Source organism: Cibotium barometz, chromosome 1, assembly GCF_041138505.1.
Source record: "Cibotium barometz isolate CiBa-2024 chromosome 1, ASM4113850v1, whole genome shotgun sequence".
Lineage (NCBI taxonomy): Eukaryota > Viridiplantae > Streptophyta > Polypodiopsida > Cyatheales > Cibotiaceae > Cibotium > Cibotium barometz.
In genome coordinates this window covers 65,873,633-65,945,721 of record NC_141046.1, presented here as the reverse complement: position 1 = coordinate 65,945,721, position 72,089 = coordinate 65,873,633, and the positions used below count along the sequence as shown (strand labels likewise).

The following is a 72,089-nucleotide window of genomic DNA, read 5'->3' as shown; positions in this document are numbered from 1 at the left end:
GGGACACATCGGCTACTATCGGCAATTCATTTTTATGTACGCTGATATTGCTCGACCTCTGTAATGGACTCTTCATTGCTTTGAATGGATTGAAGAATGCCAACAGGCCTGGACCACATTTCCCTACACCCTATAGTGTCTTTACAACCATTCAAGAAATGGGGCATAGATTTCATTGGACCTATCAGTCCATCAACCGAATGTACTCAAGCTTGATACATAATCGCTGCTCTACAGATTATTGCACCAAGTGGGTAGAAGCTCGTGCAACTCACAAGGCCGATGCTAGATCAACTGCTAAATTTCTCTATGAATCTGTTATCACACGCTTCAGCTGCCCCCTCAAGCTTGTCAGCGATAATGGGACACACTTCATTAATGAGCTAATTAAATTCCTCTTCCAAGAGTTCCTTGTCACTCACAGGACGTCCTCCCCATATTACCCACAAGCAAATGGCCAAGCAGAAAGCACAAGCAAAATCTCCTATGTGCCATTCTGACCAAAATCGTGGAGGCTAGCCACAATGATTAAGAACAAAAGTTGTCAGCTGCACTTTGGGCATATAGAACTTCTTCTAAAGGAAAAACTAATGCCACCCCTTTCAGTTTAACCTACGGTACGAAAGCAATTATGCCCACGGAGTTCTTAGTCTCTAGTTTACATGTTGCAGTACAATAAAAGCTCACTGGGAACGTCTTAGGCTGTCGCCTATTTGAGCTTGAAAAGCTTGACGAAACACACCTTTTCGCAGTATACAACATGATTGTTGAAAAGTTAAGGCGTAAACAATGGTTTAATGACCAGCTTAAGGATAAACATATGAATGAGGGCGACATGGTCCTCTTATTCAATACCAAGATACATAAAAAGAAGCTCAAGATCATAGGCCTAGGACCATCCCTAGTCACCGAGATAACACCACAAGAAGGCGCTATGCGCATCGAAACGCTTGAAGGTGTGGAAATGGCTGGTTACTTCAATGGTAGCAAACTTAAACGCTACTATGGCCCTCTCACGCAGGCCACCTTAAAAGCCACCCACGATAAAAAATAGCAAAAGAAAGACCATAAGGATATGAAAAGAGCTGCACAAGAAGAAGCCAAAGCAAGGCAAGCAAAGCTAAGGTAGAGACATATCATGGTCAATATTGCCCAAGTGGTCGACTTAGAAGAAGAAGATTGGGAGGTGAAGCTAGCTCAGTTATGGTTAGGAATGACCACCCCGACAAGCTTCATCCAAAAATTAGCTCTTGTTGATATAGGGGCTAGTTATACAATTTGATGTCTTATGAAACTTGGTGTTCCCTTGGGGAACCCTCACTCAAAGAGACCCTTGCCATCAATACAACTATGGCATCACAGCATGTTCATTGCGTAGGCACAATCACACTTTTGTTCTACATTGGAAATAATACCTTGGAAGGGAAGTTCTACGTGATGCCTGCATGAACTATGTGTGAAGAGATACTCCTTGGAAGGGGTTGGATGGGACATAACTGATGCACCATTGACTAGGATGCACGGACGACGACCCTACAGCTGGCCTCTGGCCAAGTTACTATCCTCATGATGGACGAAGAGCCCGTACCCTCTGCTTCCCCATGCCAAGCAACTCCCATTTCACCACCCACCATCATTCCATCACCTCACCCCTATCAATCCATCCCATTAAAAAAGAGGCCGCTTCTCATTCCAACCACATCAATGCCTCTCACACACTCCCCACCACCATAGTTTGCAGCAACCCACTCTCACATTTCCCACCTCACAAGTTATTGCCCCACCAACCCACACTAGCATTGCTAACATCACTATCAAAACTCCGCAGGGTTTGATATCTCGCCATTGGGTACCTAAAAAGCTTCTTGCAACACAAGGATATTATGAGGGTGAATCTAAATTGTGGTTCCCCAAAAGATCCAACCATCCCCTTCATCCCCCCCACAAGCACCCATAGCTCCCCATCCCCCTCATCGGCGCACAACAAATTAGTCAACCTCAAGCCTACAAAGGTACAGGACAAATGCAGGCCCAAGCACTCTCCATGGAGTTCCAATGCTCGATCAAACCCTCAAATGTTCCAAAAACCAACTCCTCGAAACCTCTCCTACGAGCCCAACACTTCTACAAGGGCAATCATCATATTTGGTTCCCCAAATCTCCCCAAACTCAACCTCCACCCTGTGTCACTCAGTAGTCCCCTACCCTCCAAACCCAAGGCAACATCTATTGTAAAGACTACCCATGAAAAGCTTCACAGTGACATTGCAACCCCCATGTTGCCCGCCCCGCCGATAGACCTCCTTACTAATATACCTTCAACGTCAGCAACCCCCCCACCTATCATTGTGAGGCTGCAACAATTGAGTACAACAATGCCATCATCAGCTCAGGTTCTTTCAGTCTCAAGTACTTCCTTACCAACTGCTTCAGAATCCCTCAAGGAAGTGATACCCACTACCTTGCCATCGCCTAATTGGAATCAACTCTTTATTTTGGCGAATTGGGCACGCACTCAGTACAAAACCTGAATGGGGTGATGGTAGCATAGTCTTTGGGTACAAAACCTATTTCAAGGTTCCCTCCCTCTAGAGCAAAAATAATAATAAAATATGTGTAAGTTAAATGCCACGGGCATTCCACATTTGCCACGACCGTTCCTTTGCTGGTTCTAAAGTGCCACGGCCATTCCAAAACTTCTAACCTTCCCAGGACTTGCCAGGCCCGTTCAAAGTTTGCCATGGCCGTTACAAATTTGATTCAAGCCCCCGACCATTCCTTTCCCATTTCATAAGCAAACGCCCATTCCCTTCTTCAATTTGGAAGCTTGCGCCCGTTCCTTCTTAAGTTGTTGATGCTACGCAGTTGTTCACTGGAGCTGCCATGGCTATTCCTTTCTGTTTGCATGAGCAAACGCCCATTCCCTTTTTCAATTTGGAAGCCCGTGCCCATTCCTTCTTGATTTGTTGATGTCGTGCCCGTTTGTTGGAGTTGCCATGGCCGTGCCCATTCACTTCCCCAATTCAACTGGCACATCCGTTCCATGCAAGTGTCACGGTCGTTCCCTAGATTTGCCACGGTCGTACCCTTCTTCTAAACCTATAAATAAGGGCTCCACCCCCTCATTTCCTCGCTTTAAGCTCTTGCCGTGAACTATTGCTAATTTTTCTCTTGAGCTTTCACACTCACCCACCAGACAGCACCATGGTTGACTCATCTAACTCCTTAGTGGAGGTTCTCCATCACACCTCTATCTAGAGAAAGTGACTCACAGGTAGCCGCTTTGAGGAGTACGCAGAGCACCCGACCCAGCTTTCTCATCTGGTTGAAGCTCTCATGAAACACGTTAACAGGCACACAGTACATTCCCTTATGGAAAATAACCATAAGGTGGAGCACAAGCTCCTTTATTACACTAGGCTATGTTACAGAGTATAGCCTCATACCCCGCTGTGGTGTAGAACCTGGAGCAACCTGGAGCAAATTGGCTTGGGCAGCTTGCCAACCTTGGAGCCATGAGGGCCCGTCGACCTCTACAATGCCCTATACTTCACAGAAACCTACGATGCCAATCAACATACTGGTGAGGTCTTGGATAACGAGGGCCATAGGCACCAGGTGCAGCTCAATGTGCAATTGATCAAAGATGCCTTGTCACTCCCCCACATGGATTAGTGGTATGTCAGGCTTACCAATGCACCAAAAGCTGACCAGAGGTTTATTCAGGGGCAGGCCCAATAAGGATGGCGTAGAATGGGCCAACATTCAAGAAGATCTTATCATGCCCCGGCCAGAGCATTGCAATTTCTCCTCATTAGCAGGTGGACAAACCGCTTCAGCCAATCCAGCTTGACAACCTTGGATCGAGTGCACCAAGGTCATATGGTGAACTGGGTGGATTACCTTCTCAAAGATCTACACGCAGTCTGATCAAACCCCCAAGGGAAGCTAGTGCTACATTGATGACTCGAGTGCTTTATTACGTAAAAGGATGGGAGAAGTTGCCCCGGCCAATCCAGCTAAGCGGCCCAAGTGTAGCAGTCACCTCTTTGCTCCCTCCATCAACTTCTCCAAACCCCCCACCAGTAAAGAGGCAACACCACCAAGAGCCAGCCATCGTCGATGAACACGCCCCTCAGCCACCTAGCCCACGCCCAACACAAGAAGAGTCAACAGCTATGCAGAAGCAACCAGGAAGGCCACTGAAGAGGAGGAAGAGCACTAGAAACATGACTTTTTTAACAGGAATTTATATGAGACGCCCCTCCTAAATTCTTCACCGACATGTCCTCAAACACAGAGACAGGCCCTTCTTCCCTCGTGCAACACAGAACATGGTAACACTCTCCATTGGGCGTGCTCCGAATTGGATTCTCCCACATGGCAAGAGAGCTCATAACCCGTCAGCAGGAGGTGGCCCAAGTTTCCCAAAGAGAGATGCTGTTGGTGGCCAAGGCCCACGAACGCCAAGTGTCTAAGGATCTATACTAGACCAACTTACAGTACATGCAGTTGCAAGCAAAGTTTGACAAGTGGACTTAATAGTTGGGGCACGCCCTTGCCCAAATTACAGAGCTCCAATAACAGCTGACTCAGGTCCACAAGTGGACTTAATAGTTGGGGCACGCCCTTGCCCAAATTATAGAGCTCCAATAACAGCTGACTCAGGCCCACGAGGCGGCACAATGGGCACATCATGAGCTCACCATCATCAAAAGCCTGCATCAAGATGCTTAGAATCGGGCCCAAACAATAGAAGATCTCCTTGCCTGCACACAAAGAGATTTCCTTAGGCATCGAGAGATCTCAGAACAACCGTCCGCACCCTCAAAGAGCACCTTGGAGAAGCTGAGGCCTAGGCAGCCCAACCCCCCTCCACCAACTCTTCTCCCTCTTCCAGCACTCTCGACCGTAATGTGGATGCCCTGATGGACACGGCCACTAAGCTCCCCATCTTAGCACTCCCCCCACAGACACCATATTAGCTCATAAGCCTGCATTTCTGGAGTGTCCATGTTTGAACCTTTTACAATATAATCTTTATCTTGATGATCCCCTTCCCGGCACAACTTCACCTATCTCCTCACTAAGTTCCCCATCCAAAGCATTACCCTCATCCCCCATTTCTTTTTCCAAGGCCTCCTTTCTTTCCACCACCCTCATGATTTTTATGAACTCCCCCAACATCCTCTCCAAGCAACCCTTACAAGCTGGTGTAAGCTCCTATGTTTTGGATTCCCTTCCGACCCAGTAGGTTCATTAATCTATCCATCCCCGACGGCTTATGCCCCTACCCCTACCCCTCTCAAATCTCTACAGGGGTGCTCCATTACTTACAGGATGATGGCTAGTGGTTTGTCAACAATGCTTATCTTTCTCTCCGGGCGGACGATCTCCCCCCTTATACCGCAAAAGGCCTGCTGATTCTGTACCAAAGATGTTTTGAGCAGCTCGAGGTGCTGGCAGCAACTAGCATCTTCCAGTTTGATGATGCACATGTTGCCTTCCCACTGGACTTCACTATTGAGACGACGAGGCTGTTTTGCTGCATTAACTTTCTTTCATGCCCATGGCCCTGTAGATGCCACTGAAGCTGGCCCAGCCCCGGATGACAATGACGGAGGTGATGATGGGCAGGGCAATTTGCCACCTCTGCCCCCATGAACCTCTTCTCCCACACCTCCCCCACCACAAACTAGGTTATCCTCCGCACCTCCCAACAACCAACCCCCACCATCACCACCCCCCTCTGGCACCTCTACCCTTCCCCTTTTTCATGCACAATCTTCTTCTCCCCCCATCCATTTTCCCACCCCATTATCACACACAGCCCCCTCACCACCTTTCTTATCCCTTCGGTTAGGAATACACACAGCATTCAGATACATACCCTTCACATCTACTAAATCCCCACCAATCTCCTCGATGCCAGCCTCACCTGGGACCCTCAACATCAACAACCCCTCCACCCCCATTCGTTGACTCAGCAACCCCCCACACATAACCTTGAAGAAGGGGAGATTCCGTAGTGCCACCATCGAAGCGTGAGGAGGTCGACCCTCCACTCAACCCTCTAAATTGGTGCGATCCCCTCCACCACACGAAATTCAAGCAGGCCATAGACATCGTGCTCGGTCGATAACTCTAGGCTGAGCCTCTCCCCTACATCACCACCCGCCTTGACATCTACGTCCTACGCCCATACCTTGAGGCAAAGCATCGCCCATGGCGGTGAGACCACCCACCCCAAACCCGCGAGGCTACCACCGGCCACCCACCGCTCACCCCATAATGTTCGAACTCATGGTGGGTGAGCAGCCGGCGACCTTTCCTTGCCAAACCCTTTATTTGGGAGACATACTGTAACGTGCCACACGCAATCAAGATCAGCGCCAACTACCTCCCGATTCGCAGACAATGGGCATGGAACATCTTCCATGAGGAGCAGAAGAAGAACCCCAAGTTGAAGTTTAACTTCCCTTGGTTCGCTCCCTCGTCTGTGTAGCATCCTTGCACTAAAGAAAGCATGGTCCGGCGCTTCCATGAATTCATCCGCCACTATGACCAAGTCCCCGATCCAGCAGTGATCATCGCCACCATTCGCTTCTTCAATCTCATCATCATCACGCTACTAGAGTCGTTTCCTGACTGGGACCATTACTTTGAAGGTGCACAATATCTTGCTTTCGACATCAACAAAGGGCCCACCCTCAAGCAAATCTTCGGCTATTACAAGTGCATTATGTCGATGCCCACTTGGCGCCTTCAAACCTTTGAAGATATGACCACTTTTTGGACGAGATACAAGGTCTTCCATCGAGCCCCTCCTACTCCTACCTCACACTGGGTTATGATCCGCACCTACTCGATCTATTACCACTAGATCCGGCTAGTTTCGAGGATGAACCTACATTAGGAAGGGGGTATGTTAACCACTCCGATTAACATGACCTTTTGTGCAACTACACCCCTTGTACTCTATCTTTTTGTAATCGCGTAATGCACTGATTGTATATGAGACATGGGATGATTGAGTGTACGGCTTGTGTAATGCCGGTCATGATGAATAGATGTACATAGAGCTAGAGAACTAGGAAGACTAGTTTTGGGGCCCCACTTGTAAATGGGCGGCTGTACATTGTAAATATAAGCTCATGTATATAAGACATTTTATGGAATATGAAAAGGGACAATCCCCTTTGTCTCACATGAGTTTGCCTTCTCTCTCTTTCTCTCATTGTGAGCTTGGGTTGCATGCTTGCATGTGTTCTTGGCTTGCTTGCATGTTTGATTGGTGATGTATGTGAGTAGATTCATGATGGTAATGCTCTCCTTTCTCTCCTTCTCTACCTTCTCTTTGCTATCTACCATGTCCTTTTGCATACTAATGGCATGAGGTAAAGGTTGAGCTCTCCATAGCTCCTTCCCTCTTGCTCTTTACCTAGAATTGGATCTCTTCTTGGGTGACACAAGGAGAGTGTGGAGTGAGCCCCTAGCGGCTTCACATCGAGGAGTTAACCTCATAGGTTTGGCCAATTGCTATTCTCTGGATTCGACTCTTCCATGCATCTTTCTTCTCTTCTTTTCCCCGTGTGTGCAAGGTAGCATGTTATCCTTAACAATGGTCAGAAAATATGTGCGCTTAGTAGAAAAGCCTCCTAACCATAATTTCAAATCCCCTACCTATCAAGATTAAGGAAAGGATTGGGTCAAATAAATTATTTTTCCCTAGTGTTGCCTCTTGTGAGAGAGACGATCTAAGAAATGAAGAAAGTTTAAGGATTCAAGTTAAAGGATAATTGATTGTATCTTAACAATTGACTGTGTGTTCCTAAAGGTGGCTATGAAAAGAGAATAATTTTAAATGAGGGTCATGATAACCCTATTGTACAATACCTTAGATATATGAAGACTTTCATGGCTATAAAGAAGAGTTTCTTTTGGATCAGACTAAAGATGAAGCATGTTGCAATATCAATGTTAATCCCATTTTGGATTAATAAGTATGCTCCTCCAATTAAGGACATTAATAAGTGTCATGAAATGGCACTATAAAAGTTATACATTATGAGATATTGGCCACCCAAGGCCTAGTTAAGTAAGTTTTGGACGCCCAAGTGTGAATAAGAGCCAAATATATATAAGGGATTTTCTCATAATGAAAAGACACAATCCCCCTTTGTGCTATAGAGAGCTCTTCTTGGTGTTGAGAGAGACTGAGAGAGAGAGCATTCTAGCATTGTGCCTCTTCTATGCTTGTATGATTCATGCTTGTGTGGGAGAGTGAGAGAGAGTGATTGCCTTATGTGACGGTGTGAACGACTCTACAGTGTGAGATCCCTCCCCCCATCGCGCAACGAATTCAGGGATGCTAGCAGCGGAAGTAGTACTTCTTGCGCGGGGCAGGGTTCCACACTTGGCGCGTCGCCCACGGATATCTGGACAAGAGACTAATCCATCCGTTCTTCCAAAACCAAACCCGAAAAAACTTCCCTTGCCCGGAAAGCTCGGGCGATTCCTCCAAGATAAATTTTTCTCTAACATAGTCAAAGGCCTTAACTAACTAAACTGATCTAACCAAACCCATAAGTCCCATAGTCACATCAGGGAAAGATTGCACTTGGATCATAGAGACCAACGCTTTTTTCCTCATTGAGAGGCACAGCTGTTGATTCTTTTCCATAGAGCAATTTTTGTCCGGGATTTACTTCATCTAGCGTACCATAACAAAATTGAGTCTCAATTTAGGGATCCATCAGTCCAACCTAACCCCATCCAGTCCCGTGGGTTAGCCAACCACCCAACCACTCTAGTGTTGGGATCCAATAAAGAATTTGGTTAGGTTTTGTCCCGGGTACCAGGGAAAAGAGTTCCCAGGTCCCGTAGCCGGAAATTCATGCAAACTTAAAACTAGTCACACCACTTACACACCCAATATGAAATTGCCTTTTTCACAGAATCGGCATCTTCTAAAAACAATCTTTTAATGAAACCATTGTGTCACTGATCATAATCCTCAAAATCTCCGGTTGAATCCTTATTTCCAATCATTCCTTCATCGGTGTACCTATGGCATCTTTGGCAACCAGAACGCTCACCACTTGTCCACGGAGGGGTCTTTTCGATAGTTCCTAGCTCATAGTAACCGGCAATACATTCACATATCAAAATGGAATCTCCGTTGAAGATCAGCAAGATCAACCAACGGATCCATATAAAAGAGCCATGGACTCATCTGTTGAGGACCAGCAAGGTCAATCAACCAGATCCATGCCCGAATTCAGAAAACAACTCTTACTCCTTGTTCCAATATCTTCCACGACGCACGTGTGGGTATCTTCGGCGACCCAAAGCCCGAGCACCGTATGGTCAGCACCCTCTAGGATCCTTTGTAGGTGACCTAACGCTTCACTCATAGGCCGCTTCCTTGGTCCCTCATCCACCGTACCATAAGCTCACCATTTTAATCGAACCGAGACTGGTCAAGACCTCGGTCGAGCGACCTTGCTACGCGAGACGTCCTCCATTGACTCTCCGTCAGCTGTTGCAACTTTATCAGCTAGGTCTCCACGACCTTAATCACAAGATGGTCAAAATGCTTCCTCAGCATTCTTGACATAAAACAATCATTTAAAAACAGGCCACAAATACAGTTTCTATATAACGAACTCTCGTCTTTCCACAATAAAAATCAACATTACTTAATCCACATTCATTTCATATAAATTCCCATTCTCATCCAATCACATCATTTTCCATCTCATCACTTCTTTCCTCAAATATCCTCATCATCAGATCTCATCCACTCGCATTTACCTATATCCACATCTCATCACATCACATTCATTCACATCTCATCCATCTCATCACTTCTTTCCTCAAATATCCTCATCATCAGATCTCATCCACTCGCATTTACCTATATCCACATCTCATCACATCACATTCATTCACATCTCATCCATTCATATTTATCCGATTCGCATCACATCACATCACATTTATTCACATCCCGATTCACATGACATCACATCCATTCTCATCCCATATCATTCATTCACATCTCGATTCACATGACATCACATCCATTCACATCCCATATCATTCATTCACATCCCGATTCACATGACAGCACATCTATTCACATCCCATATCATTCATTCACATCCCGATTCACATGACAACACATCCATTCACATCCCATATCATTCATTCACATCTCGATTCACATGACAGCACATCCATTCACATCCCGATTCACATGATATCATATCCATTCACATCCCAATTCACATGACAGCACATCCATTCACATCCCGATTCACATGACATCACATCCATTCACATCCCATATCATCCATTCACATCCTGATTCACATGACATTACATCACATCTCATTCATTCACATCTATCCTTTTTACATCACATCACCTCCATCTATTTACATCCATCAAATTACATTTAATTCATATCCATCACTTCACATCCATATATATCCTTTCACATACATCCACATATCATTTCGAAGGGTCTCAACTTAGTTTCAGATTTGGCGGGGGTTTTGAGAGTATTTTTCTAAATTGGTCACACCTTTTTTCCTTAAAGGAGTTTGGTCTTCGTCATAGTCTGATTCAAGGTTCGAGTCTGATAAGATTTTTCCCGAACTAGCTTCCTCGGAAAGGCTTGATAATCCAATTACTATTTTACCGAATTTCTTTCTTTGAAAATTCACTTAACTGATTTCTAAATTAATTACGAATTTTAATGAGGAATAAATTTATCATTTATCTGAATATTTCAATCTCGATAGATCTCCTAAATTTTCTTTTTACAATCTCGATGAATATAAAACGATAGAAATTTTCTTCTCTTAATAATAAATCCTTTATGCATCTTTTTATGCATAAAATCAAAATTAATGAGAATAACACTTTTGAAATAAAAATAAATTCCTTTATGCATCTTTCTATGCATAAAATCAAAATTAATGAGAATAACACTTTTGAATTAAAAATAAATTCCTTTATGCATCTTTCTATGCATAAAATCAAAATTAATGAGAATAACTCTTTTGACTTAAAAATAAATTCCTTTATGCCTCTTTCTATGCATAAAATCAAAATTAATGAGAATAACACTTTTGAATTAAAAATAAATTCCTTTATGCATTTTTCTATGCATAAAATCAAAATTAATGAGAATAACACTTTTGAATTAAAAAGAAATTCCCTTATGCATCTTTCTATGCATAAAATCAAAATTAATGAGAATAACTCTTTTGAATTAAAAATAAATTCCCTTATGCATCTTTCTATGCATAAAATCAAAATTAATGAGAATAACTCTTTTGAATTAAAAATAAATTTCTTTATGCATCTTTCTATGCATAAAAGCAAAATTAATGAGAATAACTCTTTTGAAATAAAAATAAATTCTTTCATGCATCTTTTTATGCATAAAATCAAAATTAATGAGAATAACACTTTTGAAATAAAAATGAATTCCTTTATGCATCTTTCTATGCATAAAATCAAAATTAATGAGAATAACTCTTTTGAAATAAAAATAAATTCCTTTATGCATCTTTCTATGCATAAATTCAATTTTAATCAGAATTACACTTTTGATATATAAAAAATCTTTTAGAATGCACAAACGGGAGGAATTACTCTTTTAGAATAACCTAATGAACTTTAGTTGTTCCACAAAATTCAAGAAAATTTTGCCATAACCTTTTTTGTATGGCTGACCATTTCTCAATTTTAACATTCAATTTATGACTTGAATTAATCCAATTTGATTTCTAATATCTCTAATCTACTCCATTTTCTAAAACTCAAGAGAGTAAACAATGAAAAGAGTTTAATCAATCATTTAATTAAATTTTCTAGGATTAAGAAGGGCTGAATTGTAAAGAAGAGAAGGGGGTGGCCTTTCCATTAAGGCATAGCATCAGATTTTAATTCAAACATTTATAAAGCATAAAATTTAAGAAAACCATAGATTTAAAATTTACAATAAGTAAGAATGAAGCTTACATGGAGTTTGTAAGCTTTCCTTTGGCTTGAGGGATTGAGGGTTCTACTCTTGTTTGCACAGCAAGAGTGGCCACCAGTTCTTTTAGAGAGGATTTAATAAAAAACAGTTGAATTATCAAGTGAATTCAATGTATTTGACTCTGGGAGGAGTAGAGTAGTAGTGCATAAACACTATTAACCTTTTACAAGGGGGGAGGCTTCTATTTATAGGAAAAGTGAGCCTCTAACCAAGCAAACTAATTCTAGAATTTTCCAGATCAGTTTGGTCACTTTTTGACCATTTTTAGGTCAGTTCAGCTTACTTTTTGGATCTAGTTGAAACAGGAGAGAGGAGCGATGAAAATATCTCATTATTTGTGAGTTTAAAACTCATCCACACATGTGAAATAGGCGCCTGCTTCATGAGGGGAATTCCCCATACTGAGGTGTCAAAAATGCATCATTTCCTCTAAATATCTCTTCTTTTTTAACTAATAAACCTTGTCCTTAGTCAACTCTTCATCTTATGTGAGTATTTGCTCTATTTTGGGGGTTTTTCTTTATTTCTTCAATTTATCTCCTCCTTACATTTGGATTAATCTTATTGGTCCATAGGAACCTTAATCCAAATTTTTCAGAAACTCTGGACCCTCAGGCTAAGGTCCTTTTTACCTATTTTCAATTTATTCCAATTGCACACTGGAAAGTTCTTTTTGAATTTCTATTTCAGGGGAAATCATTTTAATAAGAAGGGATATTTTTCCATCCAAAGATATCTAGAAACTGAATTATCTCTCTCTAGAATATTTTCTCTCTCTAGGCCAAAACAGACAGAAACAAGATCTGTTATTATTCTGAAAAGGGGATTGATTATAGGGGGAGAAACTGGACATCTTGAGGGGCTGGGGGAGGAATCTTACACCCTACCCCACTTAAAAAAATGCGAGATGTCCTCATCTCGCAGGTGGAGTATAATCTCTTTCATCATCTTCTTCTTCTTCAATCACTTCCAACGTCACTGCCTTGGAAGTAGACAGCCGATTTGGGAACAACTCTCTTTGACTTCCCCTATTCTAAGGCAGAGGTCTTGCATTACTTTGAAACTGCGGGTTAGTTAGAGGGTCTACCTCTGGGATTTCCTTGATTTTGGCGGATAGAAACCTGATTGCTCTGGAAGGAAGGAGCTGGAGTCTGGAATCTTGATCCCTAATTTCCCTACCCTGAAAACCTTGATCCAAAAGGAGTTGGACAATCCATACTGCGATGTCCAAATCCTTGACAGTTATAGCATTTCACTCCCTTGTTCAAGGGTGGAACTTTTGAAGTTGAATTCCATCGTATGATGTAGATAGCCCATCCTCCTTAACCCTTGTTGTTGTCAGCCGGACCACTTTCCATTCGTCAACAGTGTAGGTTTTGAAGTGGTTTGGTACTGAGAGCAAGTCTGGTTTATCATCATTCTCACTTTTTGTTTTAGCCATAACCTTTCTAACCTCACGTTGTAAATTGGCAATTGAATATGAAGATAATATGTTGGGATTGTCGCAACCGGAAGATGTCAGAGTATCTTCGGCAACAACGACTTCTTGTGCCTCGAGTCACCAAGAGATTGGAACTCAGAGCAAGCAAGTCAAAAACATAACTGTGGATGAGCTTAGTAACGCAATACTAGAGAAATTGAAGATAAAGGAGGGAAGAGAAACATCTGGGCATGGGCATAACCATCGCAGGATAAATTTTTCTCTAACGTAGTCAAAGGCCTTAACTAACTGAACTGATCTAACCAAACCCGTAAGTCCCATAGTAAGATCAAGGAAAGATTGCACTTGTATCATAGAGACCAATCCTTTTTTCCTCATTGAGAGGCATAACCGTTGACTCTTTTTCATAGAACAATTTTTGTCCGGGATTTACTTCATCTAGCGTACCATAACAGAATTGAGTCTCAATTTAGGGATCCATCAGTCAAGCAGCCTAACCCCATCCAGTCCCGTGGGTTAGCCAACCACCCAACCACTGTAGTGATGGGATCGAATTAAGAATTTGGTTAGGTTTTGTCCCGGGTACCAGGGAAAAGAGTTCCCAGGCCCCCTAGCCAGAAATTCATGCAAACTTAAAACTAGTCACACCACTTACACACCCACCAATATGAAATTGCCTTTTTCACAGAATCAGCATCTTCTAAAAACAATCTTTTAATGAAACCATTGTGTCACTGATCATAATCCTCAAAATCTCTGGTTGAATCCTTATTTCCAATCATTCCTTCATCGGTGTACCTATGGCATCATTGGCAACCAGAACGCTCACCACCTCTCCACTCAGGGGTCTTTTCGATAGTTCCTAGCTCATAGAGTAACCGGCAATATATTCACATATCAAAATGGAATCTCCGTTGAAGATCAGCAAGATCAACCAACGGATCCATATAAAAGAGCCATGGACTCATCCGTTGAGGACCAGCAAGGTTAATCAACAAGATCCATGCCCGAATTCAGAAAAAACCTCTTACTCCTTGTTCCAATATCTTCCACGATGCACATGTGGGTATCTTCGGTGACCCAGAGCCCGAGCACCGTATAGTCAGCACCCTCTAGGATCCTTCGCATGTGACCTAGTGCTTCACTCATAGGCCGCTTCCTTGGTCCCTCATCCATTGTACCGGAAGCTCACCATTTTTATCAAACCGAGGCTGGTCAAGACCTCGGCCGACCTTGCTACACGAGACGTCCTCCGTTGACTCTCCGTCAGCTATTGCAACTTTATCAGCTAGGTCTCCACGACCTTAATCACAAGATGGTCAAAATGCTTCCCCAGCATTCTTGACATAAAACATTCATTTAAAAATAGGCCATAAATACAGTTTCTATACGAACTCTCGTCTTTCCACATTAATCAACATTACTTAATCCACATTCATTTCATATAAATTCCCATTCTCATCCAATCACATCATTTTCCATCTCATCACTTCTTTCCTCAAATATCCTCATCAGATCTCATCCACTCGCATTTACCCATATCCACATCTCATCCACTCGCATTTACCCATATCCACATCTCATCCACCATATCCACATCTCATCACATCACATTCATTCACATCTCATCCATTCATATTTACTCGCTTCGCATCACGTCACACACATTCATTCGCATCACATCACATCACATTCATTCACATCTCGATTCACATGACATCACATCCATTCTCATCCCATATCATTCATTCACATCCCGATTCACATGACATGACATCCATTCACATCCCATATCATTCATTCACATCTCGATTCACATGACAGCACATCCATTCACATCCCATATCATTCATTCACATCCCGATTCACATGACAACACATCCATTCACATCCCATATCATTCATTCACATTTCGATTCACATGACAGCACATCCATTCACATCTCGATTCACATGACATCACATCCATTCACATCTCGATTCACATGACATCACATCCATTCACATCCCATATCATTCATTCACATCATCCTGACTCACATGACAGCACATCCATTCACATCTCGATTCACATGACATCACATCCATTCACATCCCGATTCACGTGACATTACATCACATCTCATTCATTCACATCTATCCATTTTACATCACACCACCTCCATCCATTCACATCCATCACATCACATTCAATTCATATCCATCACTTAACATCCATATATATCCTTTCACATACATCCACATATCATTTTGAAGGGTCTCAACTTAGTTTCAGATTTAGGGGGGGTTTTGAGAGTATTTTTCTAAATTGGTCACACCTTCTTTCCTTAAAGGAGTTTGGTCTTGGTCATAGTCTGATTCAAGGTTCGAGTCTGATAAAATTTTTCCCGAACTAGCTTCTTCGGAAAGGCTTGATAATCCAGTTACTACTTTACCGAATTTCTTTCTTTGTTGAAAATTCACTTAACTGATTTCTAAATTAATTATGAATTCCAATGAGGAATAAATTTATCATTTATGTGAATATTTCAATCTCGATAGATCTCCTAAATTTTCTTTTTACAATCCCGGTGAATATAAAACGATAGAAATTTCTTTCTTTTAATAATAAATCCTTTATGCATCTTTTTATGCATAAAATCAAAATTAATGAGAATAACAATTTTGAAATAAAAATAAATTCCTTTATGCATCTTTCTATGCATAAAATCAAAATTAATGAGAATAACTCTTTTGAAATAAAAATAAATTCCTTTATGCATCTTTCTATGCATAAAATCAAAATTAATGAGAATAACACTTTTGAAATAAAAATAAATTCCTTTATGCATCTTTCTATGCATAAAATCAAAATTAATGAGAATAACACTTTTGAATTAAAAATAAACTCTTTTATGCATCTTTCTATGCATAAAATCAAAATTAATGAGAATAACACTTTTGAATTAAAAATAAATTCCTTTATGCCTCTTTCTATGCATAAAATAAAATTAATGAGAATAACACTTTTGAATTAAAAATAAATTCCTTTATGCATCTTTCTATGCATAAAATCAAAATTAATGAGAATAACTCTTTTGAATTAAAAATAAATTCCTTTATGCCTCTTTCTATGCATAAAATCAAAATTAATGAGAATAACTCTTTTGAAATAAAAATAAATTCCTTTATGCATCTTTCTGTGCATAAAATCAAAATTAATGAGAATAATATTTTTGAAATAAAAATAAATTCCTTTATGCATCTTTTTGTGCATAAAATCAAAATTAATGAGAATAACTCTTTTGAAATAAAAATAAATTCCTTTATGCATCTTTCTATGCATAAATTTAATTTTAATCAGAATTACACTTTTGATATATAAAAAATCTTTTAGAATGCACAAACGGGAGGAATTACTCTTTTAGAATAACCTAATGAACTTTAGTTGTTCCACAAAATTCAAGAAAATTTTGCCATAACCTTTTTTGTATGGCTGACCATTTCTCAATTTTAACATTCAATTTATGACTTGAATTAATCCAATTTGATTTCTAATATCTCTAATCTACTCCATTTTCTAAAAATCAAGAGGGTAAACAATGAAAAGAGTTTAATCAATCATTTAATTAAATTTTCTAGGATTAAGAAGGGCTGAATTGTAAAGAAGAGAAGGGGGTGGCCTTTCCATTAAGGCATAGCATCAAATTTTAATTCAAACATTTACAAAAGCATAAAATTTAAGAAAACCATAGATTTAAAATTCACAATAAGTAAGAATGAAGCTTACATGGAGTTTGTAATCTTTCCTTTGGCTTGAGGGATTGAGGGTTCTACTCTTGTTTACAGCAAGAGTAGCCACCAGCTCTTTTGGAGAGGATTTAATAAAAAACAATTGAATTATCAAGTGAATTCAATGTATTTGACTCTGGGGAGGAGTAGAGTAACAGTGCATAAACACTATTAACCTTTTACAAGGGAGGAGGTTAGAGATTAACCTTTTACAAGGGAGGAGGCTTCTATTTATAGAAAAAAGTGAGCCTCTAACCAAGCAAACTGATTCTAGAATTTTCCAGATCAGTTTGGTCACTTTTTGACCATTTTTAGGTCAGTTTAGCTTACTTTTTGGATCTAGTTGAAACAGGAGAGAGGAGAGATGAAAATATCTCATTATTTGTGAGTTTAAAACTCATCCACACATGTGAAATAGGCGCCTGCTTCATGAGGGGAATTCCCCATACTGAGGTGTCAAAAATGCATCATTTCCTCTAAATATCTCTTCTTTTTTAACTAATAAACCTTGTCCTTAGTCAACTCTTCATCTTATGTGAGTATTTGCTCTATTTTGGAGGTTTTTCTTTATTTCTTCAATTTATCTCCTCCTTACATTTGGATTAATCTTATTGGTCCATAGGAACCTTAATCCAAATTTTTCAGAAACTCTGGACCCTCAGGCTAAGGTCCTTTTTACCTATTTTCAATTTATTCCAATTGCACACTGGAAAGTTCTTTTTGAATTTCTATTTCAGGGGAAATCATTTTAATAAGAAGGGATATTTTTCCATCCAAAGATATCTAGAAACTGAATTACCTCTCTCTAGAATATTTTCTCTCCAGATAGAAACAAGATCTGTTATTATTCTGAAAAGGGGATTGATTACAAGGGGAGAAACTGGACATCTTGAGGGACTGGGGGAGGAATCTTACATACAGTGATGATAGCATGGAGGTGGATCTTGGAGATTTGGAGCTTAACAAGTGGAGCATGGAGGCCTCAAGGAGGGACTCAAGTTCAAAGCATTGGTAAGTGGCCTATGACGGTTGTGATCTATTGCTCATCCTTTAGGTGAATGCATTGAGTTCCCTCTTGGAGGTATGGTAGGTAGCCCATAACATTTTTGGCACCGCTGCCTAGGAAACACCTTTGTTTCTTCCTTCCTCTTGGAGTTTCAACTCCCATTACATAAGATTCATGATTGCCTTTGCCTTCTGGTAGTGCATTGTGTAGGAAATGAATGGACAAGATTTGTGTGAAAGTAAAAAAATTGTGTGAAATTGGTTGAGGTTGTTGTGTATATGTGTGGTGGAGTGGTCTTAGAATAGAGCTTCACTATTTTTTCTATTTAATTTTGATATTTGCATCACTGGAAGCATCAACGTGAATGAGCAGGTTGGTGTTTTGTTTTTCTTCTTTTCCGAAAATTCAAAAAAAATAAAAAAAGGAGCCATTGATTGTTCCTTGAACTTGTATTCCACTCCTTCGATGTGGCACAATCATTTTGGGAACTGGTGGATAAGTATTTTGCACCCAGAATCACATTAGTTGACATGGGAAGTTTCCACGTGAAACTGCAGGAAAATATTCACGCCGTGAACCATTTTCTGTAATTTCATGTCGCGAACCACTCCTGACATCAGCGCTGATTAACGCCACAAATCACAAGATTACCATGCCAAAAATAGGTAACCTTATCTTGACACCTCTGACGCCACGAGGTCTGACAAGATTAAGAATCGTGAAAGTGCAAAAATTTGTTCACGATGTGAACTATTTCAGAACCCTTCACGACGTGAACCATTTTAGAAACTTTCACAACGTGAACCCATTAATTTTCATGACGTAAAACCTTATCTTTTCACGACATGAACTTTTTCCTACAAACTCATGGCTTAGTTCAATCCAACGCACGAGTTTGGTATAGTCAGGTTAAGGCTACGAAGGTCTGGAAAGAAGTGACACCTACAACAAGGATCAGGAATTTTGACCCCAAGAGCAAAAAAAATTTAAACACGTGAAAGTACAAAAATTCGTTCACGACGTGAACTATTTTCTGACACTTCACGCCGTGAACTGTTTTCTGCAATCTCACGGCCTTAGAAACAGATCGACAGAATCTGATCAAAACTTAACTGGGTCATCAAAGTAGCTTATCAAATCATACATACATGCACTTAAGATCTGGAAAGCGCATCGGAGACGATCTTACACCTAACAATAGTGCATCGAATCACCTAGGATCTTCCTAAAAAAAAGTGTGGGTTCATGTCAGTAAGTACTCACTTGAGTGTCTTAAGGAACCTGACCACTATTGAAACTAGTAGTGAAGAGTCCATGGAGGAAGGGCTGAGGTACTCTGGGTTTGGGGAAGAGGAGAAACCTCCCTCCCCAACCAGATCTAGTGGTATCATTGATATCGCCCGAGGATTGTTTGGTCTCCAAAAAAGAATCATAATCTACGGGCATGGGTCTGTAACCAGCGTTGGACTTGGTCCAAGAAGGCAAGAAGTACCCATCCAAACGTTAAATTCAAGGCTGTCAAACACCGGCACCCCCCCAAATGAGATGGGACATGGAAAGTGAGGCCAGGATAGGTTAGGTATTCTTCCCCACCTCAGAGGAAGTAGAGTTAGATCTAAGAAGGATCGAGGTGGAACGATAGCTATGAGAGTTCAGCTTAAGGAAACAAGAGCTCGATACTCGAAGGGCGAGAGATGAACAAAAGGAGATGGGAGGTTTAAACTTACTCCAATCACGGGGTAAGGAGCCGAAATCAGTCATGGGAAGAAGTGAGGGAGAAATTCCAAACTTAGAACCCATAAATGAAGAGCCTAGAGCTGAGAAAGGGTTTGTAACCCTAGAAGAAGAGGATAATTTAGCAAGAATAGTGGGTGAAGTGGAGAACCATCTGTACACCAAAAAAGATATTGAACAGATGATCAATCATCCTACATTCCAGGACATGGAACTTTTAATTCTGCAAAGGTGCACAGAGGCAACTAATGATGAGCCACTCCAAGGTGTAGTGGCAGGACCATCCCATGGACCGGAGGTACCTAGAAGAGCCAACACAGTAAAAGAGGACGAGGTCTAGGTAAGGGGGAGCAATTCCTCAAAGACCAAGGGTGGATCCACCCATTGACCTTAATGCGGCCACAAGGATGGATCTATTGAATATGGCTATAGAGATGGGTCAAGGAATGGTCAGGGAACTAGGCACTGCTCTAGAATCCAGACCCTCCCAGATGAAACCACATATCATTTCCAAACTTGTCCAAAAATTCTTTGGGGGCAGAGATCCTATCCAACATGTAGAGATTTTTGAATCCACATGCGAAACCTGCAAACCTGTCAGTGATGTGACAACGATTCATGCTTTCTCAAACTGACCCTAGAAGGGAAAGCACATCAGTGGTTCCAAACGCTCAAACTCGAGGATAAGGTTAACTTCACATGACTCAAGAATGTGTTTGTACCTAGCTTTGCCAGAAGTGGTGACCGATGGAGCCCTATGGCACAGCTGCACAATATCAAAAAAAGAAAAATAGAGTCAATGAGAGACTATGTGCCTCGACGTAAGCACTTAAATTCAAGGTGCAAACTATGGGAGAGGTTAACGGACGATCAGCTATTGCCTTGCTTTCGGAGAGGGGTTAGAGACCACAAGATGCATTATTAGCTGGTGCTAGCTCTCAACCAACCACTCTAGATGCATGTTGTAAATTGGCAATTGAATATGAAGATAATATGCTAGGATTGTCGCAACCGAAAGATGTCAGAATATCTTCGGCAACAACGACTTCTTGTGCCTCGAGTCACCAAGAGTTTGGAACTCAGAGCAAGCAAGTCGAAAACATGACTGTGGACGAGTTTAGTAACACAATACTAGAGAAATTGAAGATAAAGGAGGGAAGAGAAACATCTGGGCATGGGCATAACCATCTTTACCCCTACAGGGAATTAGTGTGGTGCTCTATGTGCAGAGTGAATCACACTACCACCGAATGTCCACAAATTAAGACCAAGGCCATTCCTCTATGTGCACACTGTGTAAAATTAGGAATCATGACACTTCAATGTGCAGATATCCAAGATTCCAAACTGTTGCATAGCTACCAACACCTAGAGCTCCATTGGCTTTACCAGCATCATCTAGACAGATCATTACTATTGCAGAGGACAACCCAACTCTTCCTATTTACCTAGGGGGATGTTCCGGGTACAAGACACTTCACCTCTACCACCACCAGTTCTACCACCACAACCACCACAGGCTAAAATCAACCAAGTATTGATTAAAGAGCCATCAGAAGATATTGATATGGTATATGAAGTAGAACTTAGCGGAGAGTACTATGAGCAAACTGCAGAGGTCACACCTGAATTCTATGTCCTACAGAAGAACATGCCAATACCTGTTTCAGACCACGGTACAGTGGAAGGGTAAGGACTTGAACTCGAACATGAGGAGAGGACCGCTACAATGTTTTGGTTGCGGAGGGCCACATCGAATCACTGAGTGCCCAAACAAGAGTGTGGTCCATACTCACCAACCCGAACAAGTGACTACTTCACCCAATGACATGCCAGTACTCACTTGTACTAAATGTGGTATTGATCATTTGGTCAAGGATTGTCCATGCCGTGCAAGTGGTTCGACTTCCACTGCTAATTAGGCCACCATCTGAACCATTAGAGTGTAGCCTAGAAATATCACACCACTCAATGTCCTGACACGAGCCCAAGCAGCCCAATTGGGAGACAAAGGGAAGAATCGAGAAAATACGACCATTTTCAGGACTGGCCACCACAGGAGGAGTGAAAAAAAGTGGGTAAGGGTGACACAAGGGTCACAATCCAAGATGGATCCGAAAAAGATATGATCGACATCGGATCCGCCCATTAAAGAGAAGAAGGGGATCAAGGGATCAACCACAAAGAGCCGGGCCTAGAGGAGCAAAGGGAGCGACCATCAACTCCGAAAGGAATTGGTGAGTATCCCAATGCCAATGAGGAGATAAGAAAGCTCAAAGATGCCAAGGCCTTAGTAGAAGAATGTCAACGGCTTCATGAAGCTAAGCTAAAGGCCCTAACCGGATTAGGGATACAATGTATCCATGAAACGAGAGCCAACAAGGGAAAGGGAATTGGACATACCTACTCCTATTCCAGAAGTAACAAAAGAGGGATTCAAGCAAACACAATGTCCAGGATGTTTGAGGAAAATGCATTGGGTGAGTCCATTCATTCCTTCCCTATGGATGAATACGAGACACACACCTGGGAGGAACCTTCAATCTCCCGATAACCCAGAGACATAGGAAATCTTGTGGCTATACTTTCCACACCTGTGTAAATGCCATTGGGACACCTGTTACACAATTCACCAACCCTATGGACATACATAAAGGAATGGGTAGAAGGCGAAGTAAAGCCAGCCGATACTACAGAGGAAGTTCTGCCACCTCTGGAAGAAAGAACCCTAAGACACACAAGGAAAATCCGAGTCGTCAACATACCAGTTAATCAATTGGGACGTTATTACGAAAGCGACGACACAAATGCTACAATCCTGATCCATCATGGCGGATACCAGGCACTAGCTATCCTGGATGGTGGGGCGGGGGTTAGCATAATTACAAAATGTTGCTAGGAGAACTGGGGAAAACCCAATCTAAAAAGGGCAGATCTAGTCGTTAAAATGGGTGACGGAAATCTTCAAGGCCCATTGGACTTCTGGAGAATGTGAAATGCAAACTCTTTACGTTTCACTACCATCATACATTTGTGGTAATGGACTTCCTATGTCAACCTGACTCATATGACATAATATTGGGGAGACCCATCATGAGGGAATCCAAATTGGTGCATGATTGGGCATTAGATCATGTGTATGTGCGTAGGGACTTGCAAATTTTAAAGATAGATTTGAGAACATGGAAAGCACATCCCATGGAAGGGCAATTGTTCGATAATGGTTCGGTCACAATGGAGCAAACCACATTTGTACAAATATGCCGACCCACGATGGAAATTTCCAAGGAAGAAGAGGAAACGGAAATGTATGCATCACTTCCTCCTCTGGACTTCAATGAAAATTGGATGCATGTGCTAGCTACCATAGACGTGATGCAACCCAGGGGGACCCAACATGTGGAATCGAGAACTATCCCTACGACCTCTATCTATATGGTTAATTGGCAACCCATTGATGAAGAGCTAGAAGAGGAAGCCTCTAGCATAGAAGGGACCGTAACACAAGGTTGTACCAACGCTCAACACCTCAGAAGATGGCAAAAATAGAAACGATATATTGCCCTCCGATGAAATGCCCTAGAAGACCCACGGATGCCCTGTGGCTGAGATACCTTGAAGCCCCTAAGGTACACGATAAGTTTTCTAAGGATTGGGATGAGGAGTTGAGTAAGATATCACTGGAAGGAAAACACAAGGAGACAATCACTCTTCATGAGCTAGAAACACCTAAGCTTACAAAAGCTGGACGACGAAAATGGAATAAAGCTTTGGCAGAAGCCAAACGTGAGGCTAGAAAGGTTATGGCTAAAACAAAAAGTGAGAATGATGATAAACCAGACTTGCTCTCAGTACCAAACCACTTCAAAACCTACACTATTGACGAACAAAAAGTGGTCCGCCGGCTGACGACAACAAGGGTTAAGGAGGATGGGCTATCTACATCATAAGATGGCCTGATGGAGGTCAAAGAAGTTGATATTGTTGCGGGACCAGGAGAGGAGGCCAGACCCGTATTCATTGTTTGCTAGGCTGAAGAAGGTGAGCTCATTGCCCTCCTTAAGGAATTTAAGGACTGTTTTGCCTGGAATTACAATGAGATGAAGGGTGTACCACCTAAGGTAGTGCAGCATACTATTCCAATCATGGAAGGATCAAGACCAACCAGGCAGAAACCATACTAGATGAATCCTAAGTATGCGGCAATTGTAAAGGAGAAAATAGACAAACTCATGATGCGGATCTCATCTATGAGATAGAACACATGGAGTGGTTGTCTCACCAATCGTAATAGTACCAAAAAAGAATGGAAAACTTAGGGTATATGTCGATCTTAAAAAGGTCAACGTAGCTACTAGGAAAGACCATTATCCATTACCCTATATGGAATATGTTTTGGAGAGAGTGGCAGGGTGAAGAAGCTTATAGCTTCTTGGACAGATTTTCAGGCTACAATCAGGTGTCAATAGCACCAAAAGACTAGCATAAGATAGCTTTCAATACAATGTGGGGGACATTTGCATATAAAGTCATGCCCTTTGGTCTCACCAGTGCCCCAGCAACATTCCAACGATTGATGTGCACAGCCTTCAAAGAATACTGCTTGCAGAAGTGGTTGGAGGTATTCATTGATGACTTGTGTGCACACTCTTGATTGCCAAACCATCTAGCTTGCTTAAGGAAGGTGTTTGAGCAATGTCGATTATATCGTATATCCTTGAACCCTTTAAAGTGCCAATTTTGGGTCAATCATGGTGTGATATTGGGACACACTGTCTCAAAGAATGGTATATCCACGAATGATAGCAAGGTCAAGTTGATATTGGAGCTGCCACCACCGCCCACTAATTACAAAGATGTGCAAAGATTTATGGTTCACGTTGGGTATTACCGCCGCTTCATAATCTTCTATGCTAAAATCGTCACGCCATTTTTGAATGGACTGAGGAATGCCTAGAAGCATATGATCGATTGAAGCAGGCATTGGCCAGTGCGCAAATTTGAAGACCCCCCAATTGGGACCTCATATTTCATGTGCATATTGATGCATCAAACTTTACTATTGGATGTGTACTAGCCCCGCCCGATGAGTTCAAATTAGACTATCCAGTCTATTGCGCTAGCCATCAATTAAATGATGCAGAGGTAAACTACACCACCATAGAGAGAGAAGGATTGGACATGGTTTACGCTGTCAAGAAGTATCGGCATTACCTATTGGCCAACAAATGTGTATTCTTTGTGGACCATCAAGCCTTATTATACTTAGTGAATAAGCCTTGCACCACGGGAAGAATCACACGATGGTTTCTCTTACTATTGGAATTTGACTTCACAGTTACGGTAAGGAAAGGGACACAACATGTGTTAGCTAATCATATGTCAAGAATTCCAAATGGGAAACTAGCAACTGGTGTTGATGAAGATGACCTACTGGATGCTTATTTGTTCAAACTGGACATGGTACCCGAATGGAGCGAGGAGATCTCTGATTATTTAGCTTATGGTTTTTCGCAAGAGATACCCTTGAACAACAATAAAATGATGTGGCTTATCAAGCTTGCTACATCTTATCAATTGATTGCGAGAGAAATATATAAGCTAGATAAAGATAATGTACTAAGAAGATGTGTGAGAGAAGATGAGTTCGTTTCATGATATTGGATAAAGCTCATTCAGGGATAACAGGCGGGCATTTTGCTGGAGAGATTACGGCTCGCAAGGTACTTCAAGTAGGATTATGGTGGCCTACGTTATTATGAAAGATCCCTGTCCCCTTCGTGCAACGAATTCATGGGTACTAGCAGCGGAAGTAGCACTTCTTACGTGGGGCAAGGTCCCTCACTCGGGGCCTCGATTCCTCCAGGATATTTTTACTCTAACGTAGTCAAAAGACTTAACTAAATGAACTGATCTGACCGAACCCGTAAGTCCCATAGTCAGACCAAGGAAAAGATTGCACTTGGATCATAGAGACCAACGCTTTTTTTCTCATTGAGAGGCACAGCCCGCTGATTCTTTTCCATAGAACAATTTTTATCTGGGATTTACTTCATCTATCGTACCATAATAGAATTGAGTCTCATTTTAGGGATCCATCAGTCCAGCCTCAGTCCCGTGGGTTAGCCAACCACCCAACCACTGTAGTGATGGGATCTAATTAGGAATTTGGTTAGGTTTTGTCCCGGGTACCAAGGGAAAAGAGTTTCCAGGCCCCCTAGCCGGATATTCATGCAAACTTAAAACTAGTCACACCACTCACACACCCAATATGAAATTGCCTTTTTCACAGATTCAGCTGTCTTTAAAATAATCATTTAATGAAATCATAGTGTCACATATCATAATCCTCAAAATCTCCGATTGAATCCTTATTTCCAATCATTCCTTCATCGGTGTACCTATGGCATCATTGGCAACCAGAACTCTGACCACCTATCCACTCAGGGATGGTTCCTAGCCATAGTACTCGGCAATATATTCACATATCAAAATGGAATCTCCATTGAAGATCAGCAAGATCAATCAACAGATCCATATAAAAGAACCATGGACTCATCCATTGAGGACCAGCAAGGTCAATCATCCAGATCCATGCCCAAATTCAAAAAACAACTCTTACTCCTTTTTCCAATATCTTCCACGACGCACGTGTGGGTATCTTTGACGACCCAAAGCCCGAGCATCGTATGGTCAGCACCCTCTAGGATCCTTCACAAGTCACCTAGCGCTTCACTCATAGGCCGCTTCCTTGGTCCCTCATGCACCGTACCGGAAGCTCACCATTTAAATCGAACCGAGGCTGGTCAAGACCTCGGCCGACCTTGCTATGCGAGACGTCCTCCATTGACTCTCCGTCAGCTGTTGCAACTTTATCAGATTAGGTCTCCACGACCTCATTCACAAGACGATCAAAATGCTTCCCCAGCATTCTTGACATAAAACAGTCATTTTAAAAACACGTCATAAATACAGTTTCTATAGCGAACTCTCGTCTTTCCACATTGTTCCACATCAATCCTCATTTATTTCATCTGTATTCCCATTCTAATCACATCATAATCATTCACATCACATATCACATCTATCCCAATTTACATCACATCTCATTCATTCACATCCCGATTCACATGACATCACATCTTATTCATTCACTTCCCGATTCACATGACATCACATCTCCTTCATTCACATCCCGATTCACATCACATCACATCTATTCACGTCCATCACATTCATTTACATCACATCCATTTACATCCATTACATCACATTCATTCATATCCATCACATTCGTTCATTCATATCCACCACATACATTCTCATAACCTTCCCATCACATACATTCTATCCACATTATATCACATCACTTCTATCCACATCATATCTCATTCATACACATCCATCCAATCGTTCACCTGTACGACTACCCACATCTATTCATACATTCATATCTATCACTGCACATCCACATATATTCATGTCACATCACATCTCTTTTTATCACATCACATTCTTTCGCATACACATCCACATCCATTCTTTCACGTACATTCACATCCATTCTTTCACATACATCCACTCACATCCCATATCATTCATTTACATCCTGATTCACATGACATCACATCTCATCCATTCATTCACATTTATCTGATTCACATCACATCTCATCACATCTATTCACCTCACATCTCATCACCTCTATTCACATCACATCCATCCATCCATTCATTCACATCTATTTCATAGAATTTAAACATAGAATTTAAGAGAATTCTAATTTTGGTATATAAAGATTCTTTACGCATCTATTTATGCATAAAAAATCATTTTCAGTGGGAATAACACTTTTATAAAAATCCTTTTATACATCTATTTATGCATAAATTCAAATTTAAGGAAAAGAACACTTTTGAAATAAAAATAAATCATTTATGCATCTTTCTATGCATAAAATCAATTTTAATGAGAATAACACTTTTGAAATAAAAATAAATCCTTTATGCATCTTTCTATGCATAAAATCAATTTTAATGAGAATAACACTTTTGAAATAAAAATAAATCCTTTATGCATCTTTCTATGCATAAAATAAAATTTTAATGAAAATAACACTTTTGAAATAAAAATAAATCCTTTATGCATCTTTCTATGCATAAAATCAATTTTAATGAAAATAACACTTTTATAATAAAACAATTTTCATTATGCATCTTTCTATGCATAGAAATTAAAGTCAATGAAAATAACACTTTTAAAATAAAACAATTTTCATAATGCATCTTTCTATGCATAGAAATTAATTTTAATAATTAATATTAGTGATATCCATGCATATTCATAGGTGAATATGTACATGGAGTAAATTAGAATATTTCTTTTAGAATGCACAAACGGTGGGAATTACTCTTTTGGAATAACATAAAAATAAACTTTCTTTTCCACAAAATTCTAGAAAATTTTGCCATAACCTCCTTTGTATGGTTGACCATTTCTCATTTTTATCATTCTAATTTCAACTTAAATTAACCCAATCTAGATGTATAGGACTCTAATCTACTCAATTTTAAGAAATCAAGAGAGTAAACAATAAGAAAAGTTTAATTAATCTTTTTGTTAATCATTCTAGGATAAAGAAAGGCTAAATTGTAAAGAAGAGAAGGGGGTGGCCTTTTCATCAAGGCATAGCATTAGAATTTACTTCAATCAATTATGAAACAAGAAAATCAAGAAAACCATAGATTTAAAATTAAAAAGTAAGAAAAATTTAGCTTACATGGAGTTGTAAGCTTTCCTTTGGCTTGAGGGATTGAGGGTTCTACTCTTGTTTGAAGCAAGATTGGCCACCAATTGCTTTGGAGAGGATTAAGCCAAAACAATTGAATTATCAAGAAAATTCAATGTAAATGGCTCAGGGTAGGAGTAGAGTAACAGTGCATAAACACCATTAAGCTTTTACAAAAGGAGGAGGCTTCTATTTATAGAAAAAAGTGAGCCTCTAACCAAGCAAATTGATTCTAGAATTTTCCAGATCAGTTTGGTCAATTTTTGACCATTTTTAGGTCAGTTTAGCTTACTTTTTGGATCTAGTTGAAACAGGAGAGAGGAGAGATGAAAATATCTCATTATTTTTTAGTTTAAAACTCCTCCACACATGTGAAATAGGTGCCTCCTTCATGAGGGGAGATCCCCACACTGAGGTGTTAAAAATGCATCATTTTCTCTAAATATCTCTTAATTTTTAACTAATAAACCTTGTACTCAGTCAACTCTTCATCTTATGTGAGCATTTACTCATTTTTGGAGGGTTTTTCTTTTATTCTTCAATTTATCTCCTCCCTACATTTGGATTAATCTTATTGGTCCATAGAAATCTTAATTGGAGCATAATTCAAAAATTTTTAAAAATCTGGACTCTTAGGCTAAGGTCCTTTATACCTATTTTTAATTAATTCTAATTGTACATTGGAAAGTTCTTTTTGAATTTTTGTTTCAAGGAAAATCATTTTAGATACTAGGAGGATTTTTATATCCAAAATTATCTCAATTTTGAATTACCTCCCTCTCTAGACATTTTCTCTCTCCAGGCCAAAATAGATAGAAACAAGATCTATTATTATTCTAAAAAGGAGATTGATTACAGGGGGAGAAACTGGACATCTTGAGGGGCTGGGGAGGAATCTTACATATTCGGAGATGCTATAGAATTTGTCAAAAGGTACGAAGAATGTCAGTGTTTTGCTATTCCACAACAAAGAGACAAGATGTCGCTCAACCATATTATTGTTAGAAAACCCTTCGAAAAATAGGGAGTTAATTTTGTTGGACCTGTTAGTTCATATAGCACACCCATCACAAGCCCAATATGTGATCGTGGCCATGGACTATTTCACCAAATGGGCAGAAGCGAGAGCCTCGAGCAAGCTGATGCACGAACAACATCAAAATTCTTATACGAGCAAATTATCTCGAGGTTCGGCTACCCATTAGAATTAGTTACTGATTGCGGCTCACATTTTATTAATGAGGTGATTGAACATTTACTTGCAGGATTCTTAGTGGTCCATCAGAAGCCAGAGCCTGGAGCAAGCTGATGCATGAACAACATCAAAATTCTTATATGAGCAAATTATCTCGAGGTTCGGCTACCCATCAGAATTAGTTACTGATTGCGGCTCACATTTTATTAATGAGGTGATTGAACATTTACTTGCAAGATTCTTAGTGGTCCATTAGAAATCATCACCTTATTATCCACACAAAATTTTATGTACTATCTTGAAAAAAACCTTAGAAAAAGTAAGTCGAACGGACTGGGAACATAAGCTGACAGCAGCCCTATGGGCATATTGAACATCATATAAGGTAGTGACGGGATACACTCCCTTTCGCCTAGCTTATGGTATTGAGGTAGTAATGCCTATGGAATACCTAGTTTCGAGCTTACGGATTTCAGTGCAAGAATGTCTGGTGGAGAATGCATTAGCTGGAAGGCTAATGACTTAGAGAAGCTTGATGAGACCACATTAATAGCATCGCATGGACTCATGGTCGAGAAACTACACAGGAAGCATTGGTTCGACAAAAATTTGAAATAAAAAGAACTGGAAACGGGGGACCTTGTCCTCATGTATGGTGTAGGAAGCACCAGAAAAAAGAAACTCAAATACAGAGGCTTGAGACCCTTCCTGGTGTCTGAGATCACATGTCAAGGGTCGGTTAGAATTGAGACAATTAACACCGTACAAATGGAGGGTTACGTCAATGGAAGCAAACTCAAAAAATATTTTGGACCACTGACCCAAGAGATTCTCTTGCAAGAACATCTCTTAAAACGACAAAAACAGCTCGCAAAGGAAAAAATCTAGCAAGCTCAAGAAGAGGCTAAGGCAAGGGAGGCCAAAGCTAAACAATTACTCTAGAAGAGAATGTTACAATTCAACAATGCATACAGCAACACTTACATCGAAGTGCCAAGGTACCACCTTGGTTTTCATAGCAATAAAAGGTGAAGGTATCCATTTGTTGCCCAATGGATACAAGGTAAACTGGGTATCATTCACTCATTTAATGCATGTTTGAATGACTAAGCATGAAGAAAAAATAGAAGGTATTAATCTTGCACATTCATGTTCTAAAAAAAGTTCACGCCGCGTGAACTGGTTCAAAATAGTTCATGCCGTGAGCTAACCCTAAAAGTTCACGCTATGAACTGGTTCAAAATAGTTTACGCCGTGAGCCAACCCTAAAAAGTTCACACCGTGAACTAGTTCAAAAAAGTTCATGCCGTGAAACGGTCACTTCTCACGGGCCAATCGAAAGATGCCATGTGGCTTTCTTCATTAAGGCAGCCGCTCTATCCCACGCCTACATTATGAATTCAAAAAATCTTTCCCTTCTCGTCATTTTGCCTCGTGTGTCCATCGCTACGCGCTTTGAGATCCCGTTTCCAATCATTGTGCATCGTCTTCCCCGGTTTTCCAACCATAATCGACAGTCATCGATTAAGGTGGAAGCTTGGACCATTTCTCGTTTCCTTTTTGTATTCTTATTTCGTTTTTTATTTTGATTTTTATTTTTATGTTCAATCAATGTCTTCTTGTTAACAATCATGTACATTAGTATTATCCGAATTCGGTGTTTGTTCTAAATAATTCCTTGTGGTATCATCACTTGCACGCATCACATCTTTTGATAACAAAAACATAAAAAACGATACAATAACAAAAACCTGCACCTTTACGCTTCATTGTAGCCTCACGGAACTACAAAAACCTGAAATTTCATGCTTCACTATAGTTTCACGTAACCACCTTTCACGGAACCTCATTTCACGGAACCACATCTCACGAGATTTAGTCTCATGGAACTCCCTTTCTTCACGTAACCACCTTTCATGAAACCTCATTTCATGAAACCACATCTCATGGGATTCCGTCTCACAGAACCCCCTTTCACGTAACCACCTTTCATGAAACCTCATTTCACGAAACCATATCTCACGGGATTCCGTCTCACAGAACTCCCTTTCACGTAACCACATCTCACGGGGTTCCCTCTCACGGAACTCCCTTTCACGTAACCACCTTTCACAAAACCTCATTTCACGAAACCACATCTCACGCGGTTCCGTCTCACGGAACTCCCTTTCATGTAACCACCTTTCACAAAACCTCATTTCACGAAACCACATCTCACGCGGTTCCGTCTCACGGAACTCCCTTTCACGTAACCACCTTTCACGAAACCTCATTTCACAAAACCACATCTCACACGATTCCAGTCTCACGAAACTCCCTTTCACGAAACCTCATTTCACGAAACTAACTCTCACAAGATTCTATCTCATGGAACTCCCTCTCACGTAACCACCTTTCACATGACAACTTCTCACAACCTGCAGGTTCACAGGACTACTAAGATCCTTCACCTTCCCGCCACAACATTCACTTGTCAATTAACACACCTTGTTTATTGCTCCTACACTAACACACTTCTCATCTCAACTGACCGGTTTACCATTAACACCCAAAAAAAAAACCAAAAAAAATATAAAAAGAAGAAGAAGAAAGGAAAGAAAAGGAATGGTACCTACCCCACTAATATGGAGACTGATGTTCTTTTTATGTACAGATGTTCACCTCGAAAACAAAAGCCGTAGAGACCCCACCCAATCCAGTGCTACAGGCTCCCCAGCAAGTCAGAAACTAGTGCGGGTACCGAGACTAAACTACTTGGGCCCATATGACAAAGCATTCCATGGGACCATCATCAACAAGGAGATCCTTACGGCCCATGAAAAGATCGCCACTGCATTACCACCGCCCAGAGTGCCTCCGAATCCTGGAAGAGGCAGAGGTCAAGGAAAAGCTGGAGAAAGTGGACCTAGGGAGAATGGTGCAAATACTTCCAAGGAACATCGACATGAAGCTCTATGCTGAATATATCAAGACTTATGACAAAGGCACCAAGCATGGCACCATCACGAAGGCCGACGACACAATAGAGCACCTCCTCCTGATCATAGAAGAACTCATCCGTGATGCTCCGCAACTCCCACCTGCCCATGCATTCGACAAAATGCCTTTGGATGTTATGATGATGAAGAAGAGTTCTTATAACTCCAATGGGGTAGAGTGCGAGAACTCATCCGTGATGCTCTGCAACTCCCACCTGCAGTCAAGGTCCATGCCCATGCATTCGACAAAATACCTTTGGATGTTATGATGATGAAGAAGAGTTCTTATAACTCCAATGGGGCAGAGTGCGAGAATATATGGGATGAGGTTATAGAGAAAGCTTGCAAAGCTATGTCACTGATAATGCAGGTGAAGCCAATGGATCGTTTTACAACAGGGTCCCGTTGAATAGGATCGTTAAAGTGCATGAAGAAAAGGAGGAGGATAGTTCTTAATACATTCATAGAGAGATGGAGAACTATCTAAAAGCCAACCAGTCCAAAATATGCAACCCGTACCTACTGACCCAAGTCCTCAATCATGTGGCAAAAAGGCCTCTCCCAGAGCCCGAACCAGTAGAGTAGCTGCAACTCTCACTACTGTGCCAGAGCAACAAACACTAACAGCTGAAGAAATGCAAGAGGGCCAAGCTGTCCGAGCGGACACACAAGCAACATTTCTTGAAGGAAATCAAAGAAATTGTCACACCCAAAGAGATGCTTGATATATGTGACTCAGCAGGTATTAGCCAGAAAGGTTACAGAGCAATGTACAGGTCAATCACTTTAGGGTTACGAGCAAAGGGAGTTATGCAATCCTTGCTTCCAACACTTTATAGCTTACACATGGCAAAGAAGTGTGCTAATGGTGATATTGCATCCATGTTCGAGGGTGGGTACAAGTGGGTGGAGGATATTATGCCAATGCCAACAATCAAACCCTTTGAATACAATGCATATAACAATGTCTACATTGACATGGAAGTGCTACAAAAAGCAATGATTCAGTACTATGGCCTCACACTTGAAGAGACAGGTGGAAATGCCGTGTTTGTCTTGAAGCTGGATGAATGTCAAGTGGTTAAAGGTCAAAGACTGGAGCGTGTTAGTTTAACCTTGATGAGCTGAGCACTTAGAGGAAAGCCTTTAGAGACCCAAGAGTTGGATGCAACTGAAGACAGCAACAATAGGGGTCAAGGGCATAAGCAAGACTACTACGGCATTCAATCAGAGAAGAACATCTGGTGGCAAGCAGCATGGGTCCTCCCAAAAGAGAACCATGATACCTTGAGGTGGTATTTTGAATGGTCTGGCATTCAAAATGTCGTCTCTTGTCAGGTCAATGGTCAAAAGCTTGATGTTCCCGGAATAGGCTGCTTTAACGTTGAATGGCACTTGGGTGGCGATCTAAAAACCTTAAAGTGTATGTTGGTTGTAAAACAGGTGCGAATACTATATTCTCATGTGTTTACTGTTGTCATTCCAAGACAGCAGTAGACTCAAGAGTAAAAGGGAAACAACCTAGCAAAGGCAGAAGTCAAAAACAGGTGGGTGCAAAAAAAGCAATCGTTTTTTATGCTGAACAGAGGAAAGGATCAAAGGTATGGCATAATGGCATATGAAGTTGTGACCAGAGCAAGCCACCTAGTCGTGACCAGGAGGGCATAGAAAATTACAAAAAGTCAACAAACAGTATGAAGAACATACTACAAGGACACAAGAAATACAACATTACCATGTAGTGAGTAATGTGTGTTTCTCCCCATGCCTCGACCATTTCTTCTGTAAATCTACAAGTGGCTTGTTTAAGTGCCTCAATACCATGGTCATCCAGGTGAGGTCGCTCTAGAAGATCGACCATTTTATTACACACCTCCCATACATGTGCACGTTTTAGGCCAAGCCTGGCATCATTTCCTCGATATGTTGTGACATCACATATCTTCTTCCAAATTTCAAAGCCAGTGTGGCTATGAGAACCCAAGTGGTTTGATAGCAAGTGTCTTGCCTTTGATCCACCCATGCAAATTTTATTAGGGTTGTCTTGTGTAGGGTTTGATTTTCTGTCCTTTGTCAAGACCACTGCTCCAGCATGTAATCCCATAGAGGAAAGTACACCCTCTAGTGCACGTATTGACTCTTCTCGTCGATCTTCGGGCTCCATGTTCCAAACATAGTTTATGTGGAGCATCAATAGCTTATCCAAAATCCTGAGTACAGAACAGGGAGGTCGAGCTCTTGTCCTATGGCATCACTAAAGATACCATTGACAAAGAGTTTGCTCTTGTGAGGGCAGCTTGGGAGACAGAAATGCAAAAGAGACAGCAGCCCAAAGAGGACGCAAGGAGGGCAAGCCAAGCACAGCCACAAGCAGCCACAACATCCAGACGACCAGTCAAGAAGTGTGGTAAAAGAATGGAGGGCAAGTTTCGGGACCAACAAGAAGAGGAAGAGCATGCACAAAAGAAAAAGAAGTTCAGGTCTGCCGTGGGAGAATCAAAGACCACCACCGCCTCCACCAGTTACAAAGAAGAAGAGAAAATGGAGGCCAGGGACAGTCGCGCTACCAGAGATTAGGAAATATCAGAAAAGCACAGATCTTCTCATCCCCAAGGCACCATTCTCTCGACTGGTGAGAGAAACAATGGAAAAATATTCTGACTGGGTTGACCGCATACAGAGCACAGCTCTTGAAGCTCTTCAAGAAGCTGCTGAAGATATTGTAGTTTCTGTTTTTGAAGACTCAGTGCTGGCTATGGTACATGCCAAGAGAGTTACTTTGAAGCCTGTAGATATGTCCCTAGCCCTACGTCTACGTTTAGAGCGTAGCCTTCTACCTCAATAGGCTAACCCACATTGTAATTCTCCCTACAAAATTTTGTAATGTTCCCAAATTCCTTTGTAGCATTTTCACACATTAATGAAAGCTTTTAGAGTTGTGTTACATTCTTTGTTGAGTCCATTTTTTTTTGTATGCTCAGTGCCAATGAACATTTCATTTAAAAAATATAAAAGCACTATACACACAGGAAAAAACACACACAAACACAAACACACACACACACACACACACACACATATATATATACACACACAAACATATATACACACATATATATATACATATACAAATATATATACATATACACATATATATATATATGTACACACACACACACACATATATATATATTTATATATACAAAAAAGGTAGATCCTATAAAGTCACCTAGAGACCCTTATAGAGTGCCTTATGAGCCTCAAGGCCAAAAAAATAAAAAAAAATAAAAAACATGCCATGTGCGCTACGGCGCGTTAATCGCTAGTTTGACCAGGTCAAAATGTCGATTTACGCACCGTAGCGCACATGGCATTTTTTTTATTTTTTTTTGATATCTTTGGTCTGGTGAGGCTCATAAGACCCTTTAGGTATCCTAAGCCCCAAAATCTTATATATTTATATAAGATATTATATATATTTATGTATATCTTATAATAGCCTTAAAATCTTATAATAGCTTATGTCTTATATATATATATATATATCCTATATATCTTTTATATATATATATATATATATATATATATATATATATATATATATATATCTTTCAATAGCCCCAGAATCTTATATATATATATAGGTACACACACACACACACACATATATATATATGTATATATATACATATATGTACATATATATATACATATATGTGAGTGTGTATACATCTATAAATACAATATTTTTTCATACCGCTCTAACCCAATCTCGATTACTTTTTTTAATCACGATCTCATTTAAAATGAATCCTAAACAATATTTTCTATGAACACATGAACAAAATCTTAAAATTGCGAGGCTTGAAATGGTATATCACAAGTACGCCAGGAAAAATCACAACTTACAATGCACAACAAAAAAAATTTATTAAACTTGGAAGAGAAGTTTGCATCTTTTTAATAAGCTCTTGGAAGAGCTCAGGAGAGAGAGTTCTAGAGGCTGGTTTCTGGCCTAAGCTTTGGAATATATCACTCGGCTCATTGATTCCTTGAGCCTGAGAAAGGGCACAATGGCCTAAAACTGAGACGGGATGGTTGCCTGTAAAGCAATACAAGGCACCTTCCCTAGCTACCAAAATACATTTATTTATGTTCGAGGCTAAGGGGTTCTCCGATAAGACTGCACTAAGTGCTTTACATTTTAGGAGCTTGGCATAGGCGATCACTGCATAGTCTAAATGAAAAACCTGCACTATGTCGGCTCTGAGGGCAGGTATGTAGTGCCAAAGAGATGCATCTCGACCCTCTGACTTTGGCCGCGTTCCTCCTACGCGCATAGCAAACTTGTCCACTTCAAAAGCAGTCTGTCAACATGTCAATATAGAAGTTAGGAAGCGTGAAATGATACAACTAAAAATAATTTGCTTTACAACTAAGAAGTTAGGACATACCTCACTTGCATCGTCACTTGCAACTAGTTGCTCATTTGTCAAGTTTATGCTTCCTTGGTCTTGAGCATCGCCAGCAACCAAGGGCATGTGTGGTTCAAAGGCAGCTACGCTCTCATAGAATTGCACATCTTGCTTTATTTCAATGAGCGCTTTGGCCACTACAACTTCCAAGGTACTGCTACCAATATCGTATGCAAGCGCTTTTGTGAGGTTGTCATCTTCAAAAGAGATTTTCACTTTTCCTTTGTCTTGACCCCCAGCATTCACGGCAATAATAGAAAGTGCCTCATCCTCGCGAAACCCGAGTGTCTTGGCAATGTCATCCAAAAACAAAAACTCTTTCCCATCAATAATGATTGGATGCAAAGACATGATAACAAGGTCTGGGACCTCCTCAAGTACTTCATCGCCCTCTAGAACTAGGTCCGGAACCTCCTCGGGGACATTCTCTTGTAGAGCCACCAATGCCATTGAGGCCTCCCATTGTTCTGTAACATTCTCTTCCTCAGCATGGGCCTCTTGGACCTGCTCCATTAGCTTTACTTTGCCCTTTTCTTTTTCCTTGTCACTTTCTTTCGCCACACCCTCTTGTAACAAAAGGACCAAAACCATGTCCCAGCTCAGGAAAGAAGTGCCGATGTTGCCCATTTGTAGATCCAAGAGTAAGTCTTCCTCCTCATTTCTGTAGTCCTTTTCTGTGAGGGATTTTAAAAACCTGGATAGGCGAAATCTAAAATTCTTGTCTTCCCTGAATATGTACTTGATGAGGTCAACTGGAACCCATCGGCCCTCATCACCCTCAAACATGATGGAGTAGTGTTCATCCATATACTGAATGACATCTGTAAAAGCATCCGCGTGTAGATGCATTGTTGCACGCACATCAATTGCTCCCTCAAACATAGGGATGATCTCATCAACCCTATGAAGTAACTCAAGCTTTCCTAGCTGTGCAATAAGTGCGTCAAGTAGAGGTGCCATGACTATGAGTGATTGCAAGAAATAGAGAGTGTGTGATACAGAAAGGTGTGCGAAATTGAGAGCAAGTGTTAGGAGAGAACGATAATTGTCAATTGATGAAAATGAGTAAAGTATCGTTTATAAATGGGCGACCTTGTTATAAAATTTTTAAGTACCAAAAAAATTTAAAAAAATGGTATGCGAAAGCAAGAACGTATCCTTCCATCGCAAGGTCATTTCCAATTTACTAGTGGCTCAAGCCACAGATGCTTGTGTGACCAACCTTACACTATCACAAAAAAATAAAACTTGCACAAGACAATTGAAAAACCTTAATAAGACAGTGAGGCAAAAAAATTGAAATTGTATTTACTTCAATTCAAGATTACATATCCAGTGGTTATCTGATAGCTACACAGCCAGGGAAAGTAATTTCTCTACAAAGAAAAGATCGTTCCTGCCTTTTGCGCACTACTCTACCATTGATTATCAAAGCAAAATCACCACTCAGTGAGAATCGAAGAACTAAGTAGTCACGTAAGTTGGCAAGGGACCAGTCATTATTCACAATAACATCTTCTACATCCCCACCTTGCATGGATATATGTAGCACACCCTGTTCTGTAGAGGTTGTGTCGGAGTCTAACGCCTCCCATTCTCCATTTGTAAGCTTCCATCGCCTATAAGGAAACACAATGGACAACTGTTGCTTGGCAATATGATAGCGCATCACAACCTTCTCAACTATTACTCCGCATCTGCTGATGGTGTCTCCATTGTGTTGAACAACTTTTTTATCCCATGCAGGTGATAAGAAACAAGTCAAAGCTCTCTCCCCCTTTGCAATCCATAAAGTTGGGGTACGATGTGTGTCACTTGTACGGAACAGGTACACAAAGAGGTGTAGAGGTATGAAGCAGGTTATGGTTGCTTTGTGAGATCCATATGTGCACTTCATAGCATTTTGCACCTTGCTTTCGATCTGCAAACAAGCCATGGCCACTGAAGCATTGTCTGGAATTGGCCATTCAATAGATGTGAGAGTTGGCGTAGGTTTTGGAACTAATTTTCCAGTACCATTTGCTGTCGTGGGAACCACATATGTATCCTCATAGAAGAAGATGTTTCGTGCAAGAAGTTGTGCAGCTGGACACCCTCCAAAGATTAAACTACCAAGCTCCACATGGTATGCTTCAAAGGTTCCTGAAATTGCCTCCATAGGCTCCCACTCACTATAGTTTGAGGAAAAAATATCTACGCACAGGAACCCAAGAACAATCAAAGCAGTGCTCAGTATACCATTATTAGGGTGGTTGCAAGATGAGGTTATCTAGTTTCATGTCGTGGGCGCCCTTGGCTTTAGCTGAAAAACAGGCATTTTTTCAAGAAGAATAGCCAATCTCTCATAGTTAGCCCAGGAGTTTCACTTCAAGGTCTTCTAATGAAACATCATATGCAAAGTTGGGCACCTAAAACTATAATCTGATCGAATATCCAATAATTGCAAATCCCCTTTTCTTTGGGAACCAAGTTTGTATACAGGCCCTGTCCTAGGTTTAGACAGGTATAGTGAATGTGAGTAAATTGCCTATAACTTTTACATTATTACTCATATGATGTTCCCACTTTGCATATCACAAATACAAATAACATAGAGCTTAACTTGATTTATCGAGTAATTTTTGATGTGTTCTACTATTTTCTATATTATTTAAAAGATATTAGAATTGTTAAAAAACATACTATTTTATCCTCCCACCACATCTACCATTTAAAATGCTCAAATTGTATGGATCTAGTGATGATTAGATTGGGAAAGATTAGTATAATGTGGGTATAAGGTAAAATTACAAATCTAACGGTTTGATTTTTGTAGATTTACTTTGGAAAATTTATTATGACTGTCAGAGGCCCATTAAATCAATAGTAATTTAATTCTAGAAAATTAAATATTGAATCTTTCAATCTAAAAACTCAAGGGATCAATACTCTTGTTGCCATGAATTTATTAAAAAAAATTTGGCTTGATTTGAGTATGGGAAGGTCCATTTTCAATCCTCCCAAGTGAAAATTCCCATATTGTGTCCACTCTCCCCTTTTCAAGTCTAAAACCAATCCTAGTTAGGTTTGGAAATCTAGGCTTGGTAAACTTCACAGCTTAGGTTTCATTCCATGTGTGAGGCTTGGGTAGGCCCAAACCTTATATATGCATGCCACTTTATGTCCACGTGAGCATCGAGAGGATCCACATAAGCAGCTTGCCACCTCAGCTTGCCACCTCCACCCTCCATGTCAACATGGTCAACCTAGTTGACTCCCCACCTCATCATCCTAGTCATCATTAATGCCACATCATCTTGCCACCTTTGCATGCCACCTCGCACATGGTGACATGGCATGCCACATCATGGAATTGCCACATCAACCATAATAGTGCCACATGTCAAGAGAATGCCACGTGTCATGTACGCTTGTGACACGTGGCATCTCCTTCCCACCTCCCCTCTTTTTTCAAAAATATATTTTTGAAAAAGTTAATTTAGTAATTTAGAGAAATAGAATATAGAAATTTAAATAATAAAATATATGTAATTTATTAAATAAAAGAATTTAAAATCACTAATTTTAAAGGATTATATTTTGGGATTAGATCAATAAAAATATTATTAAAGATCATATTATTAATTTTAAAAAAAAATTATTTTTATATTTCTTGAAAATTTTTTATGTAGAATAAAATTTTTATATTTCTTGAAAATTTTTTATGTAGAATAAACCTTTGAATAAAATTTAAAAAATACTTTATTTAAAAAAAGCAGTTATATAATTATAAAATAAAAGATTTCTTTAAAGATATATTTATATATCTAGTAATGATAAATATTTAGACTTGTTAATAAATATTATAAATAATATTAATTTTTTAAGTGGATAATAGTTTATCTTTAATTATCTTTATGTTTATCTTAGTTATCCAATCAATCTTAGATAGGAAATCTAGTGAGATTTGAAGTGGATAACTTATTTTTCCTATATAATCACACATCTCTAGTACTATCCCACACTTATCTCTAGTACTATCCCATCATTGAGCCTTTATAATATTTTCTCTCTTAGCTTCCTTGAGAATGGGTTCTCAAAGTCGTAGGAGTCGGAAACGTGATAGGACTAGACTCCCCCCCATCCACCAAGTTCAAGAGGAGGAGAGGAGAAGGGTAGCTCGTGAGAGAAAGAGAGAGTGGAGAGCACGTCAACGAGCAACACCTTCCGTTGGCGATGATCCAAGCCTTGCTCCTCCTCTTCCACTTCCTCTCCCTTCGCCCTCTTCCCCCCCACTACCCCTTAGTTTAGATAATCCACATGAACCCGCCCTTCTTGAGTCCTCTCTTCTACAAGAACCCACCCCCCTCCTTTGGGCGCCCTTCGTGTGGATAGGAAAGAACTATCAAAGTCAGGGGCACATCGTCGTGCCCATGCAATCTTCCATTCCTATTTCAAAGACCTCACGTCTTCATCACAGGCATGTGTGCTTGATGCTTTGATTGATCTGCCCAACATGGCCAACTGCAGGGCGCTTTCCGACATTGGAGGTCGAAGAGAGAGGAGAGCTAGCATGGCGGTGCTACAAAGTGTTCGTCATTCCTATATAGTTAACAAGAAGAGGAACTCTGCGGACGCTTTGGCTGCTCGACGGGCTATTGTGGCAGGCATAAGTAGCTCCCAAATGAAGGGTAAGGTTAGTGCCACATCTCGCATCCTTTCCATAGCACCACACGCACTTAGAGTTGGGTCTATTAGGCGACAAAGTTTAGATGCCAATGAGGTTGGTGCTATGTGGGCGAGTAGTGGTCGTGTAGCTAGGCATGATCGCCTACTAGATGAAACCACTAGAACCTTGATAGAAAGTTTTTGGGAGGAGAATTGTCGTGCATCGCCAGTTTTCAAGAAAGCTTTGCGTAAGAGAGTGACAAGAGGAGTGTTCATTGAGCACGGTGCTTGCTTTCTTGAAATGTCCCAAACTGAGTTGTATTCTCAGTTTGTGGCTTCGTATCCAGAGCTTAAAATTGGGCAAAGGTCGTTTGAGGGGTGTAAGCCTTGGTTTGTGAGGTACTCACGTCAGCGTGACACATGTTGTTGTCGCTACCATGTTGAGTTCAAACTTTTTTATGATGTGTTCCGTTCTCTTAGTGGGCATAGAGAGTTGCCTCGTAGTCCACGTGATTTCATCCACTCTCTTTTGTGTGCACGCACGGAGGATGCCCAGTTCCATAGGATGCCTTGTGTGGAGAGCAATTGCACATCATGTGGTTCACTTGCACATCTACAGATGGTAGATCTTGATGCAAGTGACCAAGAGATAGTGGCATGGCAACGTTATGAGTATGTGACACACCAGCTCCAGAGTGGTGGACAGTCCAGGAAGTTGCAGCTCGTGGACAAACATACACAACGTTGTCACTTCACAGCCACATTTAGGGACCAGATCTACCCCTACATACGGCACAGTCATTGTGCTAAGTGGCAGGATCGTCAGTTCCGAGCATGCCTAGCAGAGTTTCCTATTGGTGTGGTCGTCTCTGTGATTGATTTTGCAGAGAACTACACTTTCACACCTTTTCAGGAGATACAATCTGAGTATTACTTCTCAGAGCAGGTAATGGCTATATTTTGTAATATTTGTTTTATGTTTGAGCTACATTACTTAATTGATTTTTTGTGTCCTAAACGTATGTATTGCTTACCTCACCAGGTTGCTATTTTGGTCCACATTAGCTATCGACATGTAGAGGCTCATGTAGATGGGATAGCGAGTACCCCCGAGACCCGTGTCATTATTCGAGAGTATCATTTCTATATCAGTGATGATCGTTCACATGATGCACATTTTGTGCAACACTGTTTTCGTCTCCATGACGATTTTTTAGGAGATTGTGGGATCAGACATGTCCAGCGATGGGTTTGGTCGGATGGTTGTGGCGCACAGTTCAAGTCATCATGTCAATTCTATTGGCTCTACAGGTTGTACTTATGGCTTTCTTACATTTACAATTAAACTAAATTCACTAGAACATCTTAAAGAAAACAATAACTAAGACTATCTTTTATGGATTTATAGGTGGCATGTGCAGTCTAGTATCCCAGTGATTTGGTCATTCTTTGAGACTGGTCACGGGAAGGGTGAGCATGATGATGCAGGCGCGTGTGTGAAACGTGCCTTGAGGCGTCATCAGCTGCGATAGGATGCTCAGCAGTTCAGAGATGCGGGCCACGTAGTCGAGTGGTGCTCCCAACATTTGTGTGGGAGTGCAGCATCATCGTACCCCAAACGTGATGCTCGGATTGTCAGGAGATTTTTTTGGCATGTGGATGGTGGCACGATTGACCGTAGAGCCTCCCATGATTGTGACACAGTACCTGGCACCTTGGGCTTACATTCCATCAGGAGCACGTGCATGGCGGCCCCCACGATTTACACACGACGGTTTGCATGCTTCTGTGGAGCATGTATGGATGGCGATTGGTCACATTGTGCCTCGAGAGGATGGGCAGATGCATGGATACAGACATTCCTCTCCCCCGAGCATCCTTCACATCCAGTGGTGTCTGATGAGCACACAGGTCTTGCGTTCATGGTCAGTTATGATGACCTGACAGATTTGCTACAGGAGGGTGATGTATTTGCTGTTATTGCCAGTGAGGGAAATAGCGAGGGAGTAGACTACTATCTGATGAGTTGCACTAGGCCAAAGTGCATGCTTGACCACGATACAGTGGATGATCATGGGTTTTCTTATGACGCCCATAGCATGATTGTGGCAGGCCGGTTCTACCAGCAGATTCGACTTCATCGCCGGGGGAGTCTTGAGTTCCAGCAGTGGAAGTGGGAGTTAGAGGCATTTCAGTTCTCTCATCTAGTGGTTGCTACCAGGCTCACTCTTGTTCGAGTACAGAGCCGAAAACACAGTTCTCACCCTCGTTTTCGGCTTCGAGTGGATGACCATGAGAGCATTCTAGAGCAGTTGAGAGCTAGAGAGGGTGCTGCTGACTAGATCTCTATCTTGATAGTGACTAAACTCAGACTAGCTGGGTTAGCTCACTTACATTGTACTTAGATTTTTGGGCAGTGACTAACCTCAGACTAGCTGGGGTAGCTCATTTTCATTCTGATGTACTTATTTGATGTTTATATCATTATGAGTTTTCTCATTATTGAGTATCATTACATTTTAGTTGATGTTCTTGATTTTATTATATTTTTTAACACTTTGGCTATCATATTGTTTGTTGAAAATCTCCATGCCATCGTACCCAAACATGCTCTGATGGGGACCAAACTTTGCAAGCATGGGGAGGGGACCCACCCCCACATGCTTGAAAAGTTTGGTCACAATCAGAACATGTTTGGATTGGTAATTGGCGCCCAGTGCGGGTTTTTGAAGTCTCTTGGTGCTTAAGAGGCCATGGAAAATCCGAGCCTTCCCCATACCATCGTACCCAAACATGCTCCGATGGGGACCAAACTTTGCAAGCATGTGGGGGTGGGTCCCCCCCACATGCTTACAAAGTTTGGTCACAATCAGAGCATGTTTGGTTTGGCAATTAGCACCTAGTGCGGGTTTTTCAAGTCTCTTGGTGCTTAAGAGGCCCTGAAAAATCCGGGCCTTCCCCATACCATCGTACCCAAACATGCTCCGATGGGGACCAAACTTTGCAAGCATGTGGGGGTGGGTCCCCCCCACATGCTTGCAAAGTTTGGTCACAACAATCAGAGCATGTTTGGATTGGTAATTGGCGCCCAGTGCGGGTTTTTCAAGTCTCTTGGTGCTTAAGAGGCCGTGGAAAATCCGGGCCTTCCCCATACCATCGTACCCAAACATGCTCCGATGGGGACCAAACTTTGCAAGCATGTGGGGGTGGGTCCCCCCCACATGCTTGCAAAGTTTGGTCACAATCAGAGCATGTTTGGATTGGCAATTAGCGCCCAGTGCGGGTTTTTCAAGTCTCTTGGTGCTTAAGAGGCCATGGAAAATCCGGGCCTTCCCCATACCATCGTACCCAAACATGCTCTGATGGGGACCAAACTTTGCAAGCATGGGGAGGGGACCCACCCCCACATGCTTGCAAAGTTTGGTCACAATCAGAACATGTTTGGATTGGTAATTGGCGCCCAGTGCGGGTTTTTCAAGTCTCTTGGTGCTTAAGAGGCCATGGAAAATCCAGGCCTTCCCCATACCATCATACCCAAACATGCTCCGATGGGGACCAAACTTTGCAAGCATGTGGGGGTGGGTCCCCCCCACATGCCTGCAAAGTTTGGTCATAATCAGAGCATGTTTGGATTGGCAATTGGCGCCCAGTGTGGGTTTTTCAAGTCTCTTGGTGCTTAAGAGGCCATGGAAAATCCGGGCCTTCCCCATACCATCGTACCCAAACATGCTCCGATGGGGACCAAACTTTGCAAGCATGTGGGGGTGGGTCCCCCCCACAGTTTGGTCACAATCAGAGCATGTTTGGATTGGTAATTGGCGCCCAGTGCGGGTTTTTCAAGTCTCTTGGTGCTTAAGAGGCCATGGAAAATCCGGGCCTTCCCCATACCATCGTACCCAAACATGCTCCGATGGGGACCAAACTTTGCAAGCATGTGGGGGTGGGTCCCCCCCACATGCTTGCAAAGTTTGGTCACAATCAGAGCATGTTTGGATTGGCAATTAGCGCCCAGTGCGGGTTTTTCAAGTCTCTTGGTGCTTAAGAGGCCATGGAAAATCCGGGCCTTCCCCATACCATCGTACCCAAACATGCTCTGATGGGGACCAAACTGTGCAAGCATGGGGAGGGGACCCACCCTCACATGCTTGAAAAGTTTGGTCACAATCAGAACATGTTTGGATTGGTAATTGGCGCCCAGTGCGGGTTTTTGAAGTCTCTTGGTGCTTAAGAGGCCATGGAAAATCCGGGCCTTCCCCATAACATCGTACCCAAACATGCTCCGATAGGGACCAAACTTTGCAAGCATGTGGGGGTGGGTCCCCCCCACATGCTTGCAAAGTTTGGTCACAATCAGAGCATGTTTGGTTTGGCAATTAGCGCCGAGTGCGGGTTTTTCAAGTCTCTTGGTGCTTAAGAGGCCATGGAAAATCCGGGCCTTCCCTATACCATCGTACCCAAACATGCTCCGATGGGGACCAAACTTTGCAAGCATGTGGGGGTGGGTCCCCCCCACATGCTTGCAAAGTTTGGTCACAATCAGAGCATGTTTGGATTGGTAATTAGCGCCCAGTGCGGGTTTTTCAAGTCTCTTGGTGCTTAAGAGGCCATGGAAAATCCGGGCCTTCCCCATACCATCGTACCCAAACATGCTCCGATGGGGACCAAACTTTGCAAGCATGTGGGGGTAGGTCCCCCCCACATGCTTGCAAAGTTTGGTCACAATTAGAGCATGTTTGGATTGGCAATTAGCGCCCAGTGCAGGTTTTTCAAGTCTCTTGGTGCTTAAGAGGCCATGCAAAGTCCGGGCCTTCCCCATACCATCATACCCAAACATGCTCTGATGGGGACCAAACTTTGCAAGCATGGGGAGGGGACCCACCCCCACATTCTTGCAAAGTTTGGTCACAATCAGAACATGTTTGGATTGGTAATTGGTGCCCAGTGCGAGTTTTTCAAGTCTCTTGGTGCTTAAGAGGCCATGGAAAATCCGGGCCTTCCCCATACCATCGTACCCAAACATGCTCTGATGGGGATCCAAACTTTGCAAGCATGTGGGGGTGGGTCCCCCCCACATGCTTGCAAAGTTTGGTCACAATCAGAGCATGTTTGGATTGGCAATTAGCGTCCAGTGCGGGTTTTTCAAGTCTCTTGGTGCTTAAGAGGCCATGGAAAATCCGGGCCTTCCCCATACCATCGTACCCAAACATGCTCTGATTGTGACCAAACTTTGCAAGCATGTGGGGGGGACCCACCCCCACATGCTTGCAAAGTTTGGTCCCCATCGGAGCATGTTTGGGTATGATGGTATGGGGAAGGCCCGGACTTTCCATGGCCTCTTAAGCACCAAGAGACTTGAAAAACCCGCACTGGGCGCCAATTACCAATCCAAACATGCTCTGATTGTGACCAAACTTTGCAAGCATGTGGGGGGGACCCACCCCCACATGCTTGCAAAGTTTGGTCCCCATCGGAGCATGTTTGGGTACGATGGTATGGGGAAGGCCCGGATTTTCCATGGCCTCTTAAGCACCAAGAGACTTGAAAAACCCGCACTGGGCGCCAATTGCCAATCCAAACATGCTCTGATTATGACCAAACTTTGCAGGCATGTGGGGGGGACCCACCCCCACATGCTTGCAAAGTTTGGTCCCCATCGGAGCATGTTTGGGTAGGATGGTATGGGGAAGGCCCGGATTTTCCATGGCCTCTTAAGCACCAAGAGACTTGAAAAACCCGCACTGGGCGCCAATTACCAATCCAAACATGTTCTGATTGTGACCAAACTTTGCAAGCACGTGGGGGTGGGTCCCCTCCCCATGCTTGCAAAGTTTGGTCCCCATCAGAGCATGTTTGGGTATGATGGTATGGGGAAGGCCCGGATTTTCCATGGCCTCTTAAGCACCAAGAGACTTGAAAAGCCCGCACTGGGCGCTAATTGCCAATCCAAACATGCTCTGATTGTGACCAAACTTTGCAAGCATGTGGGGGTAGGTCCCCTCCCCATGCTTGCAAAGTTTGGTCCCCATCAGAGCATGTTTGGGTACGATGGTATGGGGAAGGCCCAGATTTTCCATGGCCTCTTAAGCACCAAGAGACTTGAAAAACCCGCACTGGGCGCTAATTGCCAATCCAAACATGCTCTGATTGTGACCAAACTTTGCAAGCATGTGGGGGGGACCCACCCCCACATGCTTGCAAAGTTTGGTCCCCATCGGAGCATGTTTGGGTACGATGGTATGGGGAAGGCCCGGATTTTCCATGGCCTCTTAAGCACCAAGAGACTTGAAAAACCCGCACTGGGCGCCAATTACCAATCCAAACATGCTCTGATTGTGACCAAACTTTGCAAGCATGTGGGGGGGACCCACCCCCACATGCTTGCAAAGTTTGGTCCCCATCGGAGCATGTTTGGGTACGATGGTATGGGGAAGGCCCGGATTTTCCATGGCCTCTTAAGCACCAAGAGACTTCAAAAACCCGCACTGGGCGCCAATTACCAATCCAAACATGTTCTGATTGTGACCAAACTTTGCAAGCATGTGGGGGTGGGTCCCCTCCCCATGCTTGCAAAGTTTGGTCCCCATCAGAGCATGTTTGGGTACGATGGCATGGAGATTTTCAACAAACAATATGATAGCCAAAGTGTTAAAAAATATAATAAAATCAAGAACATCAACTAAAATGTAATGATACTCAATAATGAGAAAACTCATAATGATATAAACATCAAATAAGTACTTCAGAATGAAAATGAGCTACCCCAGCTAGTCTGAGGTTAGTCACTGCCCAAAAATCTAAGTACAATGTAAGTGAGCTAACCCAGCTAGTCTGAGTTTAGTCACTATCAACAGCAACCCAATCAAAATCGTCATCTCTAACTGCCGGTCGACGTGCGCGTCGAGGCTGCTGTGCACGTCGAGGAGGCTGTGCCGGCTGCGGGGGTCGTCGAATGTTTGCGGGGAGGTCTGCCTCAAAGGCAGGATCGTGAGCTGGTGCCGGTGTACTCGGGAGCTCACGAGTCCCAAAAGCTGCTATGGCCCTCTCTCTCTCTCTACGTCGTGCTAATGTAAGACGCCTCTGTCTGTAAACCCAAAATCTATAATCTGCAATGGTGCGTGTCTGCCACTCTGCTCGTGTAAGCTCCTCTGCTGTAAGGACACGCTGCTCATGAGAAGCAGCACTGCTGCTAGCACCATCACCCGATGTGCCACTAGGGCCAGCACCACCCACGCGCTCATATGCTGTGACCTGGCTCTCATGTAGGACTCTCTGGTAAGCGTCGAACTCATGTGAGCTCCACTCTATCTCAGGAGGCACCTCAGGCTCCTGGGCTCTATCGTCGAAGGCGTCGAGTCCCAAGTCCATAGCTGATGTAAAGTCGACAGGCCTGCCAGTCCTGGCATCTACTCGAACAAGGCCTGGGTGAAGATCATCGATGCCCAATACCCTGTACGTCGCTAGGTCGACGCGTGCACGGCAGGATGGGCATGCTGAGAACCGGACTAGCTCCTGGGTGATGCAAGACAAGTGGAAAATATGTCCACATCCCAGGGCATATCCTCATGTACTATCAATGTCCTCGATACATAAACAGCAGCACGCATCACGTAGGAAGGGTGGTGCATCCTGCGGGAGAGGTCGTCGAAAAACCTCTGTGACAGGCCGTGGATATAACGGTAGGTAAGGCACTGTCACGTCCGAGGATCTACGATACTCTCGAACATGCAGCATCAGCTGCTCTGCCCTGTGCTGGGCAATCTGCTCCATAATCTGATGATGCTGTGCCTCAGCTCTGGAGCTCTCTACCTCGGTCTGAGCCTACGCAAAAAAGTAAAGCATTAAAATAATTGATTAGTCTCTCATTAGGTATTAATTAAAGAAATTTATAACTTAGGACCTTAATTATAACTCTTTTACGTGCAAGAGAAACCTACCTGCTGGATGTCGGACTCTCTCAGATGCTGTGCCTCTGCAGTAGCTGCCTCTGCCATCTGTAATGCAGCTCGGAGGCGGTCAATCTCCGCTCTCGCCTCTACCAACTCCTGAGTGAGCCTCTCAGTGGTAGGTGTGGGAACCTGCGTGACACAATCAACCATGCTGCTCATGTAAAAATATAGAAAAGTACATATAAACATGAAGATAAATGACCAAAAAAACTTAAGACGTAATATATATGTAAATACCTCCACATCTGTCGTCGGTATAGATCGTGAGAATAGGCGCACCACGTGCTGGATGCTCTCCGTGGTACTCCGTACGTCAATGCCGACCTGCGTGCCAAGAGCCTCTACTGTCGACAATGGCACAAATGAAGGATCTGTGGTAGGTGCTACACGAAGGGCTGGTGGAGGCCGCCTACCCTGGTCCTGGAGATGGCCTCGGCCAGCACCACCACCCGGACGATGGCTGGTGTAATCGACCTCCTCCCCTAAGACAAACTCCGCATATAACTACTATCTCCGCATATCACCCGGACGAGGTACATGGACGGCCACGATTTAAAGGCATTACCACGACAAGGTATCTCGACGGTCAAGATTCATTATATACCTCGATCGAGATATTTAAACGGCCGAGATCGCATCTTCCAACGTACGTGAATGGACGGTATAGATTGCGTTTCCGTATCTCGATCGAGATAATTGGACGGTGGATATTGCATCTACGTATCTCGATCGAGATATTTGGACGGTGCAGATTGAATCTCTGTATCTCGATCGAGATATTTGGACGGCTGAGATTTGAACTCAGTATCTCGATCGAGATATGGGGACGGTGGAGATTGTATCCCATTACCTCGAACAATGAATGGTCGCGATTGGATGTAAATTTCTCGTTCGAGATACGTGGACGATGGAGATGTGCTAGTCAAATATGCCTACGGGGATACAGCGTGGCCCTGATGTGGATCCGAGTGGCATAGATATCTCGATCGAGATATTGTGGTGGCGGTGACATGTATTGGTGACATGGATGACGCCTGGAAACCCGGACCTGCTAGCGTGGCATTAGTTGGCATCTCGATCGAGATATGTCGATTTAGGCTCGGGAGGCACGTGTCGTCTTTTAATTCACGGCACTATCACGATCGAGGTACTCCGCCCGAGATGCATGGATGTCCCAATTTTAGAGAGAGTGAACGAAAGTGAGTACCCTCATCTTGCAACCACCCATTAGCACACAATTGATTTAAAAACAAGAATATAAAGTGGTGAAATAACTTACAATTTGCAGGAAATCGTTGACGTTGGTCATGGTCTGCTAGTTTCAGCTCTGTTGCCTTGTAAACATGTTGGACCTTGGCTAGCTTTTTTCCATCACGATCTTGTTTGAGCTCCAATATCCGCCCTTTCCAATGGTGACTTTGTATATCAACGTACGCTTTGACACCTTGTGGGTTCCTCTTGTACTAGGCTGCATCGTAATCCAATTCCACTTCTCGTACTGTTTGATGTTCCAGTGCCCATCCTCATCTTGACCACTGCTACAAGAGAGAGATTGAATACTGATCGGAGGCCTTCGAGCTCTAGAAGAAGACATCAGATGTATATATTAGAGAGATTATAAACCTTGATGGCAAAGGAAAATAGAATGGTGAGAAAAAAACTTAGACTAGGGAGATGTACAAAAGAGAAGGAGTTGTAGAGCAAGTTCCAAGGGCTTGGCTGTGCTATTACTGCACTTTGAAAGAGGATATTGGAGGGGGTGAGAGGAGACAATGAGTAACATTATGAGAGCCAAAGCATTTGCAACTCAAGCTTCCATAGCTTGGCTCCACTGTTACACTCTGTAAAAGGAGGTTGGACAAGGTAGAAGGATGAAGTAAGGAAATGTAAGTGAGGATCAAACTTCCATAGCTTCTGAGAGGAGGTTGCAGATCAAGCTTCCATAGCTAAGCTCTGCTGTTACACTCTGTAAAAGGAGGTTGGACAAGGAAGAAGGATGAAGTAAGGAAATGTAGATCAAACTTCCATAGCTTCTGAGAGGAGGTTGCAGATCAAGCTTCCATAGCTGCTGTTACACTCTGTAAAAGGAGGTTGGACAAGGAAGAAGGATGAAGGAAGGAAATGTAAGTGAGGATCAAACTTCCATAGCTTCTAAGAGGAGGTTGCAGATCAAGCTTCCATAGCTATAGATCTAGGTTTCTGAGTGAAGAGAGAGGTAGATCAAGAGATAGATAGCTAAAAGAAGTAGTCTAGAGAGTGAAAAACACCCTGCTATGAGAAAGGGGGAAGAGAGAGCGTTTTGGAGGGAACGTGGGAGAGAGGGATAGTGGAAAGTGAAGGAGAATGTGCATTGAATGCATGGGAACTCGTTTTTGGGCCTCTATCACTTTAGAGACCTTACTTAATGATGGCTGCAGGCTGCAGCTATCCTTTTCTATAAAAAATAGGGGAAAAATTCATATACGTTTTAAATTTTTGAGTTTTAGTTGATTTTGAAAATTTAAAAAGAGTCTATTTAGCCTATTATTCTAAGTTTGACCACTACCTTCTAGGCTCTTACAAACCATTAGTTTCAGTCCACATGTAATCTCCCTATTTGTCTATTTCTTAATCACCTCCATTAGGCAATGGCAAATTAAAGGGCCCAAAAAGACTCCATTGAGTTCCTAATGTCACAAAAAAGTCTAGACTCTTAAAGGTACATTTAAACCCCATTATTAGCAATTTCCACCTCCCAAGTATCCATACTCCACCTTACCCTCTAGATTCTATTACAGTATGCCACATTCAGCTCACTCTTAATCATCTCCTCATACAAGCAATTGGTAGTCACTCTCACTAACTTGGCTATTCTCTTAAAGGCTGACAATGACAATGCAAGACAAGCTCTGCAAATAGTACAATTGTTTGTTGATGCTTCTAGGTCCAGATGTAACATCCATAAATCCAGAATTATTAGCTTGATTGAAGAGGATGACTTTGACATCCATGGAAAGGTGGGGGTGTGAGGTCATAAGGGGCAGATTGTTAGGCACTTGGGGATTTCTCTTGAGGTTGGGGTGACTAATAAGGATGTAACTAACTGGGCAATAGATAGGATTTTGGACAAAAGGGGCAGATGTTAGGCACTTGGGGATTTCTCTTGAGGTTGGGGTGACTAATAAGGATGTAACTAACTGGGCAATAGATAGGATTTTGGACAAAATAAAGAAATGGGAAGAAATCAGGGTGCCTTTTCATGACAGGGTGGCTATTGTAAATTCAGTCTTAAATGCATATGTGATGTTTTTGTGCCTATTTTTGTGCCTAGTGGTTGATTTCAGAAAATGCCATTGGAGAAGGATTATGGCTCCAATTAGGAAGTTCTAAAAAAGGAATAGGGATGGTAGGGGATATCTAGCCTAGCTTGCTTGGGAGAAAGTTAGTATGTCCAAAGACTTGGGACTACTGGGAATACTGCATATGGCAAACCAGCTTACCTAAATGCTTACAACATGAGGAAATCTAGACCAGAATGGTAAGGGAGGTGATAGAGAGATCTAATGTTCAGTGTAAGGGGAAGTAGATAGGACTACATTGGAGAGGAAAGCTATTTTCACATACTCCATTGAGAATTCAAAACTCTCCCTTTTGCAAATTCCTTTGTTACAGCTGGAAAAAGGTGATGTGGGGCTTAATGAAGTGGGAAGGATGCACAAGGGTCACACGGAACTCTTTATTTAGCTTAGGGATATGGTGGTCACAAAAGTTTACTCCTCCCTTAGCTGAGCTGAATGCAAGAATAGTCTGGAGATGAATAATAAGAGAATGGGGATTGGAGATTGTTGGGATAGGTCTCAGGTGAGGTGGAAAGATTTGGGGCAAGTAAGGATGAATTTGGGATACATCAGAGAGACCTACAAGTGGCAAGAAAATCCTTGGAGGAGGTGGGGAGGGGTTGGATTTTTACAGTTTTTAATGAGGCATGTTGGTTGAAGGATTGGACTTCGATAAAATAAGCCTCTCTTTAATATGAGTTTGGTAATAGGACAAATTAGTGTTCGTGAATATATTTGTGTCCTCTATAGTGAGCAACTTTATGGAATTATTTAGAACACATGGATAGTGAAAATCAAAGGTTTCCTTTTTTCATATTATTAGGTACATAATGAAAGAAAATTGAGATTTTTTGGGATCACATTGGTTACCTTTAGGCTTTTTGATTTCATAAGAATTCATACACCAAATTACAGTCCGTAATTCAAAACTATTTGGACTATATTTGAATTAAAGGCTTTAATTAGCCGATTTCTCATTGCTTTCCAAAGTTTTTGGATGTGCAATTGCTTCATAAACATATATATGGTATAATATAATCCATCTTAGACTCAAAAATCAATTAGAGCTCCAAAGTTTAGGTCTTAGTAAAAATTCTAAGGTATTTAGCTGTCTCATAAAAAAATTATCTTTAAGGATTTTTATAGCTAATTAAACAATCACGGACTAGGACCAAATCTTGCACACATGTTTTGTACAATGTTATGCTTTGGTGGTACATTTTGTGAGAGCTAATCACATATATACCTATCCTATTAAGCACTTTATTTTGGACGAAAGTTTACAAACTTTAAACCATATTTATTACATCGAGTTTATTACTATAGAATAAGAGACTACTTCACGCATTTTTAAACATCTCATAAGGATTTAGTGGAATATCTAGTCATTTTATATAATAATAAACACTATTTTCATAAGTTTCTCACTAGATGATCCAAATATAAGCAAGGGTTTATATACGTTGTTTTGCTATCAATAAAGTTTTGAAAATTGAGACCATCACTTTGTCTCCTTCTAACTAAATTAAAATGTTAAGATATGTATTCTTGATTGATTACTTTAATGGAGACATTGATTTATTACTATAACTAAAGTAAATCACCATATAAGCTCACACTATTATCGTATTTTGGCTGTCAAAAACTTAACAACTAAAAAGAGATTCTAAGAAGTAAATTTAATTGAATTAATTATTAATGCAATAATTTTTTTCATGAAAAATCTATCTCTCAGCTCTTAAATACTATGTAAGATTTAGAAGAAATTTATAATGAGTCGATATCATTTTTTGTCTTGCATATAGAAACATACTTTGTAAATGCATAACCTGTTTGGATTATTGAATTGGATATGTCTATACTTATGGTGATTTATCAATTATATTTAAATTTTTATTATTATTTTAATAATTTTCTAAAGTTTGCCACATTCATAAAGATATGCCTTAGAATAAAAATTCTAAAATATTGCTCCTATTCACAAGATATGTATTTTTTAGCAAATCCTTGAAAAAACATATTTATATCCTGCTGAGCTACCAAACTAGTGTTAGATACAAGTTGGGTTTTGAAAAGTTGCCGTTATTTTTGTAACCTTTTTTTTTTCGAGCCATGATCTACACTACAAATTTACAATCAACAAAGATTGGATATAAATCATATAATCGGCTTAGGGCTACCCTTTTATCAGACACTGAATATACATCCTCATCATGCATTCTCACGTACATCTCAAAATTGGACAAAATGTCCGGCCAAGTAAGATTTTGACAAAAAAAAACGCCTTCGACTGGCCAAGCCGTCTTACTTTGTCGTGTAAAAGGCCATACGAATGACAAAATGAAATATATAATTTATTCAGACGTGTTATGGCGAATTAGCTAATGCGTGAAAGTCTAATGTTCGGTTTGAGGAAACGTACTGGGAGTCAAGTGATTGCATACGCTTTTCATATAATTTATTATCAATCTCGCGGGGGATCAAAATCTCACTCCAAGAAATACATCAAATATTGATGTTGAGAGTTTCCTGCACAAGCACTTGCATGGGTTCCCTTGTTTTTTTGGGGGGTTACTTTGTTCTTCTCAAGCGTAGTGCGTTTCTACGTCAAAGGAATAATTAAATCAAAACACGCAAGCGTGTTACACAAGGGGTCGCTCACATGCAATACCTTTACGAAGACGTTCATTATGGAGACCTTTATGGTACTCTTGTTGAGATAATGAAAGCTTCTTGAACGTTTGCCTTAAGGATGAATCTTTGTACTCAACCTCATTTGAGCTGCAGGCAGAAGTAATTGGCTTCTCAGAAAAGTTAGGCGATGAATATGCTACATAAGGCCACGTTGATCTAGCAGTGACCGAAAGGTACACGTTATAATTCTTGCTTTACATAAAGCATTACCTGCACCCTCCCAAACTAGACTTAGCTCCATTAGCTCTACCCTTATCTTGTCTAAACCCTCTCTTCATCCTTGATTAAGGCGCATGGCCGAGACGTTTGTTTTTCACGGAGTGCTCCTTGCAACCATATGCGAGGCCGCTGAGATTATCAATGAGCACCGTAGGACTCACCCCTTTTGGCAAAAGGTAAGGAGCAATTTTAATTAATGGCTTTGATTATTATGCAACATTTACTATGGTTTAGGCTGATATGAGTCTGCATGCTGATGATAATCGTATGCAGCTTTGTATGTGCTATGATCGGCAAATCATTGAGGAGATTCAAGAGTTTCTCCACATCGGCAAAGGCTTGAGCAAGCTCTATGCCACGCTGGACTTTGGGTCTGCCAGGGTGGCGAAAACACGTGTGGTCAGGCATGCACCCCTCCACCCGACGTGGAACGAATCGTTCCACGTGTTCTGTGCCTATGAGGTGGCGGCTAACGAAGGCCTGACTATCAGTGTGAAAGACGAGCTGCCCATCGGATCCGTGGTGCTGGGCAGAGCCCACATCCCGCCCAGCGAGCTGATATCCGGACAGATGATAGAGGGATGGTACGACCTCTGCAGCACCCACGGTTGCAGCAAAGTAAGGGGCAAGATCTTGGTTAGGCTGCAGTTTGTGAAGGTGGAGGATGACCCTTATGTCTGTTGGGGGGATGGCCTTATCAACTCGATGTCAGGCGTCCATTACAGCTTCTTCAGGCAAGAAAGGGGTAACAGAATACGCCTCTACCAAGACGCCCACATGGCGGAGGGCTTCATGCCGCCGATAGCTCTAGATGGGGACCGTCTCTACGAGGCAACCAGATGCTGGGAGGATCTATACAAGGCCATTGCAGGAGCTAGGCACTTGATTTACATAGTAGGATGGTCAGTTTACACTAAAATAACACTGGTGAGAGACATGGAGAGGATGATTCCGGGGGCGGAAGGGGTGACACTTGGGGACCTGTTGAAGAGGAAGAGCGAGGAGGGCGTTCGAGTGTTGTTGCTGGTGTGGGATGACCGGACGTCAGTGAACGTGCTGGGTATAAAAACGCCAGGGGTCATGCACACGCATGACGAGAACACGGAGGCTTACTTTGCCGGCACGAAGGTGCAATGCGTGCTGTGTCCTCGCAATCCGGACGACGGGTCCAGCCTAGTCCAAGGAATAAAGACGAGTCTGATGTTCACACACCACCAGAAGGCCGTGGTGGTGGACGTGGCTCTCTCAGAAGACGAGGAAGGAGGAGGATCATCAGGAGGAGAAGATGCAGAGAAGGTGGGCGGCGCCCGCAAGCTGGTGAGCTTCGTGGGCGGGATCGACCTCTGCGACGGGCGCTACGACACGCAATCGCACTCCCTCTTCCGCACGCTGGGCACAACCGCCCACAAGGACGATTTTCACCAGACCAACTTCGATGGGGTTTCTCACAGGATGGGCGGGCCGCGGGAGCCGTGGCACGATGTTCACGCTATGGTGGAAGGCCCCTGCGCATGGGACATCCTCTACAACTTCGAGCAGCGATGGCGGCGCCAAGGCAAGAGAGGCGCCCTCTTAAACATCAAAGAGCTCAATGTTCTCTGGCCCCCTAAAGAAATCATAGCAGAGGATGATGAAGAAGCCTGGAATGCGCAGATCTTTCGATCTATCGATGAAGGAGGCGTTGTTGGGTTCCCTCGGGACCCTGACATCGCCGCCGCCATGGGGCTAGTTTCCGGCAAGGAGCACACTATAGATCGCAGCATTCAAGATGCTTACATTTGCGCAATCCGGCGCGCCAAACATTTCATCTACATAGAGAATCAGTACTTCGTAGGAGGCGCGGCTTGCTGGAGCGCGCACCAAGACTCCGGAGCCTTGCAGCTCATCCCCATGGAACTCACCCTCAAAATAGTGAGCAAGATCGAGGCAGGAGAGAGATTCGCAGTCTACATTGTGGTCCCCATGTGGCCGGAGGGCGTGCCCGAGAGCTCCAGCGTCCAAGACATTCTACACTGGCAGAGCATGACCATGGAGATGATGTACAAGAGAATCGCAAGAGCGATCCAGGCCAAAGGGTTGGGCGGCCGGGCAAAGCCCACCGACTACCTCAACTTCTTCTGCTTGGGCAACCGAGAAGTTCCGCACCCGGACGAATACCGCCCTATTGAAGCTCCGAGGCCAGGCTCACACTACGCTATTGCTCAACTCCATCGGCGATTCATGATCTATGTGCACGCCAAGACCATGATCGGTAAAGATTTGATAGCCTGGATGGAATTATTGACTTTTAAGTTTGAGATATAAGTTGTGACCTTAGATATATACACACTCATATGTTTTCTATGCAATTTGCAGTCGATGATGAATACATTATCGTTGGTTCGGCCAATTGTAACCAACGTTCCCTGGATGGTGCTCGCGACTCGGAGATTGCGATAGGCGCCTATCAACCACACCATCTTGTTAATGAAACAATTGCAAAACGGCCCAAGGGACAAGTCCATGGCTTTCGTCTGTCGCTCTGGTATGAACACCTCGGGGAGTTACATGATGACTTCTTACTCCCGGAAACCATAGAGTGTGTTAGCCATGTTCGTGCCACATCTCAACATTTATGGAACCTCTACACTCAAAACTACGTTGTTGATATGCCTGGTCATCTATTGCCATATCCTATAACTGTATGGTCCACGGGTGATGTGACACCTCTCTTTGGCTATGAGACCTTTCCTGATACCAAAGCTTCAGTCTTAGGAACACATACACCCACACTGCCCTCTATTCTTACTATATAATATCATGTACTTTTGTGAACATTTTTGGATTCTTTAATAATATTGGTATGTTTGTATAGAGCATTGGGCATTCACTTAGAAGAAAAAAGGTATATCACCTCTGTTCCCTGTGTGATCACTTTTCCATGTTTTGAATGACCTCTATATAAAGTTTTACTAAATTGTTTTGGTCCATTCTGTAAATATATTTCTTTTGATAAGATTTAAAAACAAACCTTTGTATATATTTTTCCAAAATCTAGAAAATGACAAGAACCTCATGATTGTGATAATCTCTTTTTTTAAAAAGATGTGTTTATGGACGTGTCTATATCCATTCCATTTTTAATACTTGTGAGTAATATCCATGCAATACCTTTATCTAATATTTTAGTTTTTTTTAAGCTTTTGTACTAAGTCATTACTTGGGCACTCTTGATGACAAAAAAACAATATATCTACTGGAAAACTTTTGCATAAACCCATTGCATAACCATATCAATCCAACTCAAGAGTCACACAGGCACACTATATACTACCAACTCAAACTTACAAGAGTCACTATAAGCCTCAATATTTACATGGTCTCTACCCTCATGGCTTTGATCTCTACTCTCTCCCAAAGTCCTTTGCAAACCACATAAGGTATGTCTTACTACTTCAATGATTGAAGTGGGTAGTTATCTTCTCATTTATGGACTAAAACGTTCAATGTGGTTGCATGTTGAACTCAAGTGAATTAATCTACATTTTAAAGTACATTCCAACCAAACTCTCCCTATAAGTATAGATCATTTATGCCTAGTGTTTGTAGTTCTAATAGATATATCTAAGCTCATGCTTTTGCGTACTCAAAATGTCTTATATTCAAGGCCTTTATGAGTTACAATTGTCCTTGCTTGTGGGATGTCTCAGGTGCCTATTACCAAAGAGTGAGCTAGTCCTAGGGTATGTATATAAAAGTGATGGGTGGCTTTTACATAAGCTTTCAAAGATTGGCATCCCACTTAATTATAAAAGTGATTTAAAAAGTGTAAAAGCTCATCAAAGCTTATATAAATTACATCATATCTAAGCACTTATTGTGTGAAAAAAAAAAGATTATTAAAAAAATTACATCATATATTTAAGCACTTAGTGTGGTAAAAAGATCATAAAAGTGATTACAAAAGTGTTTTTGCACATGGAAGGTAATGTTAATCAATGTGGTTAATGTATCCCCCTCCCTAATTTAAGTTTCATCCTTGGAATTGGTGAGGCATCATAGACATATCAATATAGGTCATAATGGGCCCACTTTTCAAGAAAAGTGTACCAACTTTGCAATACCTTGGAGTGTGATACAAGATCTTCTAGGGTGAGTATAATCAAGTCTTATCTCTAAATGTTACAGACCAATAGTATCTAGGTTAGTACTACACCCATTGGTGGTATCCGAAAATCTACGTGAGGCTTGTCCCTTCTTTGATATTGAAGGCGTTGAACCCATGAATGAGGTCAAAGTATGTGGTCCACTTGGGAAATGCCTTTAACAAGTCAATGATGAGCTAGAAAAACATGCTGGTGGGGCCATAAAGAATGGATCAAGATCCCAATCATAATTAGCATTAAAGCCCCTCATGGTCTATGATTAGCCATGTCTCTGTGATGAGGATGTACACACCTTAGATAACTCAAAATATAGGAAGAGTTGTATATCAACTTCTCATCAAAGCCATGGCTATGATCAGGTCTTAAACATATCTCTGAATGTGACAAATCGATGGTTAGTACTACACCATTGGTAGTATCCAAAAATCTACATCAGGCTTGTCCCTTCTTTGATATTGAAGGTGCTGAACCCATGAATGAGGTCCAAGTATGTGGTCCACTTGGGGAAATTCCTTGCATTAGGAAAAATATGGACTCAAAAAGGGACCCTGTAAAGGCTCTCTCTCTCTCTCTCTTCCATGAATCAAGGAAAAGTGCAAAAAGAGCTATAAAATATTAGCTCTCTCTCCCTTCTTTTAGGATCTAAAAGATCATGTTTTGGCTATTATAATAGATTCACCTATTTTTTTTATTCTAACAATATCTTTGTCTAAGATTGGGACCAGATTTTGAAGATATCAAAAAGTGTTTTTTTATTTCAACTCTAAATGTCCAACGTGTTAATGTGACTCTCTTGATTAACCTCCTAGCTTTTTTCTTTCAAATTCCATCAAATTTGATGGATTTAAGCTCTTTTTACATTTCAATCAAGAAATTTGATGGATTTAAGCTCTTTTTACATTTCAATCAAGAAATTTCATATATCTACATGTAGACTTCAAATTTTTGAATTATTTTTTATCCACGCCTAGATTAGGGTCTAAAGAGCATGTCTATACATTTTTCCCAATTTCTATTCAGTTTACAAGTCTTTTTTTTAACTTTGAGACTTAGTCTATATGTTTTTAGTTAACCATTATGTTTTTAAATTTCTTTTTTGTAGATTTATAAGGGATTTCCCAATTGTTTCGAGTTTCCCTTGTTTGTAGAGGAGAAATTTGAATCTCTGTGTAAGGCCTTCAAATTGTGTAGCTTGCCTCTATTTTTTGAACATCTCTTTATTTCGCCTCATTTTCACATTTATGGCACTGATCTTCTCAATCATTCGATTGGTTAGAAAACATGATATAGAGATCAAGATTGATGATGAAGGGTGCGTTGATTTTTTGGTGCCATTTGGTTGGAACCAAAAACTCAGCTTTCCCTTTATTAATCTTTGGTTGGAACCAAAAACTCAACTTTCCCTTTATTAATCTTTATGTTCAGATATATCCATTATGCTGCAACTTCAAAGGAGAAGAAAGCTATGCAAGTTTGGTCTTTTTTATGTTTTGATATCTTCTTATTGTTTTCTAATATAGTTTTCTTTTTAATTAATGTTTAATGTAATGGTACAATATTTAAGTTTAATATTATACTCTACTTTACTAACATGATTCAATGTTATGTAAATTATTATGTTAAATTTCTTAAAATGTGTTATAGTTAAGCTTGATGTTATGCTTTAATTGGTGTGCTTAATATTATGATTTAATATGTTGTTATTGCTACTGTTATGGTTTACTACTCTGTTAAATTAACTTTTAATATGTTATATTTATCTAGTTTGATATTTAAGAATTAATATCATGTTTTTTTATTAAGATTCAATGGTTAAATTTATGTATTATAAGTTTTGTGGTTAATTGTCTATATATTTTCAATACAGGATGCAGGAAGAAAAAGGAAAAGAGATATACACATTCAATTAGATATTGAGTATGCACCTTTACACAAGAGGAGAGAAGCAAATATAGTGCAACAAATAGCGATGCAATAGCAAAGAGATGCAAGTAAAAAACATGTTGATCTTTGGGTAGAGGAATCGATATATCCACTTGATCCTCTTACACTCAATAGCCTCCTCAATTTTCAAGATTAACATCTTTCATTAAGTATGTATATGAGGGTCATGCTAGTTTGTTAGGATACACAAAAAAGACTTGTCAACCAATTATATAGTGTCTATACATCTACTCAATACCTACTAAAGAACAAGGAAGCAAGGATTATGCAGCTCTTAAATGTGTTGATTGAGAAGGATACTGTGTGTGATAAATTATAGGATGCAGTGCATGTTGTTCAAATAGAAAATATTCAGTTGTCTATTAATGTGCGAAGTTGAGAACAAAGGAATAGGAAGATACAAACTATATTAGAGAAGTTGACTCCATTAGGGCCACATGAGCATGTGAAACAACTAAAATAAATTGGTCATTGGAGGCGGTCAATGGAAGCATCAAATCAGAGTATGAAAGAAAATTGGACAAATGTTTACCAATCCAGATTATGAAGTTGATATGGCAATTTTAAAAGTACTCACAAAATGCATGGTAAAGTCTGCACTCCAATCTTCCAAATTTAAATCAGTCTCCAAGGACATAGCCACATAAATTGTTTGCAAGGGTGAGCAAGTCTTTCACACCCAATGATGGTCAAGGTATTTGTGATATTTAGTGGGGATCAACTCACAATTGAATATGCTATGATTCACAAGCAATTGGATAAAGGGTTTAAGACCATGTTAAAGAGAAAAACAATTTACCTCTTCCAAAGCCCTATCATGTCCTACAGGTATGAAATTTGTTGAATGATAAAATCTTGGAGCTCATTGGTGAGTTTGCACATCTCTTTCACATACACACTTGTAAATTAAGCTCAAAGGCATGCTCATAGAAAAGTGCAGGGATAAGCTAAAAGGTACCCTCCAAGGCAAGCTTAAAGGAGATCGACTCAAAGGAGGTAGTCTCAAAGGAGGTAATATTCAAGCTCCATGAAAAGAATAACTTTGTGTTGGATGTATACAAAGTACAATCTGCAATGGTTAGATTCTATAATATGACGGTTGAAGAATGTGGTGATGTGCTAAAATTTGTTATTAATCTTGATGAAAGTGAAATTGTAAAGGGTCAGAAGCTAGAATGAGTAAGCTTGACCCTCATGAACAGAGCATTGAATCGTAATATCTTATCAAATTATTCAGATTACTTTAGTGTGCAGAACGAAAAAGAAATATGGTGGCTTGCTGCACTTGCGATACCAAAAGAAGATTATGAGATATTGAAGGCTTTCCAAAGTGGGATCTTATTCTTAACATTCCCTTGACTAGAGTCCATTTTTGCACTTTGCATGCCATGGTGAGAATTATTGAGAAATTGGTGTTTGAGTATGTGTGTTTTGCTACAAGATGCAACTTTCTTCAGCTACTCAAGCCGCATGTAAAGTAGAAGAAGATTTATCAAAGATTGGATTACATCGAGGCTAAGTAAAAATCAAGAAGGATGAGAAAAATTCTGATGCGAATGGGAATTTACCATGTAAACCATGTTTTGGTGGAGCAAAGGCAAGAAAATTTCTTTCTGCACCAAAGAATGAAAGCGATGAAGTGTTGGTGAGACAACTAGAGAACTATGATGGATAGAAGAGTGGCATATGGCTATTTCTAATTAGAGTAATGGAGGAATGACTCAGCTAGGTTAATGTGTGGATTGCACTTGACAAATTGGCACCTTTGATGCAAAAGATGACCTTTACATCGAATGATGCAAAAGAATTTACATCAGTTTACTACATTTTACAACTCAGTTGGGTAGAAGCTTAGACTTAAGTAGCATCACACATTACATGGTAAGAGTCATTATAAATCTAGTATTTTAAATGTATACATTTTGTTTTTTTAGCGTTTTGAGTAATATGCATATGTTGATTGGGAATGCAGCATATCTTAAAGGCTCATGATCCATACTTTGCTAGTTGATTGGGAATGCAGCATATCTTAAAGGCTCATGATCCATACTTTGCTAATGAGGGAAGTTTGGCAATATGGTCTACACAAGGCATGGAGCGATCACATTGGTAAGCCCGATGTGGATTTCAAAAGACAATGGCTCATAGAGGTGGAATACATGATGCTAATCCCATGAGACAATTGCTCAAATGGTGGTATAGGAGGATAGAGATAAGGTATAAGGAGAAGATATTAAAGTCCATACCTAATGAGTTAGAAGCGATCTATAGAGTGAGACGTCTAATAAAAAAATCACGATATGAGAACTCAATAGCGAGAGAACACCATGAAAATTGGTTGAGTCCTCAGAAAAGGATTGGTAGTCAATGGAAATGTAGAGAACAATCTAATGATGGTAGTCTTTAGTAAATGCAGAACTTTGTTGGTACAACGACTGAATTAAAAAAAATAATGTTAATGTTAGTAGTCCTATTGAATTGTGAGAATTATACTTTATTTTTTATATATTTGTGTGTGTGTGTGTGTGTGTGTGTGTGTGTACACACACGCGCACACACACACACACACACACATATTATCCTTAGTATCTCTTATCAAACTTGTGAATATAAAATGTGAAAGACAAAGGCACTTCACTTCACTCCACTTCACTTCACTCTCAAGAAGCAGTATGGCACGCATGAAGAAGTCTGCTTATAAAACCCCGGTTAAGGTATGACCACAACCTCCTCCTAATCCTAACAACAAAACTGAAAGTGAACGTACACTATCCGATAATGGTGTTACTACTCCACCATCAACAGGTTCTGCAAATGCAAGAGCTCCTCCAGCTTTAGCTCTAGCTCCAATGGGTCCTCCACAGCCACCTCACAGAAAGCGAAGATGGAGACTAGGCATTGTTGCCCTCTGAGAGATAAGTATCAAAAGGCAACATACTTGCTTATACCAAAAGCCCCTTTTGCAAGGCTAGTCAAGGAAAAGTGATGCAAGATACTCAAAAGATATCTACAAGGAGGTGCTATTGCACAATATTACAATAACTCCATTGATCGCCGTGGTCAGCCCAAGCATTGATCGTAATGCAAATAGCAGCTAAACATTATCTAGTTGATTTATTACATGATGGAAAATGGCAGCTATCCATGCCAAGCATATCACCATCATCAAAGATAAGGATTTACGGTTGGTTCATAGGATCCGCAACAATAGTGATGCCTTCAATCTCTCAACCATGACATGATGTGAGGACTTGTAGGTGCTAGGAGATATTTTAGTGTGAGGAACATTATGCACACTAAATCTAGCATTGTACTCTTACTTTTTTAGCACTTTCTAGTATTTAGTTTCTCCCTCGTACCTTGTACTCAAATTTCAACTAACTACTTTATTCTATGAAATTTATACCTTGTACTTTAATTATGGCAATTTTAACTTGTCTCATGGACATGACTTTTGTGTGACAGTAATTATTTTTTGTGTCAAGCCTATGAAGCAATTTGGATAACACTTAAGTGCAATTAAGTTGTGTATAGTACAGATAACATTTCAATGAAAATGTCAATATTATTGTCACGTTTCATCATGATATTGGTTTTTTTTCCAAAAATTTGACATAATAATTTTTGGATATTATCAAAACAAGACACACATGACCGCTATAATATATTTATACAAAAATCACACTTCCACAGCCAAAATTTTGTATGGCCCTGGGAACAAGCATCAAAATATGCCGACACACCAACTTTATCAAAATGCTACGAAATTTGATGTATGCATAGATCTGGGCCTAAGGGACACCCCAAAGAAAATTGGGCCTGATCTAAGGCCTGTAAGGCTCTTGGATTTGCAAATCTAGGCCTCCACATGCTAGCCTTTGGCTGGGGGCCTTACAAGCGTTAGATCAACTCCAATTTCTTTTAGGGTGTCCCTCAAGCCCAGGTCTATGCACATGGGGGCCTTATAGGCCTCAGATTAGCCCCAATTTTTTTTGGGGTGTCCCTCATACCCTAATCTATGTACACATACCGTTTCATTCAATTCAGAAAAATTTAAAATTTTTATTAAATTTAAAAATTTGATAAAATTACTTTTGATTTTCTAAAAACGACTATATTAACAAAAGTTTATCTCATTTTGTTCATTTCTTGTTTATCTTGTTTTTCATTCATGACTCACACAAAGCAAACCCTACCCCTACGTAGGGTGTGGTCCACAAAAGAGAACAGACCTGTGCCATCACCGTAAGATTCTGACATAGAAGCCCGAACCTCCTCTCACCAAGCCCAGCCTAACCCTTTATACCTCACCTAAGCCCTGGCACACCAGCTGGAGGATGAGGTGCAACCCCAACCCGAATCTCAGCCCCATCCCCAGTCCCAACCTCAACCTCATCCCCAGCCCCAACCCGAATCTCAGCCCCATCCACAGCCCCAACCTTAACTTCAACCTCAACCTCAGCCCCAGCCCTGACCGTGCAGCCAAGACACTGCAAATGGAGTTGAAGGCCAGGTATTGTGGCCTTACAAGAAATCAGGCACTATCAAAAGATAGTGCACAACTTAATTCCTAAGACAACATTCGTGAGAGTCGTACGAGAAATTCATGACGACGTAAGGTTGAGGGGCAACCGTAAATTTTTGGGCTTACAAGGAGATTGCTAGGTGCCATATCGATGGCACAAGCAATGGATGCTTTGCAGGTGGCTGTGGAGGCTTACCTAGTTGATTTTTTTGGTGATGCCTTGATAGAAGCTATACATAGAAAGAGGGTCACCATCATTGAAAAGGACATGTGACTAGTTCATCGTTTGCATAGATGAAGGGAAACTCCTAGCTATGATAGCTGTTTGTAAATATACCAGTCTTTTGTAATTGTACAACTATGTAATCAATATGTAATTTGATGACTTTGATGAATATCAAGACCTTTTCTTTGCTCCTTGTGTTGTGCTTTTGTTCATTTTCTATCTTGTTCATTTTTTGTCTTGTGGTAAGTTTATTAAAATTATCGTCTTTTAATTATGTGCAATTGATTTTACTGTGTCAACCACAAACTGTCTACCATATTAAGCTTAATTTTTAAACAGTTAAATATAGAATGAAATAGTTAAAATTTGATAAAATCAAATGAGAAAACAATGCAAAGATAAAAAAGAAACCCAATTTGTATTATTGTAAAGAGTACAACAAATCCATGATCGTATTACAAAATAGAGGCTATGTTCTCTACCTCTTGCTACTTGGCTCACTAGAAGATGAAGGAGGGGCTTTGATAAGCTGGGAGCAAAACTGCCTCCCCCGCAAGCTCCCTTTGGATTGCTAAGGGATCATGTATCCTTGCAATGTGGCCAACTGCTACAAGGGCTTGTAGTGCACCCCCTCCCCCCCCCCGGGCGCGTGCTGCTCTGAGTAGTACAAAAAAATCAACTTGGAGCATAGGAGGAGCACGACTTTCTCCAAGCTAGACGTTGTAGGGATAGTTTTGAAAGGAACAACTTTAGTTAATGTTTTTAACTTTAAAAAACTGTTTGAGCTAACCGAGGAGCATGTCTTGTGGAAGATAATGATGTCATCCACCATCTGGCTAATATATTCTTTCAAGGATGAGTCTTGGACTCTTCCTTGCCTCCTGAATCTACCGGCCTTCCTCGCGATGAGAACTCATCAAGGTACAAGACATACTGCAACCAAAAGTGAAAAATTATGTCATAACAAGTACATGCATATGCTAGAATAATATTCACACTGCCAAGTCTAATTTTTTTTAATGATGCACTCCAAGCTTGACTTGCATTCTTCTTGGGGCTTGTAGAGGCCCTAGATGAAATTTTGGGCTGATCAGAGCCGTGAAAATGCCCTAGTCGAAGACTGACGTCTGCAGCTCCAAGCCATCTTGCATTAGTAGGTACTCCTCACCCTCTATGATGATGGGTGTCAGGGATTCAAGGAGTGGGCCTTTAAATTCTATATGTTCAGGCTCTTGGATGCATATGTGTGATATTTCTAGACTTTTTTTGGCCTCTAATTGAGGATCAAGAGCTGTCTCTACTGTCTCTTGATCAATGTATGTCAAGCATGGGATGTCCGACAAGGTCAGCATCTTTAGGCTCTATGTGAATATATGTTGATAGAATGTAAATTGCAAGAGCAATATCCTGTTCAATCAGATTGATTGAAATATGCTCTTCGAAGGAGGTAGGAACCGAGGTTGTGAGGAGGTCCAAGGAGACATGTGCTAAGGCTCTCTTGATTACTTTCTTGTGGCTATCTCCACTCTTCATGGAGAAGAGGAATTCCACAGGGATCCACCCAAAAACATAGTTAGGAATGGAGAAGGTAATTTCATCACATCCTAAGCAAAACTCTGCCAAGACAGAGTTGTCTTGCTCTTGGTTAGATAGCAAGCTCTCAAGCTCTATGTTCTTACAAAATCTAGTCTAAATTGAGTCTGCAAGGTGAGCGTAGTGAGTGTGACTAATCCACTCATCAAAGGCTACTCAAGGAACAACCATGATGATATCGAAATACGTGAGAAAAGTGAGAAATTACACGCAGGGGAAGGCTAGAGAGTGAAAGCAAGTAAATGTATAAGGAAAGAAATTAACTTACTTATACTTATACTCACTTATATTTATATTAAAAATTGACATCAATATTTAGATTTATAATTAAACTTACATTTATACTCATACCTATGTATAAACCTATGTATAAAGTGCTTTACATCAACTGTAGATTTGCTTTTTACGTCAAACACAGATTTTATTTACACTTCTACTTATTTTCCAAGAACTTAAAAATTACTCGAAACAAACACAAATTTTAAAAAAATAAAAAATGTACACTTCTACTTATTTTTCAAGAACTTAAAAATTACTCGAACAAACACAAATTTTGAAAAAATAAAAAATGTATGTCATTAATTTGAGATGGGGAATGCTACAACTACTCCACAATCTCAAGGATATGAGGGGCAATACATTGCTTGCATGTAATAAAATTTTTATGTCTACTCCTAACCTTTCTCCATCTAGCATGAGATAGAAGTTTGTAAGAGGATCATTTAAAATTAACAACGATATCTCTTGTCTAAGAAAGGCTAGAGGCTAATTACTCTCCATGTTGGATGAAATTGTATCGTAGCCCTCCCAAAGAACAGCCGCCCACAGAGCAGAGTGTGTGGGATCCCATAGATCTTGCTCTAAGCTTAGCCAATCACCTCTTATAAGAGTGTCCATCTTAAGAGTGTCCATCTTCTATACCTGCTATCCCTGAAACGCATACATAATGTTTGTCGAGAAATGAAGTACCTATTCATCAAAACAAACAAATTAGTAAAACTATATTTTTAGTAGTCATGATCATTCCAATTATATTCATTGCAAACTCACCTAAAGGTGATATCCGGCTTTATGACTCTACACTCAATTGTATCATCATGTGACAAGTTGTCTTTGTATTCCATTGATCACCCAAGAAATGTGTCATCCAGCCACAATTGGACTTTTGCAAGCATAGGTGATTTTACTTTCTTCAATTCTTCACAAAATGCAAAAAAAATAGACAAATCAAGCTAAAGGAAAAAACCAACTCAAGTGAACATCTTTTGAGCCTATGGATGGTTTCATTGCAGTATGCACATCATTTGAGAGCTTTAGCCTGCAAGCTTGAATCTGGTCTAAGCTGGGACATGGCCATTCAAGACAAAGAGCCAAAATTAGCTACTCCCATAGGCAGAACGTACAATGGGTCATAAAAATAGATTTTTTTAGTATCCAAACAATCTTGTTTTCGTACATCAATGTATCAATCTTAGTATGGAGAACAATGATTTTTTCACTTAAACACTTCACAAATTGCCACTCTTCCAAAGTGGAAGGATATAAAGCTAGAAAACATCATGTGCTTCAAAATTAGAAAATAAAAAAACTTCATTGATGTTAAAAAAATACCTTATACTCGCTATTTATAGCTTGTGCCTTAGAATTTGGTTATCTGGATGCAAGTGGATTTGTTTGTGCAAATATACGTGTTGAATAAGAACTTATGTTCTCATAGTTGCACCATCTATTCGTCTTCTAAACTCTAATATTCTACCTTTCCAATGTTTCGATAAATCACTTGTGTCTCTTAGCTTTACTTTGAAAGAGCCTCGAGTGCTTGGTTGTATTAAGACCCAAGTGAATTTACTATATTGTTTAGGAATCCATTTTCCCTCCTTATCTCTGTGATCAAAAACCTCCACGATGTGTATATTACTTATATTCTTCCTTCTTTGAGACATCTATAGTAAAGAAATAAATTTATAAAATAGATAAATATAAATAAAATGATATCTCAATATAAGCCATTAGATTAACCAACATGTAAAAATTAATAATTTTGCACTCATAAACTAAACTAAACTAGCAAGAGACTGAACTTGATTATTACCTTTTTTTTCTAGAGTCCCAAGCAATCTCCAAACCATCAAAACGTAGAGGTTCAAAACCTGTAAAGAGCAAAGAGACAAATTTCAGATATTATCAATATATTACATTATCAAGATTACCAATAAGACAAAAAATAAAAAACTTACCATTTAAAGATTAGCAAACTTTAAATTAAAAAAGAAAGAAAATTGCGTATTTACCTTTTCCTTTTCCAAACTTAAAAAACTGCAGACCAACACCAAAGATTTTGAATTAGTCTCCATAGCACAAGAACAACATACGAGAGAGATGCAAACTATAAATTTTTGACCAAAAAACAAGAGAAGAAGGACTAACTTTATGAATACCATGAGAAATTAGCATTATCTCATTGAGCATCTATTCAAAGGAGAAAACATTTTACCAAAACATGAACAAAATAAAGAGAAACCTATCTGAAAGAGAAAAGATTTTACTAGAACATAAACATACTAAAGAGAAATTAGCATTACCTTACTGAGCTTCTATTCAAAGGAGAAAACATTTTACCAGAACATGAACATACTAAAGAGAAACCTATCTGTAAATATTTTCCTAAAAGAACAGAGAAGAAAGATTACTTTCAAGAATGCAATAAGAAATCAACAATATCTCAACGAGACTATGTCCAAATGAGATAAAAGTTTACCATAAGATGATAGACATATTAGATAGAATGCTTACAATAATCTTTTATGAGAAACAAAGCAAGGAAGCGTAAAATATGATAAAATTGAATTACATAGAGAAGAAAAGGATGGAAAGTGAAAAGGGGGGAAAATCAAAGCATAAAACGTGAAAGAGGGAAAGAAATTCGTGATTGAGAAGGAACATTCACTACTCTGACAATATAATATTTTATTGTGAGGACCACAAGGCAAATCTAACATTTATTTAGTTTTTTAATATTTAGCCCTAATATTATATTCCACTAGCTTGATCTTGTAAGATTTGGTGGCAGAATATTCAAAAAGATATATGTTACATGGATCTGGAATCCCAACTCTCTCATTGGCTAACATATTCTTTTTCTAATATTTTCTTAGAGGGCCCTTTTGTGAGTCCATATTTTTCCTAATGAACAAGTCAATGATGAGCTAGACAAACATGATGCTGGCCATAAAGGATGGATCAAGATCCTAATCATAATTAGCATTGAAGCCCCTCATGATCTTGATCAACCATGTCTCTTCTTTGATAAGGATGTACACACCTTAGATAACTCAAAATATAGGAAGAGTCACATATCAACTGCTCATCAAAGTCATGCTTAGCCCT

At 40.8% G+C, this 72,089-nt stretch overlaps 1 protein-coding gene across 2 annotated transcripts; it reads left to right on the top strand.

Moving 5' to 3' along the window:
- Nucleotides 1–55,974: 55,974 nt before the first annotated feature.
- Nucleotides 55,975–59,122, top strand: LOC147642336 (phospholipase D alpha 1-like). Of its 2 annotated transcripts, XM_086805422.1 has the most exons (4): nucleotides 55,975–56,223; nucleotides 56,340–56,445; nucleotides 56,543–58,520; nucleotides 58,625–59,122. In XM_086805422.1, exons 2-4 carry the CDS (start codon nucleotides 56,344–56,346, stop codon nucleotides 59,062–59,064), a joined length of 2,520 nt encoding a protein of 839 aa, XP_086661548.1. In that variant the 5' UTR covers nucleotides 55,975–56,223; nucleotides 56,340–56,343; the 3' UTR covers nucleotides 59,065–59,122. The 2 variants fall into 2 exon arrangements, with proteins under 2 accessions (XP_086661548.1, XP_086661540.1); XM_086805414.1 differs by lacking the exon at nucleotides 55,975–56,223 and having other exon boundaries at nucleotides 56,256–56,445.
- Nucleotides 59,123–72,089: the final 12,967 nt, after the last annotated feature.

What these genes read in the sequence shown, in the direction of transcription:
- LOC147642336 (XM_086805422.1), top strand. Translation starts at nt 56,344, where the DNA reads ATGGCCGAGACGTTTGTTTTTCACGGAGTGCTCCTTGCAACCATATGC. An exon ending in CTCACCCCTTTTGGCAAAAG is followed by an intron (nt 56,446 to 56,542) that starts GTAAGGAGCAAT and finishes AATCGTATGCAG; the next exon opens with CTTTGTATGTGCTATGATCG. An exon ending in GCACGCCAAGACCATGATCG is followed by an intron (nt 58,521 to 58,624) that starts GTAAAGATTTGA and finishes TGCAATTTGCAG; the next exon opens with TCGATGATGAATACATTATC.